The sequence below is a fragment of the Pinus tabuliformis genome, chromosome 4_1, assembly GCF_031772625.1.
Source record: "Pinus tabuliformis cultivar Carrire ecotype Pingquan chromosome 4_1, CPIR1, whole genome shotgun sequence".
Taxonomy (NCBI): Eukaryota; Viridiplantae; Streptophyta; class Pinopsida; order Pinales; family Pinaceae; genus Pinus; species Pinus tabuliformis.
The window spans coordinates 356626780-356698868 of record NC_142303.1 but is presented as its reverse complement, the minus strand read 5'-3'; the positions used below and the strand labels follow the sequence as shown (position 1 = coordinate 356698868).

Genomic DNA, 72089 nt, shown 5'->3' with positions numbered 1-72089 from the left:
TCTATTGCAATAAGAGATGTTATTTTGTTAGATTGAGGCCTGAAATACGGGCCTTGTTGAGACCACTTTCGATGAATTCAGTTACATTTACATCTAAGGAATCTCATATGTCAAGCATACTAGAAAATTCTCGCGGGTGAAATTAAAGTTGGCATGTAAAGATAATTTATCTATGTATTCTTATACTACTACATAGTTTATCTATGAATTGTTATACTACTAATTGTAGAGTGGAACCTTATGTGCCTAAACTCTATCTAGTGATAGTAGCCTTTTTATTTTATGGTGATTGAAGATTGAGAATTTTTTGAATTGTGACAAAAAGGATCCAAAGCTACTTAGTTTCTAATAATTCCTTTAATTCTAGGTGCACATTTGTAGGACATTTTCAAATGCCCTCTCATGTAAATGATGTCCAACTTTAGCATAATGATCAACTTATTTTTGTTGCTCGAACTATTGTATCTAGAATTATCAACAACTTTCATGTTTATGTGGTATTTGTAACAATCCCAACTTTTACATCATTCATGGATCAATATGGTGGGCATGGAAATGTTCAAGGCCTATGTCAAAGGTTTAGCAATGAGACATTGTCAGGTTGCATACCTTATTTGATCACAATCACCGCAGAAGGTTGTTATAGTGTTTCAGAATTGCGTGTACTAGTCAAAGTGAACTGTGAAGATGTAGTGTTGGGGATGAATCTTTTGAAGAGATTAGTTGAAGTTTTGACCGAAAGTCAAAGTTAATAATTAAGCATTGTATATGACGACATGTATAGTGCTAAATTTTGATGTGAGAAGTCATTCTTAGTGGGGAATGGGAAATAGGATGATGATGTGGTTGCATTCCTGTGATTGCTTCTTTTGGTATATTTGAAAATTCCTACCCCTTGATTGGAGAGAGCCTGAAAAGCAAAAAAATGCTTGTTTTTTTATCCATTCACATGTTGACCATTGAAAGTGAGCGATGTTAATTAACTTCCCTACATTATAAGAGTGATTTGATTTTATTTATAGTGTTTTTCTTTTTAGTTTGAGGTTTACACTTCCCATTGATCATATGAGTTCCCATCACAAGAAAGGCTTGTAACTTAATCTAGGTAAATTTCTACGAAACAAACTAGTTGAAAAGATGCAGTGTTCAAGTATTGAGGACATTTTTGTTGATAGGGTGAGTGAGAATAATTTACAAAGGTGTAACTGATTTTATGTGATGATGTAATCATAATTTACATCGCTTGGTATTTCTTGCACCATATTAAGATGGCATACACACTTCAATATATTGAGACATCCTTCATGGAAATATTATGTGTCTTTCTTCATGATAATCAAGGTGACCATGATATGGGCTCTGAAAATTAGGTTGGGTATGGTAAACAAACAAGTGGTGTCAAAGATAATTTGGGTTTCTACCTACTTTATAGAGAGGACTTAACATCCTTTTGGGAAAACTTGTCATTCCCTGTACAAACAGATCAGGTTTGGTGTTTTGAATTGGTGAAGCTCAAGGCTTAAACTCTATCACATGGAAATTCATTCCAATTCATGATTAACTATAGAATATGATGAAACTGATTGAATTGTATAGACATCTGATTTTGTTCTCTGTTTAGTTTGATAGAAAATCTTCATTAGGTTTTTTTAAAATATTCTATATTAGTTCATATTTCTCTACATGCATTCATAATAACTTGTTACATCACCCTTTATTCCTTGGAATATCTAGATGGAGGGGGGCTCAAATTCCAGCTACAATAATTGCTCGTAACCCTAAGTGACTCAACCAAACCTGTCATCTATGGCCTCCCTATCAGCAACATACATTGGGAAGATGGTTTGGCCAATTGAGTAAGGTTGTGTTTCTCTCATATGTAGTGTCTAGGCTGGAGGTTGAAGCGTTATGGTGCAATATGATTTTTGGTTACCAATCTCTATAAATTCCTTAATTTTCATGGATCTATGGATGTAATAGTTGAATGATCTTCATTCCTTAACTAGATAAGAAATATTCCAATGGTACACATTCATAACAATGTCTTCGTTCTCAAGTTCAATCACACATAAAAGAGGTTAAATCATCAACACTATTAAAGAATTACGTTGGATAAATAGCTTTGGAAATGTCTTTTTATCAACCATAAGAGCACGAAGAAATATCTTTCTTGAGCATTAAATTTTTAACTTAGCTAATGTGCCCTAGCTTGATTAAAATTGATAATGTATTGTCTTAAAAAACATTGACAATGTGCTTGGCCAATTGTAAGTGACTTGGAGCTTGTTCATGATTTTTGAAGTCCATTGACAAAGGAACTCAATAACCACGAGTGCATCTTCATGATTTTTATTGAATGAGATAATTGTAATTTAAAAATTAAAAAAAAATAAAAAAATTAATAAATAATTATATATAAAAAGAGAAAATATAAAAAAATCAATATTACTTCACCAAAAATAATTAAGCAAAAATATTTATTTATAAATTGTATTTTGTGTTAGAAAACTAATAAACTTAAACAGTGATTCTGCATGCGGAAAGAACTGAAAAGAATCACTGAATCTTAATGCCCAGGGATACGGATTACCTCCAGCCATTGGTGAAACTGTTGATGCAATTTCCTTCTGAAACACCACGCTCCAGCTGCACATGCAAAAGGAAAGAAGACAACTAGTCTGAAGGCACTTCTGAGCTCTGCTATCTCAGCTAGATGGTGTAGAACTGAAGGGGATTGAGATATGAGCTTGGGGACCAAACAGATGAATATATAGCTAAGCTTCCATCAAGCTTCTAATAGCTATTGGTTAGATGTCCCACAAATCAAGGTAGAGATCAGATCAAAGTGATGGACCACTTTAGTAGCTCCCAATTATAAATTTAGTAATTGCAGTTGATTTTCTTAACTTAAGGAAACTACTGCAGTTGGTTTCCATAAGTTAAGAAAAGCTGCAATTCCATAAATCAAGGCAGCTTTTGTGCAAAATTAATGGAGCTTAACATTCTCCCACTTGGTCCATACTTCCAAACTTAATGTCTCAACTTAAAAACCATTGATAATCTGTATTAAGTAATAGATACATGAATCATGGCGATAAGTCCTCTAATGACGAGCATTATCTTCCATGTATTATTATGCATTTATTCTTATTAAAATTTATGTGGCAACAATTTCTTAATGAATAAACCTTATGTTTATTCTTGGTCCTTCTTAAATGAATTTTCTCAAATCAACTTAAAGTGCACATAAATATGAGAAAAAACATCACAATAATTAAGAATTTCATTAAAATATCATTGTCCATACAATGAAAAACTTCATAATGGAACCAAGTCCCATATTCAATAAATGATCCTTGAATTTAAACGGTGGCATGCCCTTAGTCAAAGGATCAGCGATCATTAACTCAGTGCTGACGTGCTCAATGACCACTTTATTTTCTTTAACACATTCCCTTATAGCTAAATACTTAATGTCGATGTGTTTATTTCGACTCCCACTTTTTTAGCCATAAAACTAGCAGCTGAATTATCACAATATATTCTCAATGGCTTAGATATAGAATCCATAATTCTAAGCCCAGAAATGAAATTCTTAAGCCATACACCATGTAAATTAGCCTCAAACAGGATATACATAAGCATGTAGTCTTTGGTCCCTTGAAGGTACCTCATTACTTTCTTTGCAGCTCTCCAGTGGTCTAAACCTGGATCACTCTGATATCGTCCCAACAAATGCAATGTCAGGTCTTGTGCAGACTTGAGCATACATTAGGAATTGCTGATCTCTTAGGTCTAGTAGATCTTCTTAATGTTGTACCATCATCTTCCTGAGAAGTATGTGGTTCAACTTGTTGTTCAAAAGTTCTTAGCAACTCTTGAACTCCTTGATCTACTGGAATATCGTCAGCAGCTTGTGGAACTTCAACAATTGGTTATTCAACACCAGTTTGTACTTGAGGGGTGCTATGAACAATAACCAATCTTTCACTTGAAGTGGAAGGTTGAGATTCTGAATGATCTTTCTCAGAAACTATGTTTCTGGTTTGATCGCTCCCACTGATCAAGTCATTTTCAAGAAACTTTGCATTTCTTGATTCCACAATCCTAGTGCTGTGAGATGGACAATAAAATCTGTAAGTATGTATGATTTCTAATATGTCTGAACTCCTATTGGCACCTTTCTTTGACTTGTTGGTCTTCTTTCCCTTTATGCAGTCCACACAAGTCTCAAGATCAGTAAAATCTAGAGTATTAAGTATTCCTTCATTTACCAATCTTTTAATTCTATCTATGAAGATATGACCTAGTCTCCGGTGCCATAATTTAGAGGAAACTTCATTAATAACACATCTTTTAGTGCCAGTGTGAACATGCATTGAATCATATGTGACATTGTTTTGTAAATTAATGCAGTAAAGACCATTAGACAAAATACCATTCCCAACATAATCAGATTTATAGAATAGACTGAAAGATTTTTCTGAAAAGTTTAAGGAATATCCAAAAGGTACAAGCCTTGAAACTGAAATCAAGTTTCTAGAAAAACTTGGAACATAAAAGGTCTTTTCTAACTCCAAAACAAAACCACTACTTAAATTTAAATAACATGTTCCTATAGCTTCTACATGCGAGTCCATCTTGTTTCCTGATAAGATGCTTTGCTCACTTCCCACTGGCTTCCTTAGGTTTTGCAAACCTTGCAAGGAATTCGAAATGTGAATTGTTGATCCAGAATCAATCCACCATGTGTTAATATTATCATTAACCATATCAGATTCATAACAAACAAACGAGATTACTTCCTCAAGTTCGGGAATGTCAGAACGAATTTAAGAGAAATTTGTAGGTTGTACTACTGCATCAAAATAAAGAATCACATGTTTATGTTGAGGCTTAATAAACTTTCATGTTCTACCAATGTAAAACATGGTAAAAAGAATTGAATCAAATGACATGAAAATTGCCTGTGGGCTAAATTTTCAATTCAAACAGATTCAATAAAACTTTATGAACTTTCATGTTTTACCAATGTAAAACATGCTAAAAAGAATTGAATCAAATGACATGAAAATTGCCTGTGGGCTAAATTTTCAATTCAAGCAGATTCAATAAAACTTTATGATAAAACTTATTAATTCATAACTCCTGTGGGTAGGTTATGAAATTTTATCCTAATTAATCACATAAATATAATAAAAATTCCTATGGGATAAAATTTATTATATTCAATGTAATTAATTACAATTTAATGTCTAAATAATCTTTATGTGATCTTGCCAATCAATATACAATTTTATTTAATTAAATATGCTGTGGCTATTCTCTAATTAATTAAAATCATATGGATCACTAGACATTATTTTGTTGCATAAACAAACCTTAACCAGAGAGAAAAATAATATTTACTGAAAGGAGTAAGTCAAAATGACATTTTAATAAACTCCATAAAACTGTAATAATTCTCTAGCAAAATCAAAAGCAGTCAACATTACCGAAAATGACTACAAATTGATTGTTCAATTTATAAACTTAACCCGGAGATTGACTGAATCAGCTTTGATCTACTTTGCATTTGCATAGCAAATGCAGTTCGAAGACTAGCTGGCTTGACTTCAGGCTCCGTCCTTAAGTTTATAAAACAACAAAATAGACCAGCAAACAAGCTATTTTGCTCACAAGATCTGAACCATGATTTATATCAACAGCAACCTTTATTCACACACAAATATTGTTCCTTCAATCCATAAAAAGGAAACATATTTACTGATTTGTTGTGATATTATTGAAATGAAAATAATATAAATGAATAAATTATTTTCAATGATCAATTAATGAATTTGCTTGAAAATGAATATAATGTGGTTTAACTTTCCGATTCTAAAATGGATAATGTCCCATTTCATTTTCAAGAATCTAATCCAACTGATCATTCAATTCATTCATATGGTTTGCATATAATCAAGCATATAACGCTTCATTGTCAAACATCAACTGATGCATCAGACACTAGCAAACATGTGCAACAGTGATTGGAAGATGCATGTCTTGGACAAAATAATGAGAAAGCGCTTAAAGTCAATCAACAGTGAAATCGCCATGAGCAACGTTGCTGCTGAGTGCATATAAACCTAACACATTATATGTGTATACATCTACACATATAAGCTACAAACATGAGAAAATACAAGAGAAAACCAACATTGCATGATACAAAACGAAGCAGAAGCAAACACAAATGAGGCAGCTACTACTCCAACATGTGCAACATGCACAGCCGAAAAATAGTTCGACACTTCCTTGATTTACATTCCTTAGTCTAACTGTCCCATAATTTATTTAAGACTAATTCTTAAATTAATTACAAAATGGGCTCTAAACAATTTGCAAACAAAACTGCAAATTTGAAATATTATTTATATATATTTATATAAAATTTCATGTGAGCCTCCATAATTAAATATAACTTCAAAATAATAATATTAAAATTGAACCAATATGGATTTCAACCTATTGTCATTACATTGGATATTCATTAGTAAATGAACTAATGTTCATTTCAGTATTATGGGAATTATTTGCAAGCAAATCCAATTAATAACAATTTATAAATTTACATTCATAGTTACATATTACCTTCATCCAATCCCAAGTTGGATAAAAATACAAAATTCTCATTCAGATTTAATAAAAACCCTAAAATTAAGCCATTGCACTTTATAAATGTGCGATGTGCCCACGAGAATGGGAGTGGGCTTTACCAGCAAGCATCGATGTGACTGCCTGTATTGAAAAGACAGGTCCAGTAATGGAAAGCCCATCGATAGGGTGATGAGAAGCTTCCACCGAAGAGATCCTATAAAGCACTGAACCCTTATCCATCCAGGCAAAAACTAGCATACAAAACAAGCTTTCGCCATTCTAGGCGTCTACATTACCAAGCCAGTACAGAAATATTCGAAGGTAAAATATGCTCAAGTACGATTCAATTTTCAATGAATCTAAATAAAGCTAAATACAGGACAACTCCACCGAAAAAATAAAGACTTCTTATGCTCTGGATCATGTCGATTTGGTAGGTAAATGGTGCCAATTTTGCATTTCTGGATGGTTTTGTTTGCATTCATTTTCAGAATATTAAATGCAAGAAATCAACCCGAGATTGACAATGAACTACCGTGTTCACATTTACAAATAAAAACGTAAAACAAAAAATACTTTCATCAAATATTTAGCGTTGGGAAATTTCAGAATACCCCATCGATGAATTCACTTCCTTGCAACTAAATCCATAGCTTCTTCCCAGGCCAATTTAACTACCCTGAGGCTCCAGACCTCGGCAGAGAAAACCCCTTTCCGACACTGAAAATGGCCTGGCTTTGGGTTGGCAAATGCACAGAGATCAAGACAGAGCATGCAAAAAGGCCACAAATGACTCCTAGGCTTCACATGGATAACCGACCAGCGTAAAGATGGCAGAGTTGACGACAGAAATGTATGGGCCATGAGAGAAGGAAATTTTTAATTCGTCTTGCTTTTCATCTTCACTGATTTATAAGGCGAGAGCCAGAGAACGGCTTTGGGTATTCATTGCTTTCAGATATTCTAACAGTCTTTTAGTTTTAGACGATACTTGGTATTAAAGCTATGTACATAAAAAAGCCATAATGCAGGTCGTTGAAACTTGAGATGGTTGCTGGTTAGAGGCGGCCATTCATGTCATGCAATGTATGTAACGGCTTCGGTGATTGCAAGTGGATAAGCTGAAATTACTCTCAGAAAATAAACCAAAAATAACACCACTCACATCTAAAAAACTTCACGAATACCATGCGTAATCCAATCATATAATACACTAATGGCCGCCACCAATAAAATCGAGAAACTGAAAATATAGCAAGCCCTATCGATCAAAGTGATGGACCACTTTAGTAGCTCCCAATTATAAATTTAGTAATTGCAGTTGATTTTCTTAACTTAAGGAAACTACTGCAGTTGGTTTCCATAAGTTAAGAAAAGCCGCAATTCCATAAATCAAGGCAGCTTTTGTGCAAAATTAATGGAGCTTAACATTTCGTTGATATATATGAAAACACAAAATCAAATCAAATTATATATATATATACACACACCTCTAAAACACAAAACTAAAAAACAATTGAAATCAAATTTGATTTTACAGAGATGGTCAAAATGAGATGTGAAATTTCAGGCCTCGCGTTGGTAATGTGAAACCCATTTTTTCTAATCTACATATTAAATGATGGTGTGTCCTCTGCCCTGATTGAATTCAAGAATGGACTGTCCTTTACTGTCCGAAATCATAAAGGAATGCATTGAAGCAGGATTTTAATTTTCCCATTCACATTTGGAACCAAGAATTGGAGATAATTTTATCCGGTTTCACTCCCCTGCTTGCTAGCTGTTAAGTACGAAGGATTGTAGGCGACGTCAAGTCAAGTTTCTTCGATAAGTTGAGTACGAATTGTCGTTGGCTCTCGAATCTTCACATCACTGTGGAACTAAGTGGGCACGTCGGTCCCGACGACTAAATTCAAGATGCTTTCCAGCAGTGGAGTACGCATGACTCGCAGTCACAACCCCACTGTGGAAAGGACGTGAAGGTGAAGCTTTGTAGCTGTTGAGTATTGAAACTTGAAATGACCCGAACCTGAACCAGGGACGGCTGGGCAAGGTATCACGTCGAGCAATATTTACAAAGTTACACGAGAAAATTGCATGGTAACCAGGAAATTAACTTTTCAGCGTCTTGTGATCATGCTCCACTTTATGGTGGCCATCCGTGAAATTTCTAACAACAAGATGAGGGTGTCATTATGGAGAAAAATCCACCAAAAAACACGCATCTGGAAAAGGCGTTTACACGACTATTGCCAAATACTTTTCTTCCACCAGTTTATATTTGAATAATAATATTTAAATTATTATATTAATTTATTAATATATTAAAAACCAATATTATTAAGTAACTCTTATATTAAATGAGTAGTTTTTCAAAAATAATATTTAAATAATAATATTATTCTTTATACAAATTAAATATATCATATAAGGAAATAATAGATATTTAAAATTTTATTATAATACTCTTTCCAAAAGAAAAATCGCTAAAAACAAAGCTATATTCAAAATAAAATTTATTAAAAATAAGGTTATATTCAAAATACATAAATAATATTTCTTTATATTATTTAAAACAAAACTATACCAAATGTTTTGGAAGTATCAAGAACATTAACTTTATATAACCATAAAATTAAACAATGCTCTCGATAAAATAATTTCAACGAAAACAATACCATGTTCAAAAGAATTCAAAGTTCGGAAAACATTGATTTATATAAAAATAAAAATGATTAAAAATAAATAAAATGTTTTAAAAATTATGATTATAGAAATTATAACACATGAACAAGCTTACATAGTAGCTAGTTTTGCTTTTTAGTTAAAATATAGCTAAATTGAAATAAAAAACAATAAAGACATAAATATTTCATCAATTATATTAGTTTCTATTGTATTTTCTCTTCTTGCATAAGCGATGATAACACTTAACTCACGCATATGGAAAAATAATTTTAAAGCCACTAGAAATACACATCCCATCATCAATCTCGAAATGAATGTAAAATTGAAATTGAGGTATAACAGGAGCTTCAACATAATGAATACTCTCTCCAATTGCTATATATATGTAACCCATGTACCAAGAGCTTGAATTGATATAATACTTTGAAAATATACTTCATATTCTCTTTATTGTTCAATTAGTTAATCCATTTTAGATACCATTATCTTTTATAGAAGTGGTTATAGTTAGGAATCTTCCATTTATCATAAGGAACTTACTCGCTTTTAAAGCGTGTTGGTATAAAATCTCTTCTCATTTCACGAAACATTTTATTATATATATATATATATATATATATATATATATATATATATATATATATATATAGATATACCTAGTATAGATTAACAGATACATCTCCACAAACACTTTAAATGAACCTTCCCCTTATTGTTAAATATTAAAAAGTTAATTAACATTTTGTAAGTTCAATTTTATATTTATTTTTAATCTTATTTTAAAATCATATTTTAATTTATCTTTATTTTTTTAAATCATGTTTTTCCTTATTTGATATTAAACCAATATGATAATGACAAACAAATTTAAAAAGTATTTCGATTTTTTACAATTTTATTTTCATGTTTAAAAATTATCATAAATATTTCAACATCAATATAATTTTGTTAATTCTTCAAAATGTATTAAAAATATTTTACTTTTGTTGATTGTCTAAAAAGTATTCAAAATATTTCATTAACATCATAGTTTTGTTGAGTTAAAAAATTAAGAATGTTAGTAGCATGACACATATTTTAAAATCTAGATTTAATTCTAATTCTAATTGGATATTGTTGGATATTATAAGAGAAAATATTTTTGATCTTCCAATTTTTTAGATTCACAAAAGTGACAAACATATTTATCTGAATATGTTTTGGGAATTAATTCATTTCTTAACATGTTTAATTTCTTTTTTTTCCTCTTCACACTAATTAAGACAAGGAGTTACTTTTGATTTTAGAAATTTGGGTTAATCTCATCATTATAATATCTTAGTTTTATTTTTCTTCATAATTCTTTATCACCTCACAACTTTTCATTAAATATTATGTCATTTTAGCTTGAGCAAAAAGTGACTTTGAATAAAGTGAAAAATAATTTTAAGAAATCTCTTACTTTCATAGTGTTTATCCATATATATAATATACATAATCATATCCATAATTTTAATAACAAAAAAACTTGTCTAGTTTTATAATAAATTAAGATTTATTAAATAAAAATCTTTCGATTTTATTTTTTTTATATTAATTAAAAAATAATTATTATATTTTTTCCAACCTATAATTTACAAGCTTAAATATAATTTACAAAAATTGTAAATAAACCTTTTATAAATTTATTTTATTAATTAAAAATAAATTTAAAGTAAGAACTGTATCTCAGCTAATAACAACATCTTTTAATTGTAATTCTTATATTTTAGTTTTTGGAAAGAGTTAATATTTAATGTAATTAATCATTATTTATAAGTGTGATAGGGCATAGTTCGAGTATTATCAAATATTATGAATTTTAAATAATTCAAGTTATTTGTAACGATGATGTGATGATGCTAAGATTAAAGTTATTTGGAACAAAATTTCCATGATAACCTTGGACATTGATAGTTTTTATGGTCAAGATAAGAGATATTTTTGGAACAAAACTCCCATTATAACCTTGGGATATTGATACTATTTGTTTTAAGGAGAATTCCACCTGGATAACAAACCCACAACTAATAATCCTCTAAACTTTAGTTTTTTCTTTTTTCTTTTTTCTTTTGGTCGAAGTAGTTCTATTAAATGCAAGAAGAAAATAACAATAAGGTTGAGATAATTTTCATTATTTTATTAATGATTTTTTTTTTTTTTAATTTATAGTACATTAAAGTTGTAACTAAAATTAAATAATGGTTAAAACACAAAATTAAATTAGTTATCACCATTCAACATTAATAACCTAGTGTAATTGTTGTAAAATTTCCTCTCCATCCATCGATAATCTTCCATTCATATGCATAGATGGTGTTGGTGATGAAAACCTTGAATCCTATGAAACATTTATCAATTGCAGTCTTTCTTTTACTTTAATCATGTATATAGTACAAATTAATAATAGAAATAACATATTTAACAATAATATATATTTTATTTTAACTATATTTAAACTAAGTTAGCATTTCTAAGAGGCATATTTACCTTTTGTTGAAAAAAATATAAATTTTCCATAAAATTTTATACAAACAATAGATTAAAATGAACAAATATGATATTAAAGCTTATAAAAAAACCATCCATAAATAAAGTCTCTGCTTAACTAGAGATAATGCAATCATGAATTATCTTTTTATTTTAATTGTAATTTTTATTAATAGAATGTCATATGTTTTTATTGTTTTTTACTTTAATTTAATTATATTTAAACTAAGCAAGGATAGTTGCTTTGTAGTCTTTGTTCAAATGTGAGAGCTAATTCATACCTTTGGAAGCTTAATAATTAAATTAAGCAGCAAAGAACGCTATCTATGCGGCATTGTTTCAAAATAAACACTAATATTTAAAAGTTTAATAAACTTTAATTTAATTATATTTAAACTAAGCAAGGATAGTTGCTTTGTAGTCTTTGTTCAAATGTGAGAGCTAGTTCATACTTTTCGAAGCTTAATAATTAAACTAAGCCGCAAAGAATGCTATCTATGCGGCCTTGTTTCAAAATAAACACTAATATTTGAAAGTTTAATAATTTTAAAAAATGTCATAATAAGACCTATATATAAAAAAATTAGCAAGATTCAAATTTTTGAAACATATAAATTTTTTAAATAATATATATATATAAACGCCTCCATCTTTGTCTTACTATGAATTTGCATACATATTTTGTTGGAACTGGCCGCTCCTCATTATCACAGAGACTCTTAATAAAGACTCTTAATGTACATGAATAAAAAATATATAAACGCTTTCATCTTTGTCCTAGGCGGAATCTGCATACAGATTTTGTTGGAATTCTCATTATCATAAAAACTCTTAATCTACGATTCCTTCGAAAAGTCATGGAGGATTGTGGGACATCTACCAAGAAATTTTATCACAATCTACCAGCGAAATATTGTTTCTAGTAAGGGTTTCTTCTATTGTATCACAAAAGAGACGACGGAGCAGGCGCATGTTATGGGTTTCAACATCAGAGATGAAAATTTCTTTTTTGTGCCATTCACTGACATGCCTGGTGCCTATGTATTGCCTTTTCGTGTGGGTCGTGGATTCTTGTAACAGGGTTCATATACTATGGTGCTGCAAATATTAAAACTAAATAGAAGGTGATTATTTGGGAGCTCGAGAAGATGAAGCTTACATTCCTTCATATCATGGAAGGAGATCACAAAGATGCCTCCATCCATTTTTGAGGATCGTTGGAAGATTAGGCCTACGGCTTGGCCTAAGATTATAAGAGCAGGGGATTATGTGTGTTTCGTGGTAAGAAATGAGGTGATGGTTTATAGTTTAAGCAACCAGTCATGGACTTGCCTTCCTCAATATCCTTTTGATGGTTACATTGAAAGTGTTTGTGCACTTGGCTTCCCCAATATCCTTTTGATGGTTACATTGAAAGTGTTTGTGCACTCGAATTGAGACCTGATATGCTGTAGTGAGTATGAATGGCTCCCTCTCTGGGTTTGAATTTCACACCCTTTATTCCCCTTGTGAAGGTTATTTTGCAAGTGTTTCTGCATTTGAATTGAGACCTCATAAGCATAATATGGATGGTTTCCTCTGTTTAAATTTCAATTTTTTTATTATTAAAAAGGGTTTTTTATTTTACTGTGTAAATTTTTATATAGATTTATCATAATATTGAATCTTTTAAAATAAATTATGTCAAATATTTTTATTTATTCCGAACAATTTAAAATATAAATATAAAAATGATAATAAATCAGAACACTTGTTTTTATTATATATTAGTCAATTAGATATCTTATTTTACTATTCAGTTTAACCTGTTTGAAAAATAAAATATAATAAATTTTTACTAAGACATAGTGATCAGTCACTCTGAATTTCTGGATAGTAGCCCATACTTACTATCCCACTGATAATTTGACAGAAGAGATTTTCCCAATGATTAAAAAAAAGCAGCAGTATAAGTATCATGTGTTATACCAGGTTCGCTTTATATATGTAACAATAATAAGTAATGCCTCCAAAGGACTTTCACTATTCAATAGGAAAGTTACAAATTTTCCGCACCCCAAGGACCGACTCTTGTACTAAATTTTGCTAGTTCAGGTTTTCCTCTGGTTTTTTTTCATGAGTTTTTCATGATTTTTCCACAAGATTTTAGTGTATTTGTTGGAAAATATTTTCCTACATGAAATTTCAGTGTATTTGTAAGAAAATTTCCCAACACAAATTAATTTTCAAAGGAAAAATCTAACCATTTTACAACTTGGACTTTCTTTGATTCAGAGGAATTCTACTATATAATTTTTTTTGGGATTTTTTTCTTTGTGTTATATGATTTTTGAAATAATCTGGGAAAAAAATGTTTAAATTTTATACAATGGGATGTTTATATGATTTCATTCTGTCATGTTTGGATGTTTATACAATTGGATGTTTAATCTTTGATTGAAAAGTATAATTATTTGCTTGAGGGAAATGTTTTTTCCTTGGGAAGTTAAGATTTTTTTTTTGTAAGCTAATGTATGACCATTTCTATTATATACAATCAAAATAAAATATACAGTCGTGGGTAACCTCAACCCCCCCGGAGGGAAACCGGGTCTGTTGGTTACCCAAAGTTTGAGTATGTCAACTTGCCAACCTATCTGGAGTATCGTCATGATTAAGTTCAAAACAACATCCTATATGCATTCTGTCTCTTAAAGCCTAGCAGCGATTACATATCAAAATTTGCCCATACTATCTGGTTCTCTAATGCTTATAAGAAAATTCAAAAGATAACACAGTAAAACATTCAGTCTACCATGATTTCTTGCTTGATTTCCTCCTCACGCTTTGCATTGGTTAATTCCTTCAGCATGCCGTGGATTTCCTCCATTCTGTTGTCCTGCTTCCGTATCATAAGCTGCAAATTTGTCATCTCCTTTTTCATATCTGGCAGGCCTTGAGCTATCTCTGTTATCTCTACAGCGACCTGCTCCATTGCTCTGGCTAACAGATGTTTCATAACCCAATACATATGCAGTGCCTGCTTATATAACGATAGTCGCCCTCTTGTATTCCGAGGGTCCGGGATGAGGATGTTCCATTCCTCCATTCAGGATCAGAGGCCTTTTCCAGGACTTTATTCTCCAGAGCATGTATAATCCTTCTAATTTCCTCATTAGTTCCTTTGATATATACTTTCTCCGCCTCCTGGGCAAGCTGCTCTGAGGAACGTCGTCGTCCTCGTTTCTGCTGGTTTGAAACCGGTGTCTCAGGCTCGAAATGGTCTTCCTGCCACGTTCTTCCACGACCCCTACGCCTCCTGCCTTTTCCTCTTCTTGAAGGTCTGCCCCTATTGTTACTCCTGCTGCTTTTCCCTACCTCGAAAGTCACCTTCCTCCTGCTCTCCTCCTTCCCAATCTCCATTTTCGTTTCCCTGCAATTTCCTTCCTCTTCCTCCATTTGCTCCTGCTTCCTCCGTGTATTCCTCCCTTCTCCCTCCTTCAACTGTGTTTCCTTCCTTCCTCCCTCTGCCATACCGTCTTGCTCTCTTTTAAGACGATGCCCAAGGTCTCTCTGCCAACTTGCTTCACTCTCCGCCACCTTTCCGGTCTTCAGAATGTTTGTCCTCCTTCCTTCTCCTGCTCTTGTAGGTATACCGCCACCTAACCCTTGCTGCATCGGATGATCGACGTCGTTCTTCTCCCCTGCCATTTTCATAATTCTTCCTCCTTCTTGTCTTGGTTTGTATTCTGCTCTACATGCCGTCGCTGCTAGCCTTATAATGATAGCCTTGAGATGTGGCGAGTGTTGCCCATTACTACATCCCATCATAACGTTTTTCCTTCCACCTTTTTCCACCCCAATCGGGGTGTGTGTGTTAACATGATTATAACTATATTGTATCATTATTATCCTGTTTGGTGATTCGACTTAAGTTTTCCCATTTTGTCACGGCTAGCTGATTTGTCCATATGGTATCTACTTTTCCATCCGGTTTGTTACATCCCCAGTTTGCCAAGTAGTCTGCTGCTCTGTTGCCTTCTCTTCTGACATGATGAATAACCTTATACTTAATACGTTTCATTGATTCTTCTATGTCCTGGATGAGACCCGTCGTTCTCCAGCTCTTAGCCACCTGTTCCCATGACTTGCCATGATTTAGTTTTCTGATTGTCTCTATTACCAAATTTGAATCGCCTTCTATTTCTAGTTTCATATATCCATTTCTTATTGCGATCCTAATTCCTTGATATGCAGCCATGAACTCGACTTCATTGTTACTCATTATACCTCCTCTGTCTGCATAGATCCATCTGGTTTGGCCTTGGCTATCTCTAAAGATCCCGCCATATCCAGCAGGTCCCGGATTTCCTTTTGATGCTCCGTCAAAATTAAGTTTGATGAAACTGTCTTGAGGGCGAATGAACACGGCTGGGCTTTGGTTTTTTATACCCTGTGTTTTTTGTTGATGAGGGTGAACCATCCCAGGTTCCAAATTTAGCTTTCTTAAAATACAGCTCTCTTCCTCCGAAGTTCTCCAATCTTCCTGATCCTACGCTTCCGATAGAATTGTTTCTCTTATTAGGTTTTTAGTTCTTTTCCATAAGTCCTCAGGGGTAGTGGTCTTACCTTGAAAAATCCTTCTATTTCTCTCTTTCCAGATGTTCCATATGTTGAAACCCATTACCAGGTTCCATGCTCTTCTGACCACCAGGCTTTGAAATTGTCCCTTCCCCCATTGGAATAGAGTTTGTACTATGTCCAGGGGGTTTCGGTTCGACTTTCCAAAGAGGCTTCTGGTCTCTTCCCATTGGTGCTGAGCTACCGGGCAAAAGTTTAAGATGTGTTCCTGATTTTTGACATTTTGTTTACATAAACTACATCTTGGTGGTCCCAGGAACCCTCTTTTCTGGATTTGATCCTATGTAAGTATGCGTCTTCTACCCACTAGCCAGGCAAACATGGTGACCTTTGGCCACCACCTATTCTTCCATAATTGTTTCCACTCTTGTGTCTGATCCCCTTGTGCTTGCTTGGACTTTATGGTATATGCTTCTTTGATTGTAAAGGTGCCTTTTGTGGTTCCACCCCATCTGAGAATATCTGGTCCACTTTTGTGTTTAATCCTTCTTGAATCCATCTCCTTAATTATCCTAGCTTTTAGCTCCTCATCGATGTTATTATCCCATTCTTCGGGTCCTTTCCATTCCCTCCACGTCTCATTTTCTCCTCCTTCCTTCCAGTAGTCTTTGACATGGTGTTATAGACATTTTTGGACACTGCAACCCCAATCATAAATGTCCATAAACCAAGGGCTCTTAAGTCCCTAAAAGTGGTGTTCCAATCTCTAAAAGAACAAGGTCAACTGATTACATCTTCTCCCAGAAGTTATCCATGAAAAACTGCTCAGAACTGGTCAAAACTGGACCATCTCACCTGCTCCATGGTCAAAGTGCGCTGCATCCCACCTAAATACACACGGGAGGTGCGATGCATCTTGGAAATCCCTTCTATGGGGTGCGATGGGCGAGAGTGGACAAATGGCAGGGTCAATATGCAGGGTGGAGGAGCATGGAATCTTCCAGAAACTTCTCCTGTGACACTTGCCTCTCTGCATTCGCCTAGGGATGAGTAAGAGATCATCAATCTCCAAGTGGAATCAAGAACTATCAGAGAGAGGGCACTAATCAAATCTCAAAAGCTGACTCACCCCCCTTGCAAACATCTATATATGGATCCCTCATCCCAGAGATCCAGGGGCTGGAATTTTGTATCTTGTAAGGAAGTGCTACTGGTTTCTTGGTGCAACATCAGAATGTTGGGTGATCTAAGCTTTTCATGAGGTGAAGAAGGGCTTTCTTGTTGAGAGGATGATGCTGGGTCAAAACAATTGGTTGTAATCCTCTTTGCTTTTCTTGATTATTAATAAAGCTATTCAAGTTTTCCTCCACATTCTTGTATGATTGATGATATATGCATTTGTTTGGTCAATATATATCTAGTCCTATATTGTTTATGATAATAGATCTATGTTCTTGAATAGTGTTATGCTGCTTTGATTCTACAGGTGCTCTTTGAAGCTGGGTAGACGAGAAAGCGAGTGGCAAAGATCTATCAGAAGGGAGAGGAATCGAGCAAGGAACCAAGCACAAGACAGAGGTTGGTCTCCTTTATTCCCCTCTCATCTATTTCTCATAAAGGAAAATGAAAGTAGTTTTAGTTTGTTTGTTTCTAAGGTAGCTACCAGCCTTAGTGGGACTAGCAGCTCTGCATAGACACTAGTTTTCCCAATAACAAAATGGCGACTCCACTGGGGAGTGAATAGATTGTTTGTTTATCTACATTTGTTTACTTTATAAACTTACAGACGGAGCCTGAAGTTAAGCTAGCTAGCCTTCGAACTGCATTTGCTATGCAAGTGCAAAGTAGATCAATGTTGCTTCAGTCTATCTCCGGGTTTTGTTTATGAACTGAACAATTGATTTACAAGCTCTCTAATTGCCCTTGTGGTGGCTCTAGTAACCTCTTTAGATCTACCCCTGTGATTGATTTACTGATTACCACTTGCTCAACCTAAATCCCTGAACTGAGCTGCAAACTGTGACCCGGAACCCAGTTAAAGTCTTGTCCCTGGTCCAGCGCACTGTCTCTTCTATGAATTCTAGATGCATCGCACTTCCCAAGTGTAGTAGGTGCGCTGCATCTCTTTTTCACTGTGTTACAGGTGCGCTGATCAGACAAGGCCTTTCCTGCTCTTAAATTTTGGTTTCTGTGTTCACTCTTTTCAGCTCTATTCAAGAGTTTTGCTGCCTGTAGTCAGTACATCTCTGTTGAAACCCCCTTCCTTGCCATTATTCTGCCTCCATTGTGCAAAGGACTGTAAATGTTTTTATGTATTTTGAGCCATTTTCAGTTCTCTTTTACAAAGAAGTAGCGTAATTGTACTATCGTTTCTTGATTTGAAAGTATCACAAGTGTCGTTTTCAGTCATAGAAGAGAATCTGATTGTTCTTGATAGTCGATTACACTGCTCTTGTATTTGATTTGAATTAGTAGTTTTTCAAGTGTCGAAAGCAAGTTTTCAATTCCAAGTCGCAAAGTGTCGTCATTGTCCTCATTTTGTCCTGAAAAGAAACTTGCTTGTAATGTTGCTTTGAAAAATAATTCAGATTTGCGCTTGGCTTTCTTTTTGTCATTCACACATTAAGAAGGTTGAAAACAAATACATGCATGTGCATTTGCATTTAGACTGTTTGTTGGTTTGATTTAGGACAGTGCATATAGTGTGTGCTCTTTGCTCTATGTTGGAAGAACGTCATCTCTCTTTCCTTAGTAGGTAGGATTTTCATTGCAAAAAGAAGATTAAACAATTGTTTATCATCTTTGATTGAATTTTAGGAATTGTACATCTACATCACATGGTGAACCTGAAAGACAAATTTCTTAAGCAAGATCAACTGTAAATAAATTTAATGAATCTAAAAACACTTTGGAACCTAACGCACAACATTTAGAAGTCTAGGCTAGAGACGTATTCCTGCGTCGTAAAGCCTGGTAACTGTTGTTTTCATTGATGGTTGGGTGATACCTCCACTTTGAGACGATAAGTGCCAGTACGGACTTGTGCTCCCACATACCGTCGAGTATATATTGGGAGACCACAAAAGGCTTTATCCTTTATCCATAGGAAGCCGTGTCTGCCGCCCTATCGATCACAATGCACTGAACACAGCATTTGTGAAGATTGACTGCCGTACCGTAAAAAGTATTCTGCAGTTTTGTGATTGGTTTGGTAATCCCTCTATCTAGATTTCCAGAGCAGTCTCTTTCATTCCTTTTCAGACTCCTTAAAGAAAAAGGTCCATATGACCACTTGTCACTTCAGGCTCATTAAAAATCAAAGGCGACTAGAGTCATTTTTTGTTTTTTCTCGACTCTTAAAAACTGAAAAAGCAATTTGTGTCAAAGCGTCTAAAATTTATTTTAATCAGAATAAATATCACCTTTCCTATGTTGGTCTTAGGCTGAGAGAAATGGATTCCACCAACCAAGGAGTTCCCCTTACGGGAAATCCTAGTCCTTTCTCCTCTTGAGGAGATGTTGGTGCACCCCATATGGCCACATTGTCACTTCCAGGATTGACAATTGGCTTGCCCGTATGGCTCTTCTCAACCTCTGTCGTTTAGAACACCGTGATTCCTGAACAATCTATTCAGCAACTAAACGATACCAGAGTTACCCCCCAACCTTCTACTTCGTCCAATTCTTCCTCTCCTCCTTCCTCTTCGCTTGATGAAGTTGGTAAAGCCAAAAATCAAGTAACAGAGAAGAAGAAGGAGAAGAAGAAGAAAGAGAAGAAGAAGAAGGAGCCAAAAGCAAAAAGGGGCAACCAAGCATTGTCTAGCGAAAATCCACACACTGCACCAACCAGGCCTAAATCGCCATGTCTCATTTGCAAAGGAGACCACTATCATCAAGATTGTCCTTGCATCCCTCGGATCCTAAGGGACTGGTCTCCTCGTTTGCAAAGGGATCATGTTGAAAGTACACCGTCAACTAATGAAAGTGAAGCCCCTGGAAAAAAAGGAAAATGTAAATTTCCTTGTAAACTGTGTTAAAGCGATCACGTCGTCCACTGTTGTCCCTTCTTAGACGAGGCTAAAAGAGTTTTGGACGACCGTCTAGTTTCACCATTACGGCTTCCTCCTGGATATAAGAAGTTCTTGCCGAGTCCATCACTAGTTGAAAATCCGGCTGACACACCTTTGTGGTCGGCCGAAACGTCTATCATTGAAGATAAACCATCTGAATCCACACCAGACGAAAGTCAAAAGGTCAAGGCGGTAGTTGACCCAGTTTTGCCTTCACGGGATTCATCTTTAGATGATACAGTCACCGAAGAGAACAAGAATGACACCGTTCAAATTCTCTTCATAAGCATAGACTCCAATGAACATGGGGGCAGTCTACCCATTCCTTTACTGCAGGAAGGGAGTTCGTCAGAGTCATATCCGGCTGTCTATTCGGTCCCACCTCCAAGCAACCTAGTTGTTTCCTTTGACTGGAATCTACTAGGCAGACCCCGTTTACCGGCTAGTGTACCATTTCGAATCATTGCTCAAATATATAGAATAGTCATGGCCGGTACCATCATAGATGAAGGGGTTTCTGTGAGTATCCTTTCCTCAACTGCTTGGTTCGCCATCGCTTTTTCCTGAGATAAGAAATATAATAGGCTTTGACAAAGGAACCAGTCTGATCCAAATGGAAAATGACATCAACCCATGGTACTCATCCACCCATATTATTCATCGACCCATGGAATTTACCCATGGTATTGTAAATGGCATCCGCCCGTGGTATTGTAAAATCCACACATGGTATTCATTCACCCATGGAATTTACCCATGGTATTGTAACTGAAAAATACTATAAGTAACAAGCCACATTTTGTAAAAGGACAGATTGTCCGCCACAATGTAGCCTTTACAGTTCAGAGGCATGTAGCGACCACATCTCTTCTCAGAGATAAGCTACCATCGCCCTAGCTGGTTTATTTCCATTACTATTTTAAATAAAAAATTCTTTGTGGTTTTGTTTATTGGGTATTCTCCTTATTTTTCTTCTAGCAATGCAATTTTTCAGATCTTGGGGTTCTCTCCCCCCAAGATCCATTTCAATCTTTTAGATCTTGAGGGCCTCATCCCAAGATCTGGATCAGTGGTATCAGAGCAGGTTATGATTCCATGGGAATGAGGGTTTGATGCATATTTCAGTTTCAAATTTTTTGCAGAAATATTCAAAAAACTTCAGGCATGTGCTACAACCTCCACAGAGCACTTTTCTTGGGTCAAGCAAATTTTTTTTTTTTTTTTTTTCATTTTTTTTGCAGGAATTTTTTTTTGGGTGGCGACATTTCAGATCAGATCTGAAACATTTGGTACAAAATTTACAAAAACAAATACTAGATCTGGATTCCTCTCGAAAAATCACCCAATTTCAAAAAAAAATGGGTCGAATTGGAGTTCGGATGTGGGAGATATCGTTGATTTAAAATCAGCTATTTTATAAGAATTTTTGTGACGACGGAACTGTTGTAGCGCAAATCTGAGATCTCAGAGTCTCCAGATAAGGATTTCCATCACATGGGAAGATGCAAAATGATCCTTCTGCTTCTAAAAATAGGTTATAATAAATATTCTGAGTTATATTGGCCGAGTTATGCCCATTTTAATTTTGGAGTAGCATTCGGAGTGGATTCCCATTGGAGACATGCCCTCCCACCCCACTTCAGTAGGCACTTGCTTCACATCCATCAGTTTCAACATAGCAGCATTCGGCTTGGGTTATTTGGAGACGTGCCCTCCCACCCCAGGCTATGTAGGCACCTGCTACTTCATCAACAACCAACATCACAGTTATGGGTCAACCACACAAAATCCTTGACATCGAAGTCCATTTGCTAGGCCGCACACTGTTAGCATCACAGTTGGTCACCAGCATTACAGGGTATCTCTATCCTCGGATCTTCGTTTGTCATGGTTATGGTTCATCCACAAACCCACACTTCATCGAAGTCCATTTTCTAGGCCGCACATTGTTAGCATCACAGTTGGTCACAAGCATTACAGGGTATCTCTATCCTCAGATTTTCGTTTATCAGGGTTTTGGGTTAACCACATAAAACCCTTATCTGCAGTGGCTCTTCATATTCAACAAAGGCTTCGCAGGAGGAAACTTTACGCAATGGGGACCATTGCTTCTTAAGGAGGGAGGAATGATCCGAATGGAAAATGGCATCAACCCATGGTACTCATCCACCCATATTATTCATTGACCCATGGAATTTACTCATGGTATTGTAAATGGCATCCGCCCGTGGTATTTTAAAATCCACCCATGGTATTCATTCACCCATGGAATTTACCCGTGGTATTGTAAAATCCACCCATGGTATTCATTCACCCATGGAATTTACCTGTGGTATTGTAACTGAAAAATACTATAAGTAACAAGTCACATTTTCTAAAAGGACAGATTGTCCGCCACAATGTAGCCTTTACAGTTTAGAGGCATGTAGCGACCACATCTCTTCTCAGAGATAAGCTACCATCGCCCTAGATGGTTTATTTCCATTACTATTTTAAATAAAATTTTCTTTGTGGTTTTGTTTATTGGGCATTCTCCTTATTTTTCTTCTAGCAATGCAAGTTTTCAGATCTTGGGGTTCTCTCCCCCCAAGATCCATTTCAATCTTTTAGATCTTGAGGGCCTCATCTAAAGATCCGGATCACAGTCGACCGTTAGGGATCCTTCCCAATGTGGCAATAACATTGAGAGGGAAAATCATTCACATGAACGTAATGGTAGTCCAAGGACCCCTGGATTATAATCTACTCCTTGGACAAGACTATATTTATTGCATGGGAGCCATTGTCTCCTCACTCTTTAGAGTAATGTATTTTTCGCATGAAGGAAGAGTGGTCAAGCTCATAGACCAGCTTTCATTCCCTGGTTCACACATAGCAAATAGTCATATACCAACCCTGAATGGTCTTTTCACGCAAGGAATGTATCATCAATCCCTAGTCCGTCCTCCTGATGAGCGTGAGTGATTCAGAGGATATGACTGAAACCCAGGGGGCATGCACCCTAGCCTGTTTCGACAGGAAAACCTTGGGTATAAGGTAGGTTTCCGCAGAGGATATATGACTGGTTGACACACCCGTCCAATTTGGAAAATGGGATTAGACCGGAATAAGATACCTTTGTTAAGGTAGGCCTTTTCTGATAGAACAAATGTTTTTTCTGCAATTTGAGGGGTAACCTGGAAAAGGTAGGCCTTTCTCGATAAAACAAATGTTTTGTCTGCAAATTGAGGGGTAACCTAGAAACTCTACTTCGCTATACCTGGGGGCATGCAAACCTTTTGGCGTGAAAGCGAAGAGTGACCATTTATTTTTTACATTTATAGGTCCTCTAACCCTTTAAACTCGTAGGATTGGTCGTTTCCTAACTTGCATAAAGAAAGGATGCAGGGCAAAGCTTTGAAAAAATGCCGTTTTTATATGAGACATCCTTATTATACGACTGGATCAAGCAGTTTTAACGTGGAATTCAAGCTCATTAAAAAATAAACATAAGCATTGAGCAAATGTTCCCCCAGAGTTTAAGCTCAATAAAAAATGAACCAATTTCTGGCAAATCACCTTCGTGAATGTATTATCATCAGCCTTTGAAGCCCTAGCCGTGTTCTCATCATCACCTCCACTCTGTATTGGCCAATCATTCACCTCCATTTGATTGTTTACCCTTTTTAAGGAACAGCTGCGAAAAATGATCCTGTTAACCATCCTTTTGACACTTCCGTGATTGGAAAATTCCAAACCTTACTTGGAATCAGCTGCTACCTGAATTTATCACTCGTTCCTCAAAAAACGAGTCTCCTTTAAGCTCTTTTCAACTGACTCGTAAAATATGAAAAGATTGCCAAGCCATGGGCCTCTCCAGCTTGTTAAAGGGACCGGAAATGCTATCCCTCCTTTAGATTTTAATCTTTTTGGACTTGAGGGATCATTACATAAAATGATCGAGCGCTTGTTTTGTTCAGCTCATTAAAAGTACTGAAAATTCATCCCTTTTGTATTGTTTTATACTTTTTGGGACTCAAGGAAATATATGACGAAAAAATATTATTGGAGTTTTCTTTACGTCCCTTTTTCAAACTCTCTAAAATTGAAAAGGACCGAGTTATCCTTGTCGTTAAACTCATTAAAACCGAATAGCGACAAACTTGTCCATACAGACAAGAACGAGTTTCACTATCGCTAGGCTTGTTAAAACATAGCGATGGGTTTGCCCGAACGGAAAATTATAGAACAAGCATATGTTATACTCCTCAAGCTGGAAAAAAATAAAGAGGTATTGGTTAGCAATGACTGAGGAAAAACTGGGAAGAAAACTTGAAAAAAAAAAAAAAAACTTTATTGGTAGCAAGTCGCTCTTGAACATGACACTTTCACTCCGCATCCGAGTCGGGTTGGGTTGTTCCATTCACTGGTCACATCACCATGGTTGCGTCACACCATCCGTATTTGGGGTTAATGCTACCAATCCATCATGTCAGTGTCACCGATATGTTCAATAGAAGTCACTTAGAGAATTCACCTGTGTCTCACCCACTGCAATACATTCACGCTCCATTCTTTCATGACCACCACCCTGAACCTTATATCACCAGATCGTTTTCACCTCCATTAAAATCATTTGCTCCATTCCGTGTCATTGATGTGGGATTCACTAAGGCCCTCCTATGACGGATCGCTTCTTGTCGACATCAGCTCATTATCCAAGAAGTCGATCTAGGAACAACCCTTTCAGTACTTTGAAGCTTTCATGCCTCAATGGCAAGTTTCTCACTTCCAGCGACAAGTTTACATCAATGGCCTTCGACCGAAAGATTTTGCGTGGTGTTCGACGCCAAGTCCCTTATTCACACCATGTGAATTGTACTGTAGTACCTTGAGGGTCATCATCCTTATTGGTGATTCCTCTCGCGCCTGTTAACAGCTTACATCATTGGCTGGTAATCGGGCGATGTCTTTCCATGTTCGACTCCAGAACATCTCTCACATGGATCGACTTGTACTTTGAGTGAAGATCAAACGAGATAGAAGACCCCGGATCTAGTTTCATTCATCCAGGCTGCAATATATATTCAGGAAAATAAAGACATTGAATGTACATCATTACTGCACAGATGATCATCGAACCTAAGGGATGATGTCTCTACCAGGATCATCAGTCTACACTCAGACGATTGTTTGTCTTATGTACATGAAAAATGAATTTATAAAGCTGAGCATGGGAATGCCCACCTCAGCTAGATCATGAAAATATTATGAAGATAATGTATTGTATTGTATCTTATTACAGGTCCCCTTCCAGCTTGAAAGAACTTCAGATCCTCATGATAAAGCATTTCACCTGACATCAACAAATTAACGACCTCATGCTTTAGGGGGCAACTGTTATAGACATTTTTGGGCACTGCAACCCCAATCATAAATGTCCATAAACCAAGGGCTCTTAAGTTCCTAAAAGTGTTGTTCCAACCTCTAAAAGAACAAGGTCAACTGATTACATCTTCTCCCAGAAGTTCTCCATGAAAAACTGCTCAGAACTGGTCAAAACTGGACCATCTCACCTACTCCATGGTCAAAGTGCACTGCATCCCACCTATATACACACGAGAGGTGCGATGCATCTTAGAAAGCCCTTCTATGGGGTGCGATGGGCGAGAGTGGACAAATGGCAGGGTCAATCTGCAAGGTGGAGGAGCATGAAATCTTCCAAAAACTTCTCCTGTGACACTTGCCTCTCTGCATTCGCCCAGGGATGAGTAAGAGATCATCAAACTCCAAGTGGAATCAATAACTATCAGAGAGAGTACACTAATAAAATCTCAAAAGCTGACTCACCCCCCTTGCAAATATCTATATATGGATCCCTCATCCCAGAGATCCAGGGGTTGGAATTTTGTATCTTGTAAGGAAGTGCTGCTGGTTTCTTGGTGCAACATCAGAATGTTGGGTGATCTAAGATTTTCATGAGGTGAAGAAGGGCTTTCTTGCTGAGAGGATGATGCTGGGTCAGAACAATTGGTTGTAATCCTCTTTTCTATTCTTGATTATTAATAAAGCTATTCAAGTTTTCCTCCACATTCTTGTATGATTGATGATATATGCATTTGTGTGGTCAATATATATCTGGTCCTATATTGTTTATGATAATAGATCTATGTTCTTGGATAGTGTTATGCTGCTTTGATTCTATAGGTGCTCTTTGAAGCTAGGTATACGAGGAAGCGAGTGGCAAAGATCTATCAGAAGGGAGAGGAATCAAGCAAGGAACCAAGCGCAAGACAGAGGTTGGTCTCCTTTATTCCCCTCTTATCTATTTCTCATAAAGGAAAACGAAAGTAGTTTTAGTTTGTTTGTTTCTAAGGTAGCTACCAGCCTTAGTTGGACTAGCAGCTCTGCATAGACACTAGTTTTCCCGACAAAAAAATGGCAACTCCACTAGGGAAACCTTAAAACCGAATAGCGACAAACTTGTCCATACAGACAAGAATGAGTTTCACTATCGCTAGGCTCATTAAAAACATAGCGATGGGTTTGCTCGAAGGGAAAATTATAGAACATGCATATGTTATCCTCCTCAAGCTTGAAAAAAATAAAGAGGTACTGGTCAGCAATGACTGGGGAAAAATTGGGAAGAAAACTTGAAAAAGAAAAAAAGCTTTATTGGTAGCAAGTCGCTCTTGAACATGACACTTTCACTCTGCATCCGAGTCAGGTTGGGTTGTTCCATTCACTGGTCACATCACCATGGTTCCATCACACCATCCATATTTGGGGTTAATGCTACCAATCCATCATGTCAGTGTCGCCAACATGTTCAAGAGAAGTCGCTCAGAGAATTCACCTGTGTCTCACCCACTACAATACATTCACGCTCTATTCTTTCATGACCGCCACCCTGAACCTTATATCACCAGATCGTTTTCACCTCCATTAAAATAATTTGCTCCGTTCTGTGTCATTGATGTGGGATTCGCTAAGGCCCTCCTATGACGGATCTCTTCTTGTTGACATCAGCTCATTATCCAAGAAGTCGATCTAGGAACAACCCTTTCAGTACTTTGAAGCTTGCATGCCTCAATGGCAAGTTTCTCACTTCCGGCGACAGGTTTACATCAATGGCCTTCGACCGAAAGATTTTGCATGGTGTTCGACGCCAAGTCCCTTATTCACACCACGTGAATTGTACTGTAGTACCTTGAGGGTCATCATCCTTATCGGTGATTCCTCTCGCACCTGTTAACAGCTTACATCATTGGCTGGTAATCAGGTGATGTCTTTCCATTTTCGACTCCAGAACATCTCTCACATGGATCAACTTGTACTTTGAGTGAAGATCGAATGAGATAGAAGACCCCAGATCTAGTTTCATCTATCCGGGCTGTGATATATATTCAGGAAAATGAAGACATCGATTATACATCATTACTGCACAGATGATCATCCAACCTAAGGGATGATGGCTCTACCAGAATCATCAGTCTACACACAGACGATTGTTTGTCTTATGTACATGAAAAATGAATTTATAAAGCTGAGCATGGGAATGCCCGCCTCAGCTAGATCATGAAAATATTATGAAGATAATCTATTGTATTTTATCTTATTACAGGTCGCCTTCCAGCTTGAAAGAACTTCAGATCCTCATGATAAAGCATTTCACCCGACATCAACAAATTAATGACCTCATGCTTTAGGGGGCAACTGTTATAGACATTTTTGGGCACTGCAACCCCAATCATAAATGTCCATAAACCAAGGGCTCTTAAGTTCCTAAAAGTGTTGTTCCAACCTCTAAAAGGACAAGGTCAACTGATTACATCTTCTCCCAGAAGTTTTCCATGAAAAACTGCTCAGAACTGGACCATCTCACCTGCTCCATGGTCAAAGTGCGCTGCATCCCACCTAAATACAAACGGGAGGCAGATGCATCTTGGAAAGCCCTTCTATGGGGTGCGATGGGCGAGAGTGGACAAATGGTAGGGTCAATCTGCAAGGTGGAGGAGCATGGAATCTTCCAAAAACTTCTCCTGTGACACTTGCGTCTCTACATTCGCACAGGGATGAGTAAGAGATCATCAATCTCCAAGTGGAATCAAGAACTATCAGAGAGAGGACACTAATTAAATCTCAAAAGCTGACTCACCCCCTTGCAAACATCTATATATGGATCCCTCATCCCAGAGATCCAGGGGCTGGAATTTTGTATCTTGTAAGGAAGTTCTGCTGGTTTCTTGGTGCAACATCAGAATGTTGGGTGATCTAAGCTTTTCATGAGGTGAAGAAGGGCTTTCTTGCTGACAGGATGATGCTGGGTCAGAACAATTGGTTGTAATCCTCTTTGCTATTCTTTATTATTAATAAAACTATTCAAGTTTTCCTCCACATTCTTGTATGATTGATGATATATGCATTTGTGTGGTCAATATATATCTGGTCCTATATTGTTTATGATAATAGATCTATGTTCTTGGATAGTGTTATGCTACCTTGATTCTACAGGTGCTCTTTGAAGCTGGGTAGATGAGGAAGCGAGTGGCAAAGATCTATCAAAAGGGAGAGGAATCGAGCAAGGAACCAAGCGCAAGACAGAGGTTGGTCTCCTTTATTCCCCTCTCATCTATTCCTCATAAAGGAAAACGAAAGTAGTTTTAGTTTCTTTGTTTCTAAGGTAGCTACCAGCCTTAGTGGGACTAACAGCTCTGCATAGACACTAGTTTCCCGATAACACATGGTTTAAGCCTTTGGCCTTCGCTTCCCTGTAAATGTTTTGTAGCTCGTGAATTTCCACCATTCTTCCCCTCTGTTTCCAGGCTTCCTCCCAGAATTTTGTTGTCCTTCCATTTCTTATTTCCCAAAAAGCATGTCGATTTATGATGTCTCTGTTCTGGCTCGCCAGTTCCCATATCGTAGATCCTTTTGGCATCGCTTCCTTTCTCATAATTTCTTCAGCTGCTGTGGGCATGTTATATTTTAGTGTCCATATTTCCTTCCATAAATCTTTGCCTCCATTCATCCACTGCCACCAAAGTTTCACCGCTAGGACTTGATTTAAGATCAATGGATCTCTTAGCCCTAACCCCCCTTCCTCCTTTGTTTTTGTTAAGCTGTTCCATGAACTTAGGGCCCATTTCTTCTGCTGTTTTGGTCCTCCCCATAGGAATTTCCTGTAGATTTCAATCATTTTGGCACAGACTACTTTCGGAACTGCCATAACCGATAGGGGATAGATTGGGATTGATTGCAATGTCGATTTAAGAAGCACCAATCTAGCTACTATATTCAGAGTCCTAAAGGACCAGTTTTCTAATCTGCTCTTAAGTTTCTCTAAAATGGGTTGCCAGTTAGCTATCCTTAGTGAGCTTATATCGAGCATGGTTCCTAGGTACTTGGTGGGTAGCTCTCCCTTTCTGAACCCCAAAGTTCTTGTCAGGTGGGTTTTAACCATTTCAGGTGAGTTGAAGATAAAGGTGCTCGATTTATCCTTATTTATTTTAGTACCTGAGGCTTCCATGAATACCTCTAGGATCTCCTTTACCTTTTTGACTTCTCTCATTAATACCTTACAGAATATCATGATATCATCTACGAACTGTTGGTGAGTAACTGGGATGTTGTTTCCCCATAGGCGCAGCCCTTTAATTTTCCTTTCTCTTAGCTCTTTCTTGATGTACCTGCCCAACCCTTCAGCTGCTATTATAAACAAGAATGGAGACAGAGGGTCTCCTTGGCGTAGACCTCTTGAAGCGTTAAAGGTTGCAGTTGGTGTACCATTTAGGAGGATGGAAAAGTTCGGCGTGGATATCATGCTGAGTATCCATTTCACCCATCTGTTGCAGAACCCATAGGCTTGAAGAATTGATTCTAGATATTTCCAGTTTAGTCGGTCGTATGCTTTTGACAAATCCAGTTTGATCATCATGCCTGGTTCCTTTTTTTGTTTTAAGGTATGTATAACTTCTTGAGATACTACCAGCCCATCTAAGATTTGCCTCCCTTCCACGAACCCTGTCTGTTCTGGGGATATTATGCTAGGAAGGATTGGTTTTAGTCTTTTGACCATTAAGGTGGCTATAATCTTGTAGATAACATTACAGAGGGGATCGACCTAAAGCCCTCTGCTGATTCTGAATGAGCCTTTTTGGGGATGAGGGTTAACAAAGTAGAGTTTAGTCCAGGCCATACCTTTTGATGTCTTCGCGCTTCCTCTATAACCTCTAAGATTTCTTCTCCTATGAACTACCAACATGCTTGGCAAAATTCTGTTGTATATCCATCAGGACCTGGGGCTTTGTTTCTTTTCAAGCCTTTCACTATATCCTCCACTTCCTCAATGGTTGCTGCCCTCATCAAGGCTAAATTTTGGTCTCTGGTTACAAGCTTGGGAATTTCCTTACTGATCCTGCCTATGGCCTCTGTTATATTTCTTTGGGGTTCTGTGAGTATACCTTTAAAGTGGCCTACCAGCTCCTGTTCCATTTCCTCATGCTGAGTTATGCATTGGCCTTCCGAGTTTTTAATTGAGAAGATCCTATTCCTCTGCCTATGCTGGATCATAGCCTTATGAAAGAACTTTGTGTTCCTTTCTCCTTCTCTGAGCCACTGAACTCGGGACTTTTGTTTCCATAAAATTTCTTCCTGCTTTCTTTATTCCTCTAGTTGGCCTATTACTATGCCTTCTTCTCTGCTTCTCTCTTCAGTTCTACCCTCCAATATATTCTTCTGTTGCAGCTCATTCATTCTCTGTTCTAAGCTTTGCTGCTCTTTGAAAATGTCCCCAAATTCCTCTTTATTCCATTTTTTTTTTTCCCCCCTAAGTTCTTTCAATTTAAGTTGGAATGTTTGCATTTTACTTTTCCTACTTTGTCTGCTCGTAGTCCACCATTCTTCTACTTTAGGTAGAAACTTCTGGTCTCTGAGCCAAAAGGATTCAAACCTAAACGGTCTTCTTTTGGGGCTCTGTTTGAGGTCGATTTCTAACTTTATTAGCCAGTGGTTCGAACCTACTATTGGTAGGATCATGGCCTCTATATACACATCTTTCATCATGATTTGTTCAGAGATAAGGAACTTGTCCAATCTTGAGGCTATTTGATTTGCCCCTCCTCTATGATTATTCCATGTATGGGTACCATTTATTGTTTGAATATCCACCATTCTTTGTTCTGATATCATATCTCTGAACACTTCCATATCTGAATCTGTCCTTCTCAATCCTCCCCTCTTTTCTTCTAAGGTCGTAATCATATTAAAATCACCACCTATAATCCATGGCTTCTCTAGAATAAGTCTTCTTATTGCTTTAAGGTTTTGAAGGAATCCTTTTCGTTCTGTTGGGGAATGTGGTCCATACACTCCTGATAAGACTACCCACTCTGATGATCCTATTACCTTAAAAGTTCCTGAGAGAATTCGTGGGAGGCTTATCCAATTTTCAAATTGTATTTCCTCTGGGTTCCATATGATTGCCAATCCTCCTGCACTGCCTGTCGCATCCTGCCCCATTATCTCATACCTAGTATTTCCCCTGCTCATTATTTCTTTCATTTTTTCCGTACTAATCTTTGTTTCTTGGACTATCATTATGCTTGGTTTGTCTCTTTTTAATCTATCTCTCAAGTATCTTTGTTTACCTCTACTGTTAAGACCTCTAATGTTCCAGCTTGTAATAATCATTTTAATAATTTTGGGGGTATTTGGAATACCTCTGATAGAGGTATGACTCTTCCAGAGTTCACCAGCATCTCTCCTACCTCCTGAATTGTCTCGCTTATCGACCGCCTGCCCCTCTTTCTTCCTCCTTTGCCAGAGCTTCTCATTCCCATGTTCTGATTCCCTTGTGTTTCTATCTGCTCCAATTTGTTTGCTGCTGTTACCCCTACTTTTTCCTTAAATTTTTGGAAAGCTTCTTTATATATCTGCTTCTGCTCCTCCGGAATGAATCATTCATCCAACAGCCTCCATTCCTGCAGCAATTTCCTCATTATACGCTCCTCTTCTCCTCCGTTATCTTTTTGAGGGTCTATCTCCATTTGCGTTTGTTCATTTGTCTGTTCTCCTTTTTCCTCTGCCTCCCGATGCTCTGTTTCCTTTTGTCCTAATACTTGTTTTCCTTATTCTTTTGATTTTTCCTTTGTCTCTTCATCACTGTCTTCTTTTTCCATCTCGACCTCTTCTTCCTGGAGGACTTTGAATTTGTTTTGCGTTTCTAGGGTATTATTTTCCTTTGGAATTTGTCGTTGGGGTTTATTGAACCCTGATTTCTTTTTATGCTACACTTCTTTAAAACCCTCTTCCTCCTGACCAGGACCTTCTACCGTTGCTCTCTCTTCTTCTCCCTTATCCTTTGCATCCTCTGTTCTGTTTAATGGACATTGTCTGGAAAGATGACCGTATTCGTGACATCGTTTGCACCGAAACAGTATGTGTTCGTAATCCACCGGTTGTTGCCAGATCTCATCATGATATTCCAGCTCAATGAAATTTGGGAGGGGTTCAGTTATATTCATATACGCACATATTTTGGCATAGGATGTGTATCTTCCTCTTTTTGTAGATTCTGCGACTTTCACAAATGACCCTATTGTATTCCCTATTCCTTCTAAAATCTCCGGGTCCCAAACTCCATTGGAAGCCCGAAGAGTCTTATCCAGACCGGGGCTGCTAACATTTTCTCTTTGTCTGGGTTGTAGCAGTCTTCCCAGTGCTGGATAAATAGACCTGCATTATTCATGAAATAGGGTCCTCCCTCGAAAATCCTTTCCTTGTCTTCTATGTTAGAGAATATTACGGTAAAAAAAAATTTCGCTCCTAGTTTTAATTCCACATGCCCCTTAGGTTTCCATCTCTATTGTATCCATTTAGATAAATCTTTCTCTGACGGCCAAAACCCTACAAATTTACATATTAAGGCATAATCTTTCATATAGCTCCTATATTCTTCTAGTTTATTGCTTGGTATTACGAACTTGGGTTTCTTCGATGCCCTGGGGAGACATTTTCCCCTCAGACCCATCTGCCAGTTTGCTCTACTTGATGGGTTCTCTCCGTTATTTTCCTTCATCGCATTCCGCGTTCATTACTTGCTTGCCTCCCCTGTTGTCATGCTCTTGTAGGAGGGGATCTCTCCCCTCCCCACGTTTGTCTCCATTAGGCCCTTCAGCGCTTGCTTTTCCCTTCGTTTCCTCTTTTCCTACGGTCTGCAAGTCCCTGATTTAGACTTCCGTTATTAGGACCGAGCTCCTTGCATTCCTTTTTTGCTTCAAAGTTGCCTTCAGGACAGTCTATTCAGATCTTCTCCACCTTTGAAACCCACATCCACCGAAACCCTCTATCATCTCCCCGCCTACTGGACTCATTCTATTTCCCAATCTGATTTGGGAAGTTAAGCTTTAGATACCATAATATTTGGTGTTTTTTTATAGTCTTTTCTCACAATACGGACCATATCTATAATAATATATTTGCATGTGCGAAGAACATGAATAAGTGAACAAATAGCTTGTAACAAATATGTAAAAATAAGAAAATTGGAGCTATGGGTTATGCTGTGAACTCACTTTGTGTAAAAGTTATTGCAATTTGTAGCTTATTAATAATTATAAATTTTCACTTTTGGACTCAATGCAACAAGCAAACATTGCAGACATGTTTGATGAGACTCTTGAATATGTGAAGATCTTTCAGGTATGTTGTTTGTCCTTGTTTTTAGATTTTTATATATATCTTTATTTTGACAATTACTTGTTTTTGGTGAAGGTATCCAAAATTTAGTTCCTTTATAATGATGATATTGAATGTATTTTTTGAACATTTACATAATTTATGCACATTATGTTTTTTGGTTTTCACAAATTTTTTTTTTTAATAGCATTGGCATTGAAGTTATTTAAATGTAAAATGTGGTATGTGTATTTCAATTTTTGTAAGTTAAATTTTATTGTTTAATTTAGTTGCAACAATATCTAGATTGACTATTTTAATGTAAGAGCAATTATGAATATAATTCGCAGAGGTTAAAAAAAACTGATAAAAATAAATATTAAAAGTCATGTGAAGGGAAGTTTAAAAATAAAACTGTCATAAAAAAAATTCTCTAATGGGTAGGGGGACCTGTGAAAGTTGTCACCATGTTGAAGTTGAAAATTGAAAAAACACTGATAAAAATAAATATTAAAAGTCATGTGAAGGGAAGTTTAAAAATAAAACTGTCATAAAAAAAATTCTCTAATGGGTAGGGGGACCAGTGAAAGTTGTCACCATGTTGAAGTTGAAAATTGAAAATCGACGCGACCATACGTTTTTGCTTTTTATATTTTCTCGTTACGTATTTGATAGTTAATAAGATTGTTAGATTGGAAAAGTTGTACTTTGATTTGAAATAATAGTTGTTGTATTAGATTTAGGTTGTTTAGTGTGTTTGTCTTAAATTGGTAATACATAATTAAAATAATAATTGAAATATTGAGATGATGAAAGTTGACTGAGAAATAATTTACCACTTATTTCACCAATGAAAGATTTAAAACCATTGTGAATAAATATTGATTTTCTAGAATGGGCTATTTCTACTAAGAGAAAACAATAGGTACACATTACTTTTGCATCATTTTAGGTGTTCTATGTCGTTTGATGAAGAACATTTAATAATTTTTTTTTTCCTATGTCTGATATGGTGACATTCAAAATGTATGTTGTATTCTTATTCTCATTTGTATTCTCTATTATTGATGATTATCTTATTTAGGAAATTAATTATAATTGTTGTAAATCAAGAGAATGTATTATTACTCTGCATCAAGTTGAACTCGACCCAAAGGATGACAAATTATAAGAATCCTACTATTGTTGTATATTGGTTGCTTCAATAGTAGGTTTTGGGTGACATTGATTGCTTAAAGAGATCTTTGGTTAGTGTACCACAACCAATTGCCATAGGTTCTTTCATAGTGCATAAGATTCTACATATGCATTTGTGGAGTAACTCAGAAACAATACATTACCTCTTCTCCATGGAGTCCCATAGTTTGTCTATACATATCAAACAAGCCCTGGTGCCATATGCACACTTTTCTTAGTAATGAGAAATGAAATCTTCTTGTTACCTACAACATAAGATGTGGCAGCTATTCAAAGGATGGTTCTTATATTGCCAACAATGGAAACTTTTTGCACTGAGAGATGCATTCTACATCCCAATATGGGGTAGATGTGTAAGTGTGTCCGTCTGGCTGAAATTTCACTAATGTTGGCCAAAATAAAAATCTAAAAAGAAATTAAAAAAAAATCTAAATAATGTCGGCTTAAACAATAGCTTAACATAACAATATACATAAACAATTAAAAATTCATTCTATATTCATCGCACCAACTAGATTAGTGTTCATTCTCAGTCATTAATAGAGAGAGGACTTGAGAGAGAGGAGGAGAGAGGGAGGGAGATAGTGAGAGGATTGGAGGGCAGAAAGAGAGAGAGAGAGAGGGGTAGGAGAGAAAGGGAGAGAGAGGAGTAGAGAGGGAGAAATAGAGAAATGTAGTTGGAGGGGGAGAGAGGGAGGGAAGAAGAAATACATAGAGAGTGAGAAGTGAAGAGAGAGGGAGTGAAAAGGGAGAGATGGAGAGAGAGTGTGTATGTTTAGGGGTGAGATAAAGAGACATAGAAGGAGAGATGGAGGCAAGGGGGGAGAGAGGGATAGATAAGGAGAAAGTGAGGGATATAGTAACATGGTTGGAGAGAGAAAGAGAGAGAGAGAGAGAGAGTGATGGGGGGAGAGAGGATTGGAGGGAAAAGAGAGAGAGAGAGTGAGAGGTGTTACATATCATTTTGTCACGATGACACTTGATCAATTTAATGGATCTTTTACCATCCGTGAACATGTTTCATTGAGCTCCCTTAGAGGTCAAAAAACCAAAAATACCTTGAAGGAGATGAGAATTTTTAGAAAACTGGCTTGTATACCTTGTTAAGTGTTGTCTGCACTCATTTTCCTAGAATTTTTTGCACATTCGCTGAACTTATCCCTCAGAATAACGCATAACTGCACTCTGTCTACCACTATGGACTGCACAGGTGAATTAAAGAAAGTAAAAATAAAAAAGTACATTCTAGAAACATAGTTGGTCGAATATATCCCAACTGAAAGCTTCTAGGTGATGCCTATTCGAGCTATAACCCTCAGATGATGGATCTTAATCCCTTTCATTAAGGAACCCTAATCCCTCAATTAGGGGATCTCACCCTCCTCTTTTGGATCTAAAACTTCTTCCTCTTGGCCTATAAAATGACTAGAGGGCAAAAGAATTGAGGAGGTAAGAACTCGGAGAAGATAAACTTATGCTGCTAGTTTTAGATTTGAAAGCTTATCATCTAAGGAGGAGATTGGAGGAATTTGGGAGTAACCTCATAGAATCAAGGCAAAAGTTTTAAGGCTCTTCATTATCTTTAATTAATACAAATGAATGCTTTTCCCCATTGAATTGTCTTATCAAAATGATGAATAGTTTATAATTCTTTAGATGTTTATTAAGGCAATTTCAATTCCTAATCTCCTTGATCATTAGGTTAAGTTTGTTTGAATTATTATGTCACATATGCTTTTGATCCTTCTTATGTTTATGGTTGCAAGTTTTATCAAGCATTGAGGAGCTGCATCAAGACACAACAAGGGATCTTCATCAAGTATTTCGCGAATAGGTAAGAGGCTTGTTCACCAGCTTTTGTATTTGTAATTCAAACAAGGTAAACTTAGGGAAAGAGTTATTTCAATTATCTGTTTGTTTCTAGTTTCCGTGTAGGATCTAGGGAGATCGTTCTTGTCAGCAAGAGGGATTTGTCCACTATAACAAATTGGTGACCATGCTGGGGGAATGTTACTGTTCTCTTCCTTTTCCTTAGTTTTGTTTTCTGATCCTTCTGGTTTAGCTTGACCTGAGTCTTCATAACATAATGACCTTCTAGATCTGAGTGGTTGATTATTTGATTTTTTTATTTTTTCTTGGGTTTGTGAGTTCTACGTTGTTTTTGTTCACCAACAGAGTGCAGTTCTGCACTGCTTTTCCCTTAGAAACAAGGCACATGCGCATTGTGTTATACTGTTAACTCGCGTAGGCCTTTGAATTTAAAAAAAAAATAGCTTTTCTCTCAACCATGACCTGAATTTGGATTTATGGAAGTGTCATTATGTTTGTTTGGATTGTCTAACATCTCTTCTGAACTCATTTGAGTGCTTTGTTAAGATGTTTTGAGGATTACTCCCTTCTGCAAAAACTGATTAGGGTTTTGTCTGGTTGGTTTGTCGATTGATCAAAACAAGATAGGTTGTCCTTAAGATTATTATCTCCATGTCTTGTTCTGTCAAACACACCAGTCTACTTCTTAATCTTCCTTATTTGTGATCAAATTCTTATTTAATTACAAATTAGGGTTTCTCAAGATTTAGCGTTTTTGTGAAGAATTGTTGTCATTTTTGAATGATAAAGGGAATTCTTGCTTTTCAATCTTGAAATTTGTTGCAATTACACTGTTGATATCATTAAATCAAAGAATTCATAAGGAAAATGTATTTTTCACCAAACTCTTAGTTGATTTCTGTGTGTTTGAAAGTTTTGAATGATAAATGATAAAGGGTATTCTTGGTTTGTTTAATTTTTAGGCAAATTTGGATCTTAGTTCATTTTTGCATGTTCATTGCATTAAAAATGAAATTGATTGTCTTATAAAAGAGTTGGTGAAGTTGTGAGTTTTGTATTTCATTTTGAAAAAAACAAAGAAACTCTTGGTTTCCCTTAATTAGGACTTCATTGAATTAAAAATTGCAAATTGCATGTTCGAGTGCATTAGGACTTTGAGTCGTGTCATAATATCATAAGTTTCACTTTCATTACCTATTGAGTAGATAACAGCTTAATAACACAACGTTAATTAAAATCAATCTAGAATTTTATATTTTTAGGGCTCTTACCACCTATAGTAGCTGAAGTGTAGGGCTTTGGAATAAGAAAATGAGTAAACTTTCCAAAGCTACAGATAAACAATAGAATCTTGAGTTAGGGAGAGAAAATCCAATTATTTCAGTTTTGCTCTAGGAAGCTCTTCTTATACATGAGTTAAGCATGAGATCATGTTGGATCTAGTGAAGTGATCGTACCCACTTCATTGGCGATGATAGAGTGATTTTCATGTATTACAATGGTACTGGAAGGTACTTGGGGTCACTTGAAAGTAAAATTCTAATTAACCATGTTGAGGAGCTGATCCAGATTTAAACAGGAACGCAACAAATTACAAAGATAACCATAAACACAGAGATGTAGTGAAAATAATGCTTCATTTCATTAATGTAAAATATTGAAATATGCTTACAAATAGCAATGGAAATAAACAATCTAGGGCGATGGTAGCTTATCTCTGAGAAGAGATGTGGCGGCTACATGCCTCTGAATTGTGTTACAATGAGGCTCGAAGGCCTATTTATTGTTGAGAAACAATGGAAAACCCTAAATATCCAAAAACCTAACCCTAGAAGATGAAATGCCAAACCGTGGGCCCCGTTTGGGTAAATTGGTACATCAACTTCCCGGGGTCGTAACTTTGGCATACGATCTCCATTTGACGCGCACAGTATCTCGTTAGAAAGATATATATGAGAAATACAACTTTGGGAAGAGCAACATCGGTCCATGGATGCATGTTGCTCCCACTTTTCACAAAAAGTCATTTAGGGCCTCAAAACGTCTCCAAATGTTCAGGACCTGAAAAACTACTAAAAATAGTAAACTGTGCTACAATTAAGGAAACTGAAAAGTTGACCCAAACAATGGTGGGGGGTCCAAGTGGACTTGGCAAGTGGCCATCAATATCCACCTGGATCATTCCTCCCCCCTTAGGAAGCAATGGTCCCCATTGAGTTGAGTTCCTCCATGAGACGAGGAAACTTCTACTGAACTTGGTCCTTGGTGAGCCACTTGCCCTAGTGAAGCAGTTGGCCTGCTTTGACAACTCAATACAGTTGGATATTCTGCTGGCGAGTGTGCTTAATCTGTGTGTCCATGATCCAATTAGTTGCAGCTTGTTCCATACAATCTGGATTTAACTCTATGGGTGTGAGCTGTTCTACAATGTCAGATGTGTCTAGTAATGGTGGAAAGTATGGCCGAAGGTGGTCCACATTGAACACTGGGTGCAGGCCAAGGAATGGGTAATTCTGAGCTCAAATGCATTGTCTCCCACAGCCTTGGTAATGGTGTAAGGACCATATCAGAGTGGTCTGAGTTTTCAATAAGCTCTAGTAAGGCATTCCTTTTGCAAATGCAACCAAACTTTGTCACCCACCTGAAACTTGTGTGGCACCCGATGTTGATCATGTTGATGCTTGTACTTGGCATTTGATTTCTCCAAAATGTCATGGACCTATTGGTGAATATGTTGGATGTGTTCAATGAAGCTGTTTACCTTATCTAGTTCAGACTGGACATGAGCCGAATCTGCATGAGTAGCTGCAAATGGCATGGCCACATCAATGGGACATAATTGTTTGAATCCCAAGCCCACTTGAAAAGGGCTATGGCCAGTCGAGCTGTGAAGAGCCCAGTTCTAGCTATGCTGAACATAGAGGAGGCTCTTGTCCCATGTGCGTGGATGCTTTGAGTTGTACATGCGCAGAATGCGTACGATCATCCTATTGACAAGCTCTGTCTCGCCATCAGTTTGAGGATGGAAGGTTGTGGACTTAGTGAGTTTGGAGTTGTGCAGAGGCGATATTTCAACTCTGTGAATGCCTTCTGTTAAGATTCAGACCAAAAGAGTTTTTCTTTCGCTCCTCCCTTGGTGACTTGACTCAAGGGCCAAGAGATATGAGAAAATCCCAACACGAACCTGTGGTAGAAGTTGGCAAGACCTAGAAAGCTACGGAGTTCTGTCAAAGTGGTTGGAGATGGCCAATCTTGAATGACTTAGATCTTGGCTAGATCCACATGCACCCCCTGTTCATCAATAATGTATCCCAGATACTGAACCTAGGTCATGCCAAAAGTGAATTTCTCCAAATTGGCACATAACTTGTGTTGCCGCAGTGTTTGGAGAACCTGTCGAATGTGGTGGAGGTGCTCGTCCCAACTCTGGCTGAAGATCGGGATGTCATCCAAATATACCAGTACAAATGAGTTAGTGAATGGCCACAAGATGTCATCCATTTGCCTCATGAAGGTTGTAGGAGAATTCGTCAATCCGAAAGGCATAACCAACCATTCGAAAAGGCCCTCCTTGGCTTTGAAGGCAGTCTTCCACACATTGGAGGATTTGATTGGTACCCAGTGATATCTTGACTTCAAATCAATCTTGTTGAAATATTTTCCCCCCTTCAGTTGGTCCAAGTGGTCATCAATCCATGGGATCGGGTACCTATTACGGACAATGATCTTGTTAAGTGCCCAATAGTCAATACAAAGTCTCCAAGTCCCATCCATCTTCTGTACCAACATGATCAAGTTCCCGCAGGGTGATGAAATCAGATGGATGTGACCTTTCTGTAGCAGCTCCTGAATCTGCCTCTTGATTTCATCATTCTCTAGAACGGAGTGCCAATAGATTTTTCCATTGGGTAGCGGTGCACCTGGGGTTAGATCCATGGAGTGCTTGACCTGAAAGTGCAGAGGAACCCCTGTGGGGGAGGTGAAGATGTCCTCATACTCCTCCATGACCTTGTCCATCTGTAGTTGTCGTGCGAGGGGTCTTGTCTAGAGGTCGTGGCCACCATCTTCTTCTTTCCTTGAGGGTGTATCATTAGGAAAACAAATTTCCCAGTTTTGGAAACGATCTTACTGCATTTTTTTGTAGTAATCAAAGAGATGACGATAGGTGGTGCTACCTATGGTATCCTGTACAACTTATTTCCAAAAGTAATAATAATAACATAGGGCCTTGATTCATACACATCATGTCGCTTCCACAAGTATGGTTGTCCTAATAATATATCACAAATTTCAAGGGGAGAAATACCACACAATACCTCATCTGTGAAGGGCTTGATGTTGTATGGAAGGCCACACTGTTGGCTCACGCGAAGATCCTGTCCTTGGTGAAGCCACCCGATGGTGTACGGTTGTGGATGTGTTGTGGTTGGTAAGCCCAGCCACTTCACGACCTCTGTTGAAATGAGGTTCTTTTGGCTCCTACTGTTGATAATGAACTGTAGCGGGGAGCCCTTTACCCACATCTGGGAGTGGAAGAGACGCTCCTCCTCCTCTGGATCTTCGAGTTCCTACTTTTGGATCTTCGTGGTGGCAATAGTGGTGTTGAGCTCTGCATCAATAATCTACTTCCCTTTGTCATTCCCCTTGTCAAGTTCTGACTTAGAGTCAGAACATGCATCTGATTCTGAAACCTTTAGCTCAGCCACTAGTGATTGCTTGGCCCGACACTCACTTGTGTTGTGAGTGGAGCTCTTATGGAACTCACACCACTTTCCTGTGTCCTTTTTCGGCTTCATGGCGTTGTTATTTGCTTGCATCTTTGGCAGGTTGTCTTGGGCCACCTCGCCTTAGCTTTATCCTTTGTTTTGTGGTTTGGTGGCACCTTTCCCTTGCTTTGGATTCGTAGATTCAAAGTCTTGCCTCTTCTGTTTAAACTTTTTCTCGGCCTTGACGGCATATCGGTATGATGTGCTGAATGAGGGGATGTTCAGGAATTCTATTTCTTCCTAGATTTACTTGTGCAGGCAGCTGCGATATTTGAGTACCAAATCCTGCTCTGAATCCTTGATACCCAACTTTGTGCGAAGGGTATGGAAAATATTGGTAAACTCTGGCACGTCTTGGTCCCTTCCCTGTGGCAGCGTGGTCCACTTTATGTATTAATCCTCATAGCTTCCGACAGGGTAGCATTGCTCCTTGATGGCATCTTGGAATGAATCCCAAGTGGGTGCGGTTGGAAATAGTGAGCCTGTACTTTCATCCTTTTACTCGCAATAGGTTTCCCACCAATCCTCGACATGGGGGGCTGCTTTGAAAAGAGTGAAAATAATCTTTTCTCGACTAGAGAAACCATGAAAAGAAAAATAACCCTCTAGCAGATTTAACCATTTATCGATGACATCTGCGTCTATCTGACCCTCAAGATGGTGATTTCAAAATTAACTTGTACCTTAAATGGTGTGGTGTTTCCAGAGTAGCTATTGGAAGTCTATGCATCACCCCTAGGTAGTCTCTGAAGGATTTGGGAAAAGTTGTCCATCATCGCGTTCCTTTGTCGCTCGAGGGCTTCTTCGAGCAAGATTTTGATAGGATCTCCTGCCCCCTCATCTTTCTTTTCATCCACCATGGGAGGCCTTCGGGATTTGTGACACTGCTCTTGCAAAGGTTCGACCAGTTCAAGCCCTAACTCCTTATATCTCGACCTCGTTGGGTAAATGCAAAGAAAAACAGAGAAAAAGAAGATCGCGCTGACACCACTGATATAGATTTAAATAGAAATGCAACAAATTACAGAGATAACCATAAACACAAAGATGTAGTGGAAATAATACTTCATTTCATTAATGTAAAACATTGAAATATGCTTACAAACAGTAATGGAAATAAACCAACTAGGGTGATGGTAGCTTATCTCTAAGAAGAGATGTGGTGGCTACATGCCTCTGAGCTATGTTACATTGAGGCTCGAAGACCTATTTATTGTTGAGAAATAATGGAAAACCCTAAACATCCACAAACCTAACCCTAGAAGATGAAATGCCAAACTATGGGCCCCGTTTGGGTAAATTGGTACATCAACTTCCCGGGGTCGTAACTTTGGCATATGATCTCTGTTTGACGTGCACAGTATCTCGTTAGAAAGATCTATTTGAGAACTACAACTTTGGGAAAAGTAACATTGGCCCATGGACCGATGTTGCTCCCACTTTTCCCAAAAAACGTCATTTAGGGCCTCAAAATGGCTCTGGAAGTTTAGGACCCGAAAAACTGCTAAAAATAGTAAACTGTGCTACAATTAAGGAAACTAAAAAGCTGACCCAAACAATGGTGGGGGGTCCAGGTGGACTTGGCAGGTGGCCATCAATATCCACCTGGATCAGGAGCTTTCAAGGGGATTGAGCTTTGTTACTTTGCCATTGCGTGTACGTCTGATCTACGACTATCCCGCCAGATAAAATTGTTGTAGTTGGTAAATTTAGTGACCATAATCCTAGGGCTCTACCTAAGGTGACGACAGAGGGAAGTTCCTACTGTACTTGGAACATACATTGACTAGACTCACTTGGAATTTTTGGAGGGTAATCTTTGCTCGAGATGGTATAAGCAAAGTTACTTTCCCCAGACTGTTTTATTAAGCACGTTGTCAGGGTAACTGGTTCCAAACACTCATATCTATAAAGCTTTTCACCTTGATCTTTGTGACATTGGATTTCATCACCAGGTAGTTTTATTGATCTTCGTGAGAATTCAGTTTGTATGGTTTGAACTCCTAGATTTTTAGATTGTGTTACTTTGTTTGTTGTTTTTACTTTTTAGAGACTTTAGGTGTAATTTAGATATTGTGTAAATCATTAATTAAAGATTTCATCGTGGCTGAATTACCAAGGAAATCACGTTGAATGGTAGGTCAACCCCCTTAGTATACACCGAGTCAGTTAGAAAATATCAAAGCTGAAAAATTGAAATCATCAGGATCTCGGACTACAATAGAACCTGAAACTTCTACTATTATAGAATCTCCTGCAACATGAATTGAATTTAATCAACCAAAAACATCTACTATTTTAGGACCTGAAGTGACATAATCTGAACTTGATCAACCTCAAAAATTAGTTTCACACTCAAAAGAAACTTATTTAAAAATTACTGAACTTATTCAAATAGAATCAGATACTGGAGAGGTTTTAGATTCACAATTAACTAAACCAGATATCGAAGAGCCTGAGTCTGACATTTATGAGCCTAAATCACCTTCAGCTGCTATAGCCCCTACTCCGGGTCCTCTACATTCATCACGTGTAAAACTGATTATCACTGATAGTCTTCCTCCTGGTCTTATTAGCATTGAAGAACTTGCCTCAGACGAAGAGGAAGAATGGTCTCATACATTAGTTTTTACCAGTGATCAAATAGACATTTCAGAACTTCTATTTAGATCTCTTCACCATGACCCTTGGTATTTCACACCCTTGAACTTTTTAGGTCAGGGTATTCCACGATACATTACTCGTTACTCTATCGTACTAGGCTTTGATTGGTCTAGAGTGGTTTGTGGAAGTATGTCATGAGATACATCTATGTTTTCTACTTCTCCATAGTCAACATTATGTTGAAAATAGCAACAAGAAATGCTAAAAATAGAAATGCCAAAAATAGAATATTCCAATTTTAATTTGTCCTTGAATTAAAATTGTGAATTAAAATTCGAATTTAGTCTCACTAGTTGCTTGAAAAATAATTAATTAATTCATTGTGGATTAATTAGTTGGAGAAATTCAAGTTAGAAGTCTTTGTGAAGTCATGCAATAGTTATCCCTTATATTAAGGAAGTTATCCATTAATTAAGGAGATAAGACTGAGTTATATTTGAGTTGTAATTAGTTAACTCAGTGTACTGAGTTAAGTCTAGTTAAATTAGTTCCAAACTGTTCATGGAATTAATAGAGATTTATCAGTCAGTTGATGCATGCATGCATGCAACTAGTGCTACTCAGTTAACTGAAGATTCTCTCATCAGAAACTCATGCATGTCTATTATGAGAAAGACCCAGTTGAGATTAAAGGCAGGGACAATGTACTATCAGTTGCATGTGTTTACCTATAAAGGAAACACAAGCATGCAGTCAAGGCTAAGGTTCCTTGAGGATTGCGCAGTTTTAGAGGGTGTGAGATCAGTGTGAGTGATCAGTGTTACACTTGGTAACAGGAGGATCACCCAAAGAAACTGTGCAAGGAAGTAGGAGGCTTGGAGGGCAAAGGAGAAGGTTTGTGAGAAGCTCTTTTTGCCTGTGAGCATCCAGGAGGATTGTACTAAGAGCTGACTAGCTATGAGAGCTAAGGCTTTGTGTAATCCTGATGTATTTCCACCTTCTATGATAATACAGATAGTGGGGTTTTTAGTTGAGGCTTTCCCCTGAGTATTTTTTGTGTTTCATGTGTATTTATTCTTCTTCTTATGGTTATATGTGTTCAGCTCTGATTTAGCTTGAGCTTTAATCTTCCACAAGTTTGATAGTAGAAGTAGATTATAGTATTTTGCTTTGGTATATTGCATTATCTAGTTAATCTACAGTCATATTTTCTACATAGATCTCAGAGGTAGATTTGTAGAGAATTTGTAGGAAATTTCTACACATTATATGGTGGTTCTCTACCTCCTGGATATCACTCTCTTGTTGGAGCTTATTCAGGAGATTCTTCCTCAAATCAAACTTCAACAATGTCGGCTGGTGTAACTAATCCTACTAGTTAGGGTTCGACATCTGATCAATTTATTAATATGATTTCCGGTAATCTAGGTAATCCTCAAATTAACCCAATAGGTGGTTATTACCCGTCTGGAGGACAACCATCATATCCTCCTCCTGGAGGACAACCTTTAGTTGGATATTACCCTACGGTTGGGGGGAAACCCCCTACCAGAAATTATCTAAATTATGGTTAGATGATTCAAACCGGTTTAGGTCAACCTGTTATGCCTCAACCCACCTTTGGAATGTCATACCTTGGGGTGAATATGATTTGGAATCCTTCATTTAATCAACAGTCAATTCTAGTTGCTCCTAAAGTGCCTATGTATCAACCTAATCAACTTATTGGACAACCTATGTAGCAAATGCCCATTCAAGGTATTTCTATTCAACTCCAACAACCTGTCCAGGTTAATCCATCAACACTTGTTCAACAACTGCTCTAGCAACTTGTCCCAAGTACTCCACAAACATTGGTTCAGACTGTTGTACCAACATTTGTTCAAACTCCAAATACAAGTTCACCGCGAACTCCCATCCCAGGATTATCGCAAGTAACCATTCAACTTACTTCTCAGGTAACGGTGAAACCAATTACTCAGACTATCCCTCGGGTATTTGTTTTTCAAATTGTTCCTACAATTTAGTCTATACCCCAAATACCTATCGTACAACCTAGTATGCCATACGTTCAGGCATTGTTTCAAGGAAAAAATTTACAAGGCCAACCCTAGAGTCATATTTTTCAAGGTCATCCTTTTCAAACCCAATTCCTCCAAGGTCAACCTTTGGAGAGTCAACCCTTTCAGGGACAGTTCATTCAAGGTCAAATGGATTAGGGTCCTCCTTTCCAGAATCAACCATACCCCGAACATACTTTTCAAGTACCTATTAAACGCAATTCAGTATGGCTCATCCTGGATATCTGGGGGGTATGCAAGTTCCAACTGCTAGGGCTATTCCTGGATATCCTAGGTATCCTCTTCTCGGTACAGGACTCGTCCCTTAGGGTTATCAATATGCACCACAGGATCCTAACCGTCAGTTACCATTTATTGCAACTTTGTGTTTACCAGACCTATCTCGATTAACAAATGATCTTATTTTCTATTTACCATATTGGTTGGCCATCGCTACAAAGTTGCTTAGTGACTTTCCTAGATTTGAAGGTAAATCAGGAGAAGACCCACCAAATCATGTTATGACTTATCATTTTTGGTGTGTGTTGAACTCATTAATCGATGATTCTATTAGGTTACGACTTTTTCAATGAACCTTAACTGGTTTGGAAACCAAGTGGTATGTAGAATTTCTGCTTCCTTCAGTACATTTAACACCCCTGCTACTACCGTTTTGACACATTTTCAGTTACCCATTCGATACAATAATGAAACTAAACTTTTAACCTCTTTAAAACAGTCAACTTCAACCCATATCTTAGATCACATTCATGAATGGAGATGAAGATGTCGTTTGGTTAAAGTTTATATCCCAGACTACATTTTAGCCGAATGGTTCATAAAATCTCTTTTGCGAGCAATTACTGAAGCTGTTGCCAAAGGTGATGTTGTAACTGAGGAGAAAGTAATCACTCGTGCCCAATACTTAGATCTTTTTTATAGTCAGATGGGCAATTTGTATCAAAAAATCCTAGATTTGCCTCGTCCTCGTCAAACCAACCCAACCCTTACAGGTCCACATGTTGCTGATGGTATGATTGGTGTTGTCAGCCAAAAATCTAAGAACAAAAAGAAAAATTCTTAGAAAACTCAGATTTTGGCTTTATCTAATTCACTCGAAGAAGATCCTTCTCCTGAAATTACTTCTGAAATAAATGTCGTAGAATCATCTACAGGAAAAAATAAGCAATCTGGAGGTAAGAAAAAGGGAAATGAAAAGTTAAACAAGAAACTTATCCTAAAGAGAAATCAATCAAGAACGAACCATCTCATGAAAAGAAGAAACCTTGTTATCCTTGTTTAATCTGTGATGAAGATCATTACACTAAGGAGTGCCCTCATCGTGTCGAAGTTTCTAAATTCATTAAAGGTTCACCCACCCCCAATGTTTTGAAGGACCCATTTCCTCCTCAAGATAGTAATATGGCTTCTCATAACCAATCCTCCTCGTCCACATCGACATATATCATGATGATGTCTTCCACAGTTATGGTAGAAATGAGATCTAAAGACAATGGATCAAAATGTCCTATCGAAGGTGGAGCTGGTTCTCGTTCACCTGAACAAACTTTCACATCCACTCCTACTTCTGAACCATTACACATTGAAAAACCTAATCTTGATATGGTAATTCAACTGCCTCCTAAGGGTGTTCTTCGAAAGTCAGCCTTTAACCCTCATGCTAGGGCTGCTCAGAATTACAATATTGTCGAAGATTTGACTATGTCACCTTCAACAATGTCGGCTCTTGAAGTGTTGCAGACTTGTCCAACACAAAGGAAATTACTTTTATCAACTATTGGAGTAGTAGATCCTCAGGACTCTAATTAATTGTGTTTGATCTAAAAAATCATGTACCTGACTCCCACATCAATTGGCCTTTCAAATACCAGTCCATGTCAAAACTAGATGGGTTTTTCATACTGTGATTGATGAAGGAACGTCTACATTCATTGTGTCCATTTCCTGTTGGAAAGCCTTAGGCTCTCCAACAATCAATCAGTATCCCATGACTTTGAAAGCATTTGATGGAAGAGGTTTTCTCCCTTTTGGAATTTTGAATGATTTACCTATAGAATTAGATGGTAAAACAACTGCAGTTGAAGTTTAGGTTGTTGATGCTCAGCTTGACTATAACCTTTTACTTGGACGAAGTTGGACTTATGCCGTGGTGGCAGTGGTCTTGTCATTTTTTTGAATGATCATGTTTCCTCACAAAGGAAAAATTGTGAAAGTAGACCAATTGTCGTATTACACTTCAGACTCTAATTCTACTGGTAGTGTTCCTTTTGTTGGAAAATTGACTACTCCGTATGAAGAAGTTGGTGTTGGTCTTCTCAAAGACTCATCTTTAATGGGAACCTTTGCATTCCCTCCACCAGATCCTCCTCATAATGTTTCCCAGTTTAATATGATTACATCAAGTAATTTTGAATCTTTAGATCCTTGGAAAGTGCCTTTAGAGTCAGAATTAACCTTATACAATGTGAGATGCCTCTTATTCCTTTTGAATTGGCTTATGAGGTAGTCCAATATTTTTCCAACCCATCAACATCTGAAAATGATCGAATCGATATGATCATCGATGAATATTCTAATTTATCACTCTTGGAACCAATTTCAATGTCTGATCCTTTTAATAAATAATTTTTAACTGATGAAGGGATTATGGAAGTAATGACTTTGGACGAAATGCCATGGGACAATAATCATCATCTCTCATCTTTCTTACCCTGTTTTGACAAAGTTGAGAATAATTTCTTGTCTATGTTTTTATCTGAGATTATTAGTGATCCTCAATGTCCCATACCTATCCATTCTTCTCATTTGGAGAATAATTTAGGAAACATGTCAGCCATGGTACCAATAAACATCCCAGTAAAACCTGGAATTACTGAAAATATTCATATAGGATCTTCTTGTTCTTTAGAAGAGATTCATACATATAAAGCCCTATTTCAGGAATTTCGCGACATTTTTGCTTAGTCTTATGAACAAATGCCAGGAATCGACCCTAGTATAGTTGTAAATGAAATTAAGACTTACCGGTATGCTAAGCCTATCAGACAATGATTACGTCTGGTACATCCACAAAAAGTCACCGCTATAAAAGCTGAGGTTGAAAAACTGTTAAAAGCAAGATTCATTTACCCCGTTCCTTTAACTGACCCCGTATATCAATCAAATTGTAGAACATTTTGCTGGAAACGAGATTTTCTCTTTTATGGATGTATTTTCTAGCTACAATCATATAAACATAATCCCTGCCGATCAACATAAAACTACATTTATTTACCTATGGGGGACTTTTTCCTATCGTAAACTCTCATTTGGCTTAAAAAATGTTGGCGCAACTTTTCAACGAGCAATTTATTACACATTTCATGATATCAAACATATTGTACAACCCTATTTAGATGACCTACCAGTTCATTCAATGAAAAGGCAAGATCACCTGTTGCATTTAAAAGCACTTTTCATTCGATGCAGGCATTACAATATTCGTTTGAATCCACACAAATGCGTTTTTTGTGTACAATCCGGTCGACTTCTAAGATTCATCATTTCAAATGAAGGCATTCATGTTGATCCCCTTAAGGTAGAGACAATTCTAAATTTTCCTTCTCCTTCTAGTCTACGACAACTCTAGAGTTTGCAAGGGAAAGCAAATTTATTGCATAGATTCATCCATAACTATGCTGAACTGACCCAGGGTTTTACCTGTCTATTGAAAAAGGGCATTCCATTTATCTGGGATGAGCTTGCTGAAAAAGCTTTTGATGCATTTAAAAATGCATTTACTAACACGTCGTTATTGCATCCACTTGATTATCATCGAGATTAGTTTATATACCTAGCTACATCTGATGCCATGATTGGCATGGTGTTAGTTCAAGAGGATGACTCTAGTAGCGAACATGTGATTCATTATCTAAGTATAAATCTCACTAAAAATGAGATCAAATACCCACATGTGGAGAAGCTAGCTTTGGCGACTGTTCAAGTTGTTCAACATTTCCGTCACTATATACTTTTGCGAAAAATACTCCAAATGGATAGTTATATTGCAAGAATTTGATTTAGAATTTGAAAGATCTAAATCAAAGAAATCTTTGGTTTTCACTTAATTGTTGTGTGAATTTCCCCATACTGACACAGAAATTGTGGCAGAAGATTCACTTGCTGATGAATCTCTCTTTCTGATTAGTACATCTGATTCATGGTATGGAGATATCATTATATATCTTCAAACCTAGAATTTTAGGCCTTAGTTATCTCGAACTCATCATCGTCGAATCTGGTACCAATCCCAGCAATACAATATTGTTGGTGACACTGTTTACGGTCGCGTGCCGATTCTATCTTTCGGCATTGTTTAACTCTCCAAGAGGCTGAAAAAGCATTAAATGATTTCCATTATGGAACATGTGGTGGTCATATGTCTAGGTATGCCACTGCCCAAAAAATATTGTGTGTTATTTATTTTGGCCTTCCATGTTTAAAGATTGCATAATTGCATTCAGAAAATGCCATAATTGCTAGGTCTATGATCGCAAGATGTGAGCACCTCGAGCTCCTCTGCACCCTATTATAGTTGTCGGTCATTTTGTAAAATGGGGCATATATTTCGTCACCTGTAACCCTCACATGGCCGGGGGGCATGGGTATATTAGCCTTGCAGTTGATCACTTTACGAAATGGGCCAAGGCAATGCCTATATATAAGTATTGGTGGGGGTATTTGGTAGAAATTTTCCTAAGTTATCCCTATTCCTACGAAGCATGAAAGAAGTGTTTTGGTTTTGTTCATTAAAAATACTTCGATGGACTCATCTAAAGGATGAGCTTAGAGGACAGGAATATGTTATCCTCCTCAAGCTTGTAAAAGATAAAGAGGTACTTACGAGCAATGGTGGGGTAAATTTTGGAAAAGGTGTCCATTTTACATTTATCGTAAAGGCAGTATGTCGCTCTTTGTTATAGACATTTTTGTGCCTTACAGCATGAAGCGTGAAATGTCCATAATCTAAGGGATCCAAAGTCCCTAAACATGTTGTTCCTACCCCTAGAGGAACAAGGTCAGCAAACCACAGCACTGAAAATTAGTTCTCCACCTGAAAACACTCAAAAACAAGCAAATTCTGGATCATGTCAACTGCTCCACTGAGCATCTGCGCTGAATGTCAACTGCCCCTCTCTGTACTTGCATTGAATGTCAACTCCAACAAAGGCTACCTGCGATGAGGGAGATTGGACAAGTGGCACAGTCATTCCTCAAGGTGTCAATGCCCAGGAAGCTTCCAAAATGACACTTGGATCAGGGAATTCACCTAGTGATGAGTAAGAGGTTCTTAAACTCCAAGTGGAAGCAAGGATCTCCAAGTGGACTCAAGAACTGAAGAATAACTGGAGTTAGAGAGGACACTAGTCACACATCAAGCTGACTCATGCTCTCTCCAAAACTCTATATAAGGATCTCTACCCTATGAGATCTGGAGGCTGGAATCTTGTGAATGTAAGGAAGTGCTGTTGGTTTGAGTATAGAACTATTGGGTGATTGCTTTGAAGGAGGTGAAGAGGAGATTTCTTTCTGTTGGGAGGTGTTGCTGGATTGGGCATCTTATGGTTGTAACACTTCCTAAACTTTACTTCTTCCATTAATAAAGCATTTCAGGTTCTTCTATATGCATGTGTCTCAATGGTGTATTGTTATACTTGTGTATTTGATTTATTCTAATCCTTGAATCAATTATGAATGTATGCTTCTTGTAGTTTCCCTCTCTTGCCCTTTTTCAGGATCTTTGTGTAGCTGGGCCAGTGGAAGAGCAAGGAGCTGGGAGCAAGCAGCAAGGAGAGAAGATTGGATCAATCATTAGCGAAAGACATCGGTTAGTGGATCCCTTATTCGGCACCAGAAATTTTTTACGGACCTGACGGTCTTCCTCTTCTGCCTGGTTTGATTGCAATAGAGGAAATCATAGAGGACCCGCAAGCAAATACTCCAACTCATTTTGGAGTAGGTGTCACTCTTTTTCCTTCTGCATCAGAAGTTTGTCCATCCCCAGTGGAGGTTCCTGTAGAATCGCTAGGCAGTTTATTGGATAGACTTAAAATGTCTGAGCAACCGTCGACATCTAGGACTGTGTCAAATGACACAGCGACAGCAGAACTCCCTGCCGCCATTCCGACGATGTTCGCCGGCATACCAGCTGTCCCAACTAGCTCTCAACAGCTAGAAGGAGTCCACCCAGGGACTATTTCGACAGTGTGGTCTGTTCCAGTTTGTTCTTTCGGTATAATACCCGGTAATTCTTATGTTGAAACTAGACAAATTGATCCCTATGGAGGTCAATTTGGGCCATCCAGTCCTCAAAGGCAAGCCATACCCTTGAGCTCCGGATTGCTACCGTATGGGGGGCAATACGCCCTTTCATTACCCCCTCCGGGAGGATACCCATACGGCAGTTCTCAACAGTATTCAGGTTTGACTGGAGTTACTACAAGTGGTTGGGTACCTATGTTACCCCAACAGTCAAGAGTTGTGTATTCTATGCAACAATGTGTACCTATGTCTAGCATCCCGACGACGCCAGCTATTGTAACCGTGTCGCAAGTTCAAACGATGCCTGTTGTATGTCAACCCCAAGTTGTAATGCAACAGCCCCTTGACCCTGCAACACAACCACAATCGCCAACTGCCGGGACGACACAGGTCCAAACGGGAACGATTACCCCGCATCTTGGTCCGTCGGTTAGTATAGCACAACAAAACATGGCTTCACAGCCATGGATGGTGCAGTACCAACAACCACAGTTCCAGCAAGTGTACCAAGGATCTGAGCAACAGATCTTTGCGAATAGTGGACAACCCTATATTCAAAACGGGTTAAATCAACCACTTTACAGTGGTCAAGTCCACCAGCCGTATCAGTCATACCAGCATCAATTGCATTATGCTGGTATACAAAGGCCTACTGCTCAGGCAATTCCATCGTATCCTGGGTACGCCTCGCCAAACCTGAATCAACAGTTACCATTCGTGGCAACTTTAGAATTACCAGATTTACATCGATTGACGAACGATCCAATTTCCTATGCCCATTGGTGGCCAGCGATTCCTCACAAGCTTCCTTCGGACATTCCTAAATTCAATGGAAATCCTGGCGAAGACCCGTCGAATCATGTGATGACTTTTCATCTGTGGTGTTCGTCGAACACCTTGAATGATGATTCGATAAGGCTTCGCCTTTTTCAGAGGACATTGACAGGTCTGGCGGCTAAATGGTATATTGAATTACCTAGAGCCTCTTTTGACAATTTCAGTTCCCTAGCCACGAATTTTTTAACCCACTTTCAGTTACCTATAAGGTACGAAACTGGAACAGAGATCTTAACCAATTTCAAGCAGACAACGGCCACACATATATCCGATCATATACATGAGTGGCGTCGTCGTCGCAGAATGGTAAAGACTTATGTACCAAATCAGCTATTAGCTGAGTGGTTTATAAAGTCGCTTCTTCCTGCTATAACAGAAGATGTGGCCAAGGGAGGGGTCGTAACAGAGGAGCAGGTTATTGCTCGTGCCCAGTATTTAGACTTAGTATATACTCAGTCTGGCATGCTCTATGACAAGATACCTGACGCCCCCAGACCGGAATTTTCAATTCCTCCTCCTCCTGGATCAAATAGTGACTCTCACGCCGGTGACGGTGTGATTGGCACCGCAAACGCAAAGTCGACAAGGGATTCGAATAAGAAAGCCCGTAAGACTTCGAATCAAAATGCAAATCAAGAAATTCTTTCTTCGGAAATAAATGCCATATCTGCAAATAAAGGCAAAAATTCCAATCAACCAGGAAGCAAGAAGAAGCAAAACAAAGGGAAGAAGAAGAAACAGGGTGAGTCATCCCCTCAAAAAACTTCTTCAAACCCTCCTGGAAATAGGAAATCTCTTTGTCAAATATGCAATGAGGAGGATCATAACACAAAGAATTGCCCATTCAAAGTTGAGTTAAAGAGGTTCTTTAAGAGTTCCCAAACCTCAACCGTGTTAACTGATCCATTTCCTAATCCAGGTCAAAATATGGTTGATAGTGGAAATGCTTCCCCGTCGCAAGTGCCAATGTTATCGATCTCTAAGCAACAAAATGATGCTTTGATTTCGACAAGGAGTAAAGATTACGGGAATCCACAGGTGTCGAATGACAAAGGTAAAGATCAATCTAGTAGTTCGACAACAACTTCGGCAGAAGTTGTACCCCCCATCACGCATGAGTTAACAATAAAACCGCCAAAGGGAGTAGTACACAAGTCGACATTTAATCCTCGCGCCAGGGTGGCGCAGCATTATAACATAGTGGAAGATTTGGCCCAATCGCCATCCGCTATGTCGACTCTTGAGGTACTGCAAAATTGCCCATCCCAAAGGCAGGCATTGTTATCAGCAATTGGTGGAGTGGATCCTAAGGATTCCAATCTTGTATCCTTTGATCACAAAGGATATGATCCTCAGTTACCAGCTCAACTAGCTTTCCTTATTCAAGTGAAAGCACTCAACAAAACTGTTCACAGAACAATTATTGATGAGGGGGCATCGACATGTATCATGTCGATGAGTTGCTGGAAAACTCTCGGATCTCCAACCTTGTCGCGATCTTCGACGACATTAAAAGCATTCGACGGAAGGACGTACACCCCGTACGGCATCCTAAATAACTTAAAGGTTGAACTAGGAGGAAAAACAGTGGAAATTGATGTTGAAGTCATCGATGGCAATCTTGACTATAACATCCTACTGGGAAGACCATGGATATATGCCATGGCAGCTGTAGTGTCGACTTATTTTAGGAAGATCGCATTCCCATTTGAAGGAGGGATTACGGTTGTCGACCAACAGAACTTCCTCCCTAATGGTTCACAAGTTACAGGAAGCATTCCCATGATCCATGGGAGCGACCATTCAATTCAAGATATCGGAGTAGGCCTATTGAAAGACCCCACAATGATGGGAGCTTTCGCGTTGCCACCTCCTATCCATATAGGAAATATCCCGTTTGTAGCAACATGCAACATGATATCTTCCTTGAAGGTCACAGAAGACAACGTCGTCATGGATCATCCAATGGTTTTACCACCAAGCCCTATAGAAATATTGTAGCAATCAATGTTTCAGGCATGGGAGGCGAACCCAAATCAACGCTCGTCAAGCGTTTGGGTAGATAGGTCTTGAGAATATGGTACCCCATTAGATCCTTGGTCGAAAGTGCATGGGACTGACGAAGGAATCTTACAATCAATGTTGATTGAGGGGGCACCATGGAATGATCAGCACCATCGTTCCCTTCTTCCAGAATGTGAAGAAGATACTCAACACGACCTTTACCACCCTTCAGTTTTTGAATTCCTAACAAATACTGTAAATACGGTGGATTCCGAGCGAAACTTATCCAATATTGAGGAGACTATAGCCATAAATATCTCGACAAAACCTGATGTTGTAGAGAATATTTATGTCGGCAAAAGTTGTTCCCCTTCAGAATTGGAAATATATGATGCTCTTTTTCGCGAGTTTAGAGATGTCTTTGCTTGGTCATATGATGAAATGCCAGGCATTGACTCGAGTATTGTTGAACATGAAATTAAAATGTATCCTGATGTCAAACCAATAAGACAACGGCTTCGACAGGTACACCCTAAGAAAGCCGCTGCCATTAAGGCAGAAGTTGAAAAACTTCTCCACGCTGGATTCATCTACCCGGTTCCTCTAACCGATTGGGTATCGAATATTATCCCTGTTATGAAAAAATAAGGGACGATAAGAGTGTGTGTCGACTATAGGGATGTAAAACAAGCTTGTCCAAAGGATAACTACCCTACACCCTTCATCGACCAGATAATTGATGAATGCGCCGGATGTGAAATATTTTCCTTTATGGATGGATTTTCGGGGTATAATCAAATAAATATCCGCCCACAGGACCAGTCAAAGACTGCATTTATTTGTCCGTGGGGCACATTCGCTTATCGAAAATTACCCTTTGGTTTAAAGAACGCAGGGGCGACGTTTCAGAGGGCAATGAATTAAGCCTTCCATGACATCAAGAACATTGTTCAACCTTATCTCGACGACCTTCCGGCTCATTCGCGAAAGCGGACTGATCATCCGCAGCATTTGAGAGCGATATTTCTACGTTGCCGACACTACAAGATAAGACTCAATCCACACAAATGTGTGTTTTGCGTCAGTTCTGGTCGTTTACTTGGCTTTGTAGTCTCTAAGGATGGGATTCGTCTCGACCCCTGTAAGGTTCAGGCAATCATTAATTTGCCTCCACCTTCAAATGTGCTTCAGATTCAGAAACTCCAAGGGAAAGCAAACTTTCTGAGGAGGTTCATTCCAAATTACGCAGAACTTGCTAAAGGTTACACTCGTCTTTTGAAAAAGGATGTACCTTTTGTCTGGGACCAGGTTGCGCAAGCTTCCTTTGATGCTCTGAAAGATTCTCTAGTAAGAGCGTCATTAATGTACGCCCCAGACTATCAAAGAGATTTTAACCTGTATCTAGCTGCAGCGGATACGACCATTGCGATGGTTTTAGTGCAAGAAGTCGATGGAATTGAACATCCTATTTATTATTTAAGTAAAAACTTAAATGATACAGAAAGCAAATATTCCTATGTTGAAAAACTAGCGCTTGCAGCTGTTCAAGCGATTCAAAGGTTTCGACATTATGTCCTCTTTCGGAAAACTACCATTTTATCAGATTGCAACCCCATGATGTATATACTGTCGCGGCAGTTGCTGGGGGGCAAATATTCAAAATGGATAGCAATCCTTCAAGAGTTTGACCTGGAATTTGTAAAATCCAAGTCAAAGAAGGCTCTAGTTTTCGCGGAATTATTGTGCGATCTCCCATCGTCGTCCAACGATGAAACATCGGAAGAGTCAATCATGGATGAAAATTTGTTTCTGATATCTACAAGCGATGAGTGGTATGGAGATATCATAGTTTATCTCCAAACCCAAAAATTCAGGCCTAACACCTCCCACTCTGAACAAAAACGTATACGATACCAATCTAAAGACTACATGATCGTCGGTGATACGCTTTACCGACGCGGTATCGATACAGTTCTGAGGAGGTGCCTTACCCATGAGGAGGCCGAGAAAGCCCTGAATGATTGTCATTCAGGCGCGTGTGGGGGGCATCAATCTGGATATGCAACAGCACAAAGAATCTTACGAGCAGGATACTTCTGGCCAACCATGTTCAACGATTGCATAATCGCAGTCAGAAGTTGCAATGCATGTCAAATTTTTGATAGCAAAACCAGAAGACCACACGCACCTTTACAGCCAATAGTTGCTGTTGGGCCTTTCGCCAAATGGGGCATTGATTTCATGCAATGTAACCCCACCTCGACCGGGGGGCATGGGTATATTATAGTCGCCGTTGACTATTTTACCAAATGGGCCGAGGTGATGCCTACATTGTTTAACACTAGTGAAACAGCTGCCCTTTTCTTTTTCAATCATGTAGTCGCCAGGTTCGGCGTACCACAGGCTATAGTTACAGATCATGGATCGCATTTTCGCAATCACATGATGGTTGAATTAGCTGCCAAACTAGGGCTATCTCATGATAGCTCTACCCCGTATTATCCGCAAGCCAACGGACAAGTTGAGGCAATCAACAAGGTCCTGAAGCGTATGTTGTAAAGGATGATCGGGGTTCACAAAAGAAGGTGGCACCTAATCCTGTACTCAGCCTTGTGGGCTTACCGAACGTCGGTAAAAAATGCCACTGGGTTCACGCCGTTTCAACTGGTGTATGGCCTGGAGGCAGTCTTACCAATCCAGTGCGAAATTTCATCTCTTAAACTCGCAATTGACCTCCTCCCCGGAACTTCAGAAGAAGAGGCCCGTTTCTTGGAATTAATCCAGTTGGATGAAACCCGTCATGACGCCGCTCTGGCTAATGAAACCCATAAGAAACGAGTCAAGGCGCAGTTCGACAAGAATGTCAAACCCTGTGTCTTCTCTGAAGGTGACTTGGTCTTGCTTTACGACCAAGAATCCGACAAATTGGGAGCAGGAAAATTTAATTCTTTATGGATGGGTCCCTACATTGTTAAACGAGTGTTAGCAAAAGGAGCCTACGAGTTAATGGATTATGACGGAATACCACTGGTGCAACCCCGCAACGGGTTGTACCTCAAGCGTTACTATGCCTAAGTAGTAACCTGAGTGCTTTTGTTGTATTTTGTTTTCGCTGAAGTTTTTTGTTTTGGTTGAGTAATCTGCCTTTTTCATTTGTTGCAGATGTCGAACTTTTCTGAGACATATGTGGGATATGCCGACGGAGCGAGTCGTAGTTCGCGGAATTTATCCTCCGCAGCCTGGGCCATTTTTTATCCAAGCGGCGAGTTAGTGAGTTTCAGAGGTGTGTGTATTGGGCAATCAACGAATAACATCGCTGAGTATAGCGCGTTGATAGAACTCCTCTCTGATACCATCGCCCATGGTATACGCCGACTAATTGTCAGGCTAGACTCACAACTTGTGATACTACAACTCAATGGTATATATTCAGTCCGCAATCCAGCTATTTATTGAATGTTTCTAAGAGTTAAGATTTTGGAAAGACAGTTTGATTCAATTCAATACCAGCATATTTCCAGGAACTTAAACACATTAACCAATTCATTAGCAAACTATGTGTTAGATAGACATTTACGACATTTATAAAAAGAAATGCATCAGTGCTATGCAAGTGGATCACATAAATCAACCAGAATAAACCTCGAAAATCAAAATATATAAAGTTGTTTATCGTTTGTACATAATGTTCTGTAACCAAGAAAAAAATTGGTCATATGACCCAAAAACTCAAAAGTGCTAGGGGGCACCCTAGCCTAGTGGTGCTCATGATAGCACGTCACGGCCTGTGCAATCATGCGCAAGAGACGAGTCCATCGTCTAGGTACGCCAGTGGTATGTCGCTGCAACTATAAAGGTAACTCATCGATCCGTACATCCGGAATACCGAGAGTAAGGCTCTCAACCTGCTCCTGCACAGCTGTAAGGGTCTCAATGTTGTCAAGGTCGCGAAGGATAACTCTCCTAGCAGGCTCCACTGCCGGGGCAGCAATGGGCGATCGCAGACGAACTGCTGGACGAACAGGACCAACATCTGCATGCACCCAAGAGTTTGATTAAAAGTCTTGATAGAATAAAGCACAGCAACATTATGAATAAAAACAGTAAACAGTGATATGGTCAGAGATTTTACCAATAGCGCCCCACTGCTCGCCATCCGGTAACACCAAGTCCGGATCACCTCGGAAATCCATACCCACATATGGATACTCGGAAAAGACCATCTCCTGGCGCTCGAACCACCTAAAGAAGGCATCAGTAAAAGTAATCTGAGGTTGACCAGCATGCCTAGACATGTGATCGACCCACCTCTGCATGCGTGGCTCGGTCGGAGAAGGCAAGTCGAGTATGATATACTGAGGCTGCATCAGTGGGATTTTCTCCAAGGCGAAGGCAGTCAAAATAGAACCAAATCCAAAGTTCTTCAGCTTCCCGTCCTTCACCTTGGTCAACTGAATTTTCATCTGAACAAGTACTGCATCACACCAGTTGAATACTTCCGGTTGGAGACACTCCAAGGCGTGCTGCACATAAGACCTGTTGGGAACATGTAGAGATGCGCTACCGGCCATCCTACCAATGGTATACAGAATGGACCTGAGAGACCTATCAGTAATCTCACAGATAACAACCTTGCCGTCTCTGCTCGGCTGGGAACCTTCCCTACAGTACTGACGAACATAGTCTCTCACGGAGTCATTCCCCCGAGCCGAACCTGACAAAGAAATGGGGGCACCCCGCCTTGACAACCCAGTCAAGAAGTAAATGTCTACTATGGTCAAGGGGATGATTTTTCCCCTAATCTGGAACACTTGGTTAATAGGATCAAGCATCAAGCATGTACTGCAGCAAAGTGATCTGTGCTCTCATGCTAGAGATACGGAAAAACTTCGGCAAGCCACAGTTCCGCGGCGCGTTCACCGTGACTAGGTCATGGAGAGCAATCATATCTTCTTCTTCATGTTCTCGTTCTCGCCATGTAAGGGACATTTTCTCAAAGGTTCCTGAAAAACAACCAAGAGAATGAGTAAGATCCTGAATTTGATGAGTAACTGGTGAAAATTCATCAAAAAATGTGCCAAAACTCAGTTTTCTTGAGATCAACGTAGGCAGATAGTCTCCTACCTGCGTTGAAGGTCAGGCTGCCTTAAGGCAGCTTGACATTCAATGCAGGTTTCGAATGGGGAACCTGCGCTGAAGCTAGGGTGCCCTGGCAAAACCCCTGAGGCTCAGAAGAATGGGAAAACAGGCACAAAACAGGAAAAGGAAACCATGAAAAGAAAGAGCTATTGTTTAGCTCCTACCTGGTCCAGACGGCGCCGAGAATCGTCCACAGAATCTCCCGAAATCAGTTGGTGAAAATCAAGGGGGAAGAGGCACCTCCAGAGCTCCAACAAACAAAATGCAAATGAAATGGTAAAATGAGAGCAATTGAAAATGCAGTACTATCTTTGAAAAGAGAAAAGCTAGTAACGGTAAAAAATCAAAATTTGACCATATAATCGAGCAGTTTTAGCACATAGTTCATGCTCGTTAAAAAATAAACATAAGATTGTGAGCAGGCTTTCCCTTAGAGTTCAAGCTCATCCAGAAAAAATGAACCGGTAAATAACCATTGTGATCGTAAATTCATCAGCCATAAAAAGCCTTGGTCGTGTTTTCACCTGTCACCTCCACCGTCATTTGGCCGATCGTTCACCTCCATATGATTGTTTACCCATGTTGAGGAACAGCTGCGAAGAGTGATTTCACCTAGCCATCCTTGTGACACTGCCGTGATTGGAAAATTCCAACCTGTACCTGGAATCAGTTGCTATCCCTGTTCATCACTCGTTCCTCGAAAGACGAGTCTTCTTTGAGCTCTTTTCATCTGACTCGTAAAATATGAAAAGTTTGCCGAGTTTTGGCCTTCCAGCTCGTTAAACGACCAGAAGAGCTATCCCTCCTCTAGATTTTAATCTTTTTGGACTTGAGGGATTATTGCACAAAAAGATCGAGCGCTTGTTTTGTTCGGCTCGTTAAAAGTACCGAAAACTCATCCCTTCTGTATTGTTTTATACTTTTTCGGACTTAAGGGATTAGATGACGAAAAAGGAATTTTGGAGTTAACTTTCTGTACCTTTTCAGACTCTCTAAAAATGAAAAGGACCTAGTTTTCCTTGTCGTTAGACTCGTTAAAATGATTAAGTAGCGACAAACTTGTCTTTAGACGAGAACGAGTTTCCCTATCGCTAGGCTCATTAAAACATAGCGATGGGCTTGCCCGAAGGGCAAGTTATAGAACAAGCATATGTTATCCTCCTCAAGCTTGACAAAAATAAAGAGGTACTGGTCAGAAATGACTGGGGAAAAATTGGGAGAATCTCAAAGCTTTAATGGTAGCAAGTCGCTCTTGAACATGACACTTTTCCTCCGTACCACATCGGGTTGGGTTGTTTCATTCACCGGTCTCATCACCATGGTCTTCGCCAAACCATCCATTTGGGGTAATGCTACCGATCCATCGCATTAGTGTCGTTATATGTTCAAGAGATGTCGTTCAGAAAGAGTCAACCGTGTCCCATCCACTGCCATACATTATCCTTCATCCATTCATGACTGCCACCCTGAATCATATGTCACAGATTGTTTTCACCTCCACTAAAATCATTAGCTCCGTTCCATGTCAATGATGTGGGATTCATTAAGGCCCTCCTTTGACGGATCGCTTCTTGTCGACATCAGCCGATTATCCAAGAAGTTGATCTAGGAACAAACCCCTCAGTACTTTGAAGCTTGCATGCCTCAATGGCAAGTTTCTCACTTCCGGCGATAGGTATACATCAATGACCTTCGACCAGAAGACTTTGCGTGGTGTTCGACGCCAAGTCCTATATTCACACCACGTGAATTGTACTGCAGTACCTTGAGGGTCATTATCATTATCGGTGATTCCTCTCGCGCTTGTTAACGGTTTACATCATTGACCGGTAATCAAGCGACGTCTTTCCATGTTCGACTTCAGCGCAATTCTCACATGGATCGACTTGTACTTAGAGTGAAGATCGAACGAGTTTGAAGACCCCGGATCTAGTTTCATCCATCCGGGCTGCGATATATATTCAGGAAATATAAAGACATTTGACATGTACATCATTGCAGCAGATGATCATCCTACTCAAAGGATGATAATTTCAGCAGAGAATTATCAGTCTACCATCAGACGATCGTCTGTTCTATGTACCAAAATGAATTTATAAAGCTGAGCATGGGAATGCCCGCCTCAGCTAGATCATGAAAGCAGAATGAAAAATAATGTATTTTATTGTATTTTATTACAGGTCACCTCTCAGCGATTAAATGAACTTCGGATCCTCCTGATAAAGCATTTCACCTGATAAACGACCTCATACTTTAGGGGGCAACTGTTATAGACATTTTTGTGCCTTACAGAATGAAGCGTGAAATGTCCATAATCTAAGGGATCCAAAGTCCCTAAACATGTTGTTCCTGCCCCTAGAGGAACAAGGTCAGCAAACCACAGCACTGAAAATCAGTTCTCCACCTGAAAACACTCAAAAACAAGCAAATTCTGGATCATGTCAACTGCTCCACTGAGCATTTGCGCTGAATGTCAACTGCCCCTCTCTGTACCTGCGTTGAATTTCAACTCCAACAAAGGCTACCTGCGCTGAGCGAGATTGGACAAGTGGCACAGTCATTCCTCAAGGTGTCAATTCCCAGGAAGCTTCCAAAATGACACTTGGATCAGGGAATTCGCCTAGTGATGAGTAAGAGGTTCTTAAACTCCAAGTGGAAGCAAGGATCTCCAAGTGGACTCAAGAACTGAAGAATAACTGGAGTTAGAGAGGACACTAGTCACACATCAAGCTGACTCATGCTCTCTCCAAAACTCTATATAAGGATCTCTACCCTATGAGATCTGGAGGCTGGAATCTTGTGAATGTAAGGAAGTGCTGTTGGTTTGAGTATAGAACTATTGGGTGATTGCTTTGAAGGAGGTGAAGAGGAGATTTCTTTCTGCTGGGAGGTGTTGCTGGATTGGGCCTCTTATGGTTGTAACACTTCCTGAACTTTACTTCTTCCATTAATAAAGCATTTGAGGTTCTTCTATATGCATGTGTCTCAATGGTGTATTGTTATACTTGTGTATTTGATTTATTCTAATCCTTGAATCAATTATGAATGTATGCTTCTTGTAGTTTCCCTCTCTTGCCCTTTTGCAGGATCTTTGTGTAGCTAGGCCAGTGGAAGAGCAAGGAGCTGGGAGCAAGCAGCAAGGAGAGAAGATTGGATCAATCATTAGCGAAAGACATCGGTTAGTGGATCCCTTTCTCCCCTATTTTACTTTCATAAAGAAGAAATCTTAGATAGCTTTGCTTCGGTTGTTGCTGAGGTACTATCACCCTTAGAGTGGGATAGGGTCATTCCGTATTGGATACTTTTCCCAACAACACTCTTGAACACAACACTCTATCTCTTACCTGGAGGAAGCGGTTCGCAATTTTGTCCACCAATTGGCTAAGAAAAAGTCATGCAAGATTCGTGGTAAAAAGCCCCTTTTCTACTCTCAATTGGTAAAAATGAAAATGGTAAAAAAGCAAATTAATTTTTCAACTTTTATAGGTTTTTAAGTGACTAAAATATTATTTTTTATATTTGAGGCCTTTAAAAATGAAAATTTTATGTTTTTTACCCTAATATTGAGCAATTATATTGAGTTTTTAATGTGTAGAACAGGTTATAGCATGAAAATGAATCATTTTGACTATCAACAGATTTTTATCACTTTTCAGGCTCTTAAAATTTACGAAAAGTGAAACCCTAGATTCCTATTTTAATCCCTTTTTAGACTCTTGAAATATGAAAAGATCATCGAGTACTTGTTTGTTCGAAATCGTAAAAGTAAATGAACAACTTTCCACTAAGTATAAGTTTACCCCTTTTACAGACTGAGCTAAGACTATTTACAAAAAAGGTATATGTTGATCAAACATGATCAATAGAGTTCTCTCTTGTATTATTTTATCCTTTTTTGGACCCGAGGGACTAAACTTACGAAAAAGAACATGATGGATTTTACTTATGTTTTTCTTCTGACTCCCTAAAACTAAAAAACACTGAGTTTTATTTTTTTTGGGCTTGCTAAAATTGTATGGTAAAAGAATTGAATGAGTTTCTTTTTCGTGTCTTTTTCAAAACTCTTAAAAGAATACAGGATCCCCTGTATTCCTACAGGATCTGGCCGAAACCATAAAGAGTGATTTGGAAGGTGGTATAAGGCTTAGGGAAGGTGAATTATGGGATAAATAAGGCAAGGGAGTGGCTACGACTTCCTCAGAACTCAAACCAAAGTTTGTAAGATGGTTGGATTTGCTCAACAAACATGGAAAGTTGTTATTATGGAATGATAAATCGGTTTATGGTATTAGTGGCTTTTACTAATCATGGATGGATAAGGTTATTTTGGGTTGCTAACATGAGATCTTCCTACACTATTGAAACTCCTGCAATACACACATCACTGGAATTTACCCATGAATCATGTCAAACAAGAAAGATTTCCAATCAACATAAGAAAACATAATTCCCTCATTTAGTTGCCTAGTTTATGCATGGAAATACTTGCAGCATATTGTGAAACACCATGAGACCTAATAAAATTTGGAGATATCAGAAATAACAACTAAAACCTATTCTTGAAAACTGGAAAGATGATGGTCTATTTAGGAGAAAACCATAAATTCCATAAGAAATTAGAATTCTGTCTTTTTGGGGTTGAATATGAGTTTTTCCTCAAACCATGGTCCTTGAAGGGAGGAGTGAGGCAAGATCCACCTGATATTAGCCTTTTTTGTATTCCTTTATCTCTCTAAAGCTACTGCTAAAGATATGCACAAATGGAAGCAAACTAATCAAATTCACCAATACTTGCAATGAAACAATGCCAAAATCAATTCGACAATTAATCTATCGACTACCCTAAGAATACAAGTACAATAAGAGGAACCTCTCGTGCTAGGGTTGGGCCCTAACCCAAGAGCTTCAGCCCTCTGAGTCAACTCAGTGATGGATCAAGGAAATGCTCATTCTCATTATCATATCAAAAAATTGCATAACAGTGTTTTTCCACAATCCTTCAACTCGAAAATACTTAGTTCTCGTACATAAAAAAAATCCCAATCCTAATGAGGCTATAGGCCTCCTTATTTATACAACTGAAGTCTCCAACAACTTCCTTAAATCTAGGGAGGCTTGGCTCCCAAACTTAAGATGAACTGCTTCTTAACTATCACTGGCTCGGCCGCCAATGATCTTCATGACTTGGTTTCCTGCAACTCTGAGCTAGTGTGAGTTGATTGAGGGATATTCGAATGAGTGAGAATTTAATGAGGAAGATCCAATTCACAACCACTGAAGAAGAGGGAAGGTTGGTTGTTTGAATTGGTGGGGGTATTTGGTAGAAATTTTCCTAAGTTATCCCTATTCCTGTGAGGCATGAAAGAAGTGTTTTGGTTTTGTTCATTAAAAATACTTCGATGGACTCATCTAAAGGATGAACTTAGAGGACAAGAATATGTTATCCTCCTCAAGCTTGTAAAAGATAAAGAGGTACTTACCAGCAATGGTGGGGGAAATTTGGGAAAAGGTGTCCATTTTACATTTATCGTAAAGGCAGTATGTCGCTCTTGAACACAACACTCTATCTCTTACCTGGAGGAAGCGGTTCGTGATTTCGTCCACCAATTGGCTCAGAAAAAGTCATGGAAGTTTCGTGGTAAAAAGCCCCTTTTTCTGCTCTCAATTGGTAAAAATGCAAATGGTAAAAAATAAATTACTTTTTCAACTTTTATAGGTTTTTAAGTGATTAAAATATTATTTTTTATATTTAAGGCCTTTAAAAATGAAAATTTTATGTTTTTTACCCTAATACTGAGCAATTGTGATGATATATTGAGTTTTTAATGTGCAAAATAGGTTACAACATGAAAATGAATCATTTTGACTATCAACAAATTTTTATCACTTTTCAGGCTCTTAAAATTTACGAAAAGTGAAACCCTAGATTCCTATTTTAATCCCTTTTTAGACTCTTGAAATATGAAAAGATCATCGAGTACTTGTTTGTTCGAAATCATAAAAGTAAATGAACAATCGTCCACTCAGTATAAGCTTACCCCTTTTACGGACTAAGCTAAGATTGTTTACGAGAAAGGTATATGTTGATCAAACATGATCAATAGAGTTCTCTCTTGTATTATTTTATCCTTTTTTGGACCCAAGGGACTAAACTTACGAAAAAGAACATGATGGATTTTACTTATGTTTTTCTTATGACTCCCTAAAACTAAAAAACATTGAGCTTTACTTTCTTTGGGCTTGTTAAAATTGTACGGTAAAATAATTGAATGAGTTTCCTTTTTGTGTCTTTTTCAAAACTCTTAAAAGAAAACCACATTGAGTCACCCCTTTACTGGACTCGTAAAAGTTAAACAATTTAGGACTCGTTAAACATAACGAGACCAAACCATTCCTTTGTAGGGTTCATTAAAAATACTTCGATGGACTCATCTAAAGGATGAGCTTAGAGGACAAGCATATGTTATCCTCCTCAAGCTTGTAAAAGATAAAAAGGTACTTACCAGCAATGGTGGGGGAAATTTGGGAAAAGGTGTCCATTTTACATTTATCGTAAAGGAAGTATGTCACTCTTGAACACAACACTCTGTCACATTGGTGGTTTCTCTCGCACTTGTTAATGCTTCACATCATTGACCGGTAATCAAGTGGTTTCTACCATGTTCGACTTCGAGGCATTCACTCGCATGGCCAAATTCGTACTGTCGATTGAGAAGATGAATATCAAGACCCTAGATCTAGTTTGATCAATCCAGGTTGTGAGGAGTTTTATATTCATGATTATGTACACGAATTATAACAGATGGTTGCGTCCATAATGTGTCTACTATCTATATGAGTTTTGAGTTTTTATGTACTTATTCATCAAGTTAGATTTACTCTGAGTATGGGAATGCCTACCTCAACGATGATTATATATATACATTTGCATCGTAATCCTTGAATGTTTCTTTCAGGCTTCTAACCATTGTCTCTGATCCGATCTTTAGTGTGATAAAGCACTTCAATATTTTAAAAAATTATTATACAGACTTCACACTTTAGGGTGCAATCTGTTACATATCGTTTTGTCACCATGACACTTGAGCAATTTAATGGATCTTTTACCATTTGTGAACATGTTTCATTAAGCTCCCTTAGAGGTCAAACAACCAAAAATACCTAGAAGGAGATGAGAATTTTGGGAAAACTGGCTTGTATACCTTGTTAAGTATTGCCTACGCTCATTTTCCTAGAATTTTATGCACAATTGCTAAACTTATCCCTGAGAATAGTGCAAAATTGTGCTCTATCTACCACTGTGGACTACGCAAGTGAATCAAAGAAAGTAAAAATAAAAAATTACATTCTAGAAACATAGTTGGTCGTATATATCCCAACTGAAAGCTTCCAGGTTATGCCTATTCAAGCTATAACCCTTAGATGATGGATCTTAATCCCTTTCCTAAAGGAACCTTAATCCCTTAATTAGGGGATCTCACCCTCCTCTTTTGGATCTGAAACTTCTTCCTCTTGGCCTATAAAATGACTATATGGCAGAAGAATTGAGGAGGTCAGAACTCAGAGAAGATAAACTTATGCTTCTAGTTTGAGATTAGAAAGCTTATCATCTAAGTAGGAGATTGGAGGCATTTGGGAGGAACCTCATAGCACCAAGGAAAAGGTTGTAAGGCTCTTCTTTATCTTTAATTAATAAAAATGAATTATTTTCCCCATTGAATTGTCTTATCAGAATGATGAATTGTTTATAATTATTTAGATGTTTATTAAGGAAATTTCAATTCTTAATCTCCTTGATCATTAGGTTGAGTTTGCTTGAATTATTATGTCACATATGCTTTCGATCCTTCTTATTTTTATTCTTGTAGGTTTTATCAAGCATTGAGGAGCTGCATCAAGACACAACAAGGGATCTTCATCAAGTATTTCATGAATAGGTAAGAGGCTTATTCACCAGCTTTTGTATTTGTAATTCAAACAAGGTAGACTTACGGAAAGAGTTATTTCAATTGTCTATTTGTTTCTAGTTTCCGTCTAGGATATAGGGAGATTTCTCTTGTGAGCAAGACGGATTTGTCTACTATAACAAGAGGATTAGATGAAGAGAGAGAGAGAGAGAGGGAGGGAAGAGAGAAAGGGAGAGAGAGGAAGGATGAGAGAGAGGACTTAAGAGAGAGGAAGAGAGTGATGGGGGAAGAGATAGGATTTTAGGGGGGAGAGAGAGAGAGAGAGAGAGAGAAGGAGGGGGGAAGATAGAGGGAGGTAGGAGAGAGAGGAAGAGAGTGATGGGGGAAGAGATAGGATTTTAGGGGAGGGAGAGAGAGAGAGAGATGGGGGAAGAAAGAGAAAGGTAGGAGAGAAAGGTAGAGAGAGGAAGGATGAGAGAGAGGACTTGAGAGAGAGGAGGAGAGAGGGAGGGATAAAGAGATGGAGTTGTAGGGGGAGAGAGGGAGGGAAGAAGAAATACATAGAGAGTGATAAGTGGAGAGAGAGAGGGAGTGACAAGGGAGAGATGGAGAGAGAGTGTGTATGTTTGGGGGTGAGATAAAGAGACAAAGAAGGAGAGATGGAGAGAAGGAGAGAGAGAGGCATATAGTAATATAGAGAGAGTGTGTATGTTTGGGGGTGATATAAAGAGACAAAGAAGGAGAGATGGAGAGAAGGAGAGAGAGGCATATAGTAACATATTTGGAAGGTGAAGGGAGAGAGAGAGAGAGAGAAAGGGAGAGAGGGAGATGTGGGAGAGAAAGGAAGAGAGAGAGGATGTGAGAGAGTGGAGAGAGGTAGGGAGAGAGAGATGGATATGGAGAGGGAGAGAGATGGAGGTAAGAAGAAAGACATAGAGAGAGAAAGGTGGTGAGAGAGAGAGAGAGGGAATGATAAGGAAGATGGAGAGAGAGGGAGAGAGGACAACGGGAGGGAAGAAAGATAGAAGAGGGGGAGAGGGAGAGAAGGGGAAGAGAGAGAGAGAGAGGGAGAGGAGGAGGGAGTGATAGATAGATATATTGGAGAAAGAGAGTGTATGTTTTGGGGGTGATATAGAGAGACAGAGGGAGATAGAGATATAGATGGAAGGTGAAGAGAAAGAAGAGAGAGATGGAGGGAGGGAGGGAGGGACAAAGAGATTGATATATATGGAGTGAGAGAGTGTGTATGTTTGGGGGGGTGAGACAAAGAAGGCGAGATGGAGGGAGATATAGATATAGATGGAGGGGGGGAAGATGGAAGAATATTTATTGCACTAGATGCATTGATTTAAGTGTAGATGGTGATTTCTAATCCTATTTGATTGCTTGCACTAGATGCATTGATTTTAGTGTAGATGTTGGTTTCTAATGATATTTGATTACTTGCACTAGATGCATTGATTTTAATGTAGATGATTTCTAATCCTATTTGATTGCTTGCACTAAATGCATTTATTTCAGTGTAGATGGTAATTTCTAATCCTATTTGATTACTTGCACTAAATGCATTGATTTCAGTGTAGATGATGATTTCTAATCCTATTTGATTTCTTGCACTAGATGGATTAATTACACTGTATATGTTTATTTATAATTATATTTGATTGCTTACGCTAGATGCATTGATTTCAATGTAGATGATTTCTAATCCTATTTTATTGCTTGCACTAAATGCATTGATTTCAGTGTAGATGGTGATTTCTAATCATATTTGATTCATTTCACTAAATGCATTGATTTCACCGTAGATAATCTTATTTGGTTATTTGCATTAGATGCATTGATTTGAGTGTAGATGTTGATTTCTAATCATATTTGATTACTTGCATTAGATGCATTGATTTGCAGTGTAGATGTTAATTTCTAATCCTATTTGATTTCTTGCATTAGATGCACTAATTTCAGTGTATATGTTGATTTTTTATTAGATGTAAATAAATGTATGATGGCACATTAATTTCAAAGTGATTAGATTAATATTGTGCATTGATTTCAATGTAAGAACCAAAAATTATTGACAATGTACATTGAATATTGTGATATAGTAATTCAACCTATTAATATTGGAGAACAAGAGAGACAAGGTATGATGTTTATTACAACAACTCGAGCCAAATATTTAAATGGTTTACGATTTCAACTGTCCTTTTCATATAATTGATATGAAAATATGACAAAATTAACAAGAGTGACAATAAGAATAGTAGAAGAAAATAGTTTGAGATTGATCACAATGAAGACTATTTGTAATTGACTACATTTTTATTATTCACATTTTCTATCATTCAACACTATTACATTGTCACTTTGCATTCAAATTTTTTATTTCATCATTAGATTTATTGACAATATTTATCATCTCAACAAACTGTAACTAAGAAAATTTAAAATTAAAATGACCAAATAAATCTCAGACATATTTAGCATATAAAATGGTTATATTAATATTAGATGTATTTACATATTATTGATAAAATTATTCATATGTTCAATAGATTTTCCTTGGCCACACATGAGTGAAACCAGCCTAGATCCATCTTAACTCCGGATCTCTCAAGCACCGAGATGGATAAAATCTCTCGATGTGTAAACCTTTCCTCAAGTTTTACACTCAAAAAAGAGGTTTGCACCTCGAGAGATTTGATCCCTCTCGACGCTTGATAGATCCAGAGTTAAGATGGATCTAGGCTGGTATATTTCTACATCATCTAAATGCATGGAGCTTTTGTATGAACTCTCTAGTATGGTATTCACCTAATGTTTTACACTACCAAAAAAATAATTTTCCACTTCAAAGGTAAGTGAAACATATTTTCACTCATAAGTAAAGACACCATTATTGTTTACAATTATGTATAGGCAACAATGATGGGCATCATTTAGAAATCATTTACCTAGGTTTTACCTTTTCATCATTATTTTACAGTAAACAAAACAAATAGCTTGTAACCCAAAAATGAAAGAAAAACAAATTAAATATTTTTAGTATTCAACAAAAAAAAATCTAGCCCATAACCCATTTTTTTTATCCAAATTAAATACTTTTGAAAGATCCTTACCACAAATCAAAGAGTGATTTTTATAAAGGTTGGGATTTGAAAAACTTTTAATTCATTAGAATATAATTAATATTATAATTTTTACAATTTAATTAAAATCAAATGTAAAAATAAAGTATCTCATTACAAACATTTTTCCTTCCAATTTTTAGGCAATACAATAAAATATTAAGCTATAGGAAAA

At 38.0% G+C, this 72089-nt stretch overlaps 1 protein-coding gene and 1 pseudogene across 1 annotated transcript; one reads left to right on the top strand and one right to left on the bottom strand.

The window, feature by feature from the left end:
* LOC149175755 (AP3-complex subunit beta-A-like) overlaps positions 1 to 752 on the top strand; it is a 19655-nt pseudogene extending 18903 nt beyond the window's left edge.
* A 30354-nt stretch (positions 753 to 31106) lies between these two features.
* Positions 31107 to 31964, bottom strand: LOC149175754 (uncharacterized). The gene has a single exon (XM_089421228.1). The coding sequence runs from the start codon at positions 31962 to 31964 to the stop codon at positions 31107 to 31109; it is 858 nt and encodes a 285-aa protein (XP_089277354.1).
* Positions 31965 to 72089: the final 40125 nt, after the last annotated feature.

Bases quoted from the DNA above. Each gene is read 5' to 3' on its own strand.
- LOC149175754 (XM_089421228.1), bottom strand. From the start codon at position 31,964: ATGGGGCAGGATGCGACAGGCAGTGCAGGAGGATTGGCAATCATATGG.